Source organism: Callospermophilus lateralis, chromosome 1 (assembly GCF_048772815.1).
Source record: "Callospermophilus lateralis isolate mCalLat2 chromosome 1, mCalLat2.hap1, whole genome shotgun sequence".
Lineage (NCBI taxonomy): Eukaryota > Metazoa > Chordata > Mammalia > Rodentia > Sciuridae > Callospermophilus > Callospermophilus lateralis.
Window position 1 is genome coordinate 34609035 of NC_135305.1, and position 68746 is coordinate 34677780.

At 35.2% G+C, this 68746-nt stretch overlaps 1 protein-coding gene across 1 annotated transcript; it reads left to right on the top strand.

Annotated features, from left to right (window-relative positions):
• The first annotated feature begins 25717 nt into the window (after window positions 1–25717).
• On the top strand, window positions 25718–60191 carry C1galt1 (core 1 synthase, glycoprotein-N-acetylgalactosamine 3-beta-galactosyltransferase 1). The gene is made up of 4 exons (XM_076833913.2): window positions 25718–25877; window positions 47630–47866; window positions 51148–51815; window positions 55476–60191. Exons 1-4 carry the CDS (start codon window positions 25871–25873, stop codon window positions 55677–55679), a joined length of 1116 nt encoding a protein of 371 aa, XP_076690028.1. The 5' UTR covers window positions 25718–25870; the 3' UTR covers window positions 55680–60191.
• The last annotated feature ends 8555 nt before the right edge of the window (window positions 60192–68746 follow it).

Here is a 68746-nt window from a genome sequence, read left to right on the forward strand (position 1 = left end):
CCTACTGATTTTATTGTAGATAATAACTGAATTCACCATTTCTGTACATTGTTGCCAAAATTGTGAATGTCCTAATAACAATGATTTGTTTTTAGGTGGTATTTTGTTTATATTGGAATCTGTTAACATTGTCCTTCCCCTCAAAGGAGAGGTATTGGATCTCTACAGGGACACTATAAGCCTATAGGGTAAAAACGGTAACACCTCAGATCCACAGAGCTAGAAAGGAAGACACACAAGCAACATGAAAAGACAAGGGAAGAAAGAAATCAAGAAACCACATTATTAGAATCCATGGACAGCACAGCAGATGAAATTACAGATAAGGAGTTCAGGATGTACATAACTAAAATGTCCTGTGAATTAAAGGTTGATATAAGAGAGCAAATATAGGCAGCAGAAGATCATTTTCACAAAGAACTACATAAGCAAATACAGGAAGCAAAAGATTACTTCAATAGGAAGATAGAGGTTCTAAAGAAAAACCAAACAGAAATCCTTGAAATGAAAGAAACAATAAACCAAATTAAAAGTTCAATTGAGGGGTTGGGGCTGTGGCTCAGTGGTAGCACACTTGCCTGGCATGTGTGAGGCACTGGGTTCAATTCTCAGCACTGCATATAAATAAGTAAAAGTCTATCAACAACTAAAAAAAAATTTTAAAAAAATAAAAGTTCAATTGAAAGCATCACCAACAGATTAGAAGACTTGGAAAACAAGACCTCAGACAATGAAGACAAAATATATAATCTTAAAAAGAATGTAGACTATACAGTGAAAATGGTAGAAAATCATGAGCAGGACATTCAAGAAATATGGGATAGAATAAAAAGACCAAATTTAAGAGTTATCAGGATAGAGGAAGGCATAGAGTTCCAAACTGAAGGAATGAACAATCTATTCAATGAAATAATATCAAAAAAATTTCCAAACATGAGGAACAAATTGGAAAACCAAATTCAAGAGGCTTACAGGACACCAAATGTACAAAACCAAAACAGATCCACATGAAGGCACATTATAATGAAAATGCCTAACATACAGAATAAGAAGAGAATATTAAAAGCCATGAGAGAAAGGAATCAGATTATGTACAGGGGGAAACTAATTAGGTTATGTGCAAATTTTTCAACCCAGACCCTGAAAGCTAGAAGATCCTGGAACAACATATATCAAGCCCTGAAAGAAAATGGATGCCAACCAACAATGTTACATCCAGCAAAATTAAGCTTTAGATTTGATGATGAAATAAAAATCTTCCATGATAAACAAAAGTTAAAAGAATTTACAACTAGAAAACCTGCACTACAGAACATCCCTGGCAAAATATTCTATGAAGAGGAAATGAAAAACAACAATGAAAATCAGCAGAGAGAGGTACTACACTAAAGGAAAATCTAATCAGAGGTGAAACTAAGTCAAGTTAAATTAAAAAAATAAACAAAAATGGCTGGGAATACAAATCATGTCTCAACAATAACCCTGAATGTTAATGGCCTAAACTCACCAATCAAAAGACACAGGCTCTGAATGGGATCAAAAAAAAAAAATACCCAATAATATGCTGACTCCAAGAGACTCGTCTCATAGGTAAAGACACACACAGACTGAAGATGAAAGGTTGGGAAAAATTATCCCACTCACTTGGACTGCAGAAGCAACACGTGTTTCCATCTTCATATCAAATAAAGTAGACTTTAAGCTAAAGTTAATCAAAAGGGATAGAGAAGGACATTTCATACTGCTCAAGAGAACCATACACCAACAAGACTTAACAATTATAAATATATATGCCCCAAACAATGGAGCATCTATGTTCATCAAACAAACTCTTCTCAAGTTCAAGAGTCAAATTGACCACAACACAATAATTCTGGGTGACTTTAACATACCTCTTTTACCACTGGGTAGATCTTCCAAACAAAAGTTAAACAAAGAAACTGGAGAACTGAATAATATAATCAATAACTTAGACTTAATAGACATATATAGAATATTTCATCCTTCAATGAGCAAATATACTTTCTTCTCAGGAGCACCTATGTCTCTAAAATAGACCATATATTGTGCCACAAAGCAACTCTTAACAAATACAAAAATGTAGACATACTACCCTGCATTCTATCAGATCACAATGGAATGAAATTAGAAATCAATAATAAATTAAAAAATAAAAACTACTTCAATATCTAGAGACTAAATAACATGCTACCGAATGAACAATGGGTTGCAAAAGACATCAAGGAGGAGATTTAAAAATTATTAGAGGTAAATGAGAACACTGATACAACATATCACAATTTCTGGGACACTATGAAAGCAGTACTAAGAGGAAAGTTCATTGCATGGAGTTCATTCTGTAAAAGAAGAAGTCAACAAATAAATGACCTAATATTACATCTCAAAGTCCTAAAAAAAGAAGAACAGATCAGCATGGAAAGAAGTAGAAGACAGGAAATAATTAAAATCAGAGCTGAAATCAATGAAATGAAAAGAAAAGAAACAACTGAAAAAATTGAAAAAACAAAATGTTGGTTCTTCTTGAAGCTGGGATTGTGACTCCATGGCAAAGTGCTTGCCTGGCATGTATGAGGCACAGGGTTTGATCCTTAGCACAGTACCACATAAAAATTATATATATATATATATATATATATATATATATATATATATATTTTAAAGGTATTATGTCTATCTACAACTAATTTTTTTTTAAAAAAAAGTTAATTCTTCAAAAAAAATAAATAAATAAAATTGACCAACCCTTAGCCATGGTAAAAAGAGAAGGAGAGAGAAAACTCAAATCATTAACATACACCATGAAAAAGGAAATTTCAAACAGACACTACAGAAACACCACAACAGACACTACAGAAATATAAAGATAATTAGAAATTATTTTGAAAATTGCACTCCAGTAAAATAGAGAATGTCAAAGGCATCGACAAGTTTTTAGAGTCATATGAGTTGCCCAAATTGTATCAGGATGATGTACACAAATTAATCAGATCAGTTTCAAGCAATGCAATAGAAGACACCATCAGCAGCCTACCAACCAAGAAAAACCCAGGACCAGATGGATGCACAACTGAGTTCTACAAGATCTATAAAAAAGAACTAATAACTATACTCTACAAATTATTTTGTGAAATAGAAAAAAAGGGAGCACATCCAAACTTATTCTATGAGGCCAATATCACTCTGATTCCTAAACCAGGCAAAGACACACCAAAGAAAGAAAACTTCAGACCAATATCTCCAATGACATAGATGCAAAAATTCTCAATAAAATTCTGGCAAATTGAATATAAAAACATATCCAAATGATAGTGCACCACGATCAAGTGGGGTTCATTGCAGAGATGCAAGGCTGGTTCAACATACTGAAATCAATAAATGTAATTCATCACATCAATAGACTTAAAGATAAGAATCATATGATTATATTAATAGATGCAAAAAAGTATTTGACTAAATAGAGCACCAATACATGTTCAAAACACTGGAAAAACTAGGGATAACAGGAACATATCTCAACATCATAAAAGCTATCTATTCTAAGTCTCAGGCCAACTTCACACTAAATCGAGAAAAATTGAAAGCATTCTCTCTAAAAACTGGAGCAAGAAAGGGATCCCCTCTTTCACTTCTATTTAACATAGTTCTTGAATCACTGGCCAGAGAAATTAGATAGAAATTAAAGGGATACACATAAGAAAAGAAGAACTCAAATTAGCACTATTTGCCGACGATATGATTCTATACCTAGAAGACCCAAAAAATTCCACAAGAAAACTTGTAAATGAATTCAGCAAAGTAGCAGAATACAAAATCAACACCCTTGAGTATCAACTTGACAAAAGAGGTAAAAGACCTCTACAATGAAAACTACAGAATGCTAAAGAAAGAGATTAAAGGAGACCTTAGAAAATGGAAAGATCTCCCTTGTTCTTGGATAGGCAGAATTAATATTGTCAAAATGACCACACTAACAAAAGCACTATACAGATTTAATGCAATTCCAATCAAAATCCCAATGACATTCCTCATAGAAATAGAAAAAACAATCATGAAATTCATCTGGAAAAATAAGAGACCCAGAATAGCTAAAGCAATCCTTAGCAGGAAGAGTAAAGCTGGTGGCATCACTATACCTGAACTTAAACTATACTACAGAGCAATAGTAACAAAAACACCATGGTATTGGCACCAAAACAGACTGGTAGACCAATGGTACAGAATAAAAGACACAGAGACAAACCCATATAAATACAGTTATCTCATACTAGACAAAGGTGCCAAAAACATACATTGAAGAAAAGAGAGCCTCTTCAACAAATGATGCTGGGAAAACTGGAAATCCATATGCAACAAAATGAAATTAAGCCACTCTCTCTCACCACACACAAAACTCAACTCAAGGTGGATCAAGGACCTAGGAATTAAACCGGAGACCTTGCGCCTATTAGAAGAAAAAGTAGGCCCTAATCTCCATCATGTAAGATTAGGACTCAACTTCCTTAATAAGACTCCTATAGTAACAGAATTAAAATCAAGAATCAATAAATGGGATGTATTCAAACTAAAAAGCTTCTTCTCAGCAAAAGAAACATTAGTGAGGCGAATAGAGAGCCTACATCTTGGGAGCAAATTTTTACCACATGTACATCAGATAGAGCACTAATCTCTAGAGTATATAAAGAATTCAAAAAGCCAAACACCAAAAAAAAAAAATAGCCCAATCAACAAATGGGCCAACAAATTGAACAGACACCTCTCAGAAGATGATATATAATCAATCAAAAAATATATGAAAAAAAAATGTTCAACATCTCTAGCAATTAGAGAAATGCAAATCAAAACTACTCTAAGATTTTTATCTCACTTCAGTCAGAATGGCAGCTATTAAGAATACAAACAACATTAAATGTTGGTGAGGATGTGGGGAAAAAGGCACATTCATACACTGCTGGTGGGACTGCAAATTGGTACAGCCAATATAGAAAGCAGTATGAAGATTCCTTGGAAAGCTGGGCATGGAACCACCATTTGACCCAGCTATCCCACTTCTTGGTCTATACCCAAAGACTTAAAAACAGCATACTATAGGGTCAGAGTCACATCAATATTTGTAGCAGCACAATTCACAACAGCTAAACTATAGAACCAACCTAGATGCCCCTCAGTAGATAGGTGGATAGAGAAAATGTGGTATAGATATACAATGGAATATTACTCAGCATTAAAAAGAGAATGAAATCATGGCATTTTCAGGTAAATAGATGGAGTTGGAGAATATAATGCCAAGTGAAGTTCTCCAACCCCCCAAAACCAATGCCAAATGTTTTCTCTGATATAAGGAGGCTGATCCATAGTGGGGTAGGGAGAGGGAGCATGGGAGGAATATATGAACTCTAGATAGGGCAGAGGGGTGGGAGGGGAAGGGAGAGGGCATGGGGGGTAGAAAAAGTGGTGGAATGAGATGGACATCATTATCCTAAATACATGTATGAAGACACAAATGGTGTGAATATACTTTATACACAACCAGAGATATGAAAAAATGTGTTCTATATGTGTAATAAAAATTGTAATGCATTCTGCTGTCATATATAACAAATTAGAATAAAAAATGTCACTTGAGCTGTTTTCTCCTTTATCAAGTATGCTCTGCTAAACTTTTGGAAGAGGTAGATTATATTTTTAAAAGTTTTTAAAAGGATAGTATAGGAAGGGGCTGGGGAAGACTAGGGAAAATAGTAAAGCATTATAAATCTTAGAAGTTAGGAAGACTATCCAAATGGCAAAATACAGAAAATGATCAAACTCTTTAAGAAAGGAAAAGAAAGAAAACCCCAGCATGCTAAAAGCTAATGCTCGTTTTCAAATTAAGGGTCAAGAACAATATAAAGAAATCAATATGTAAGCTCCAAGTGATGAAAGGTTTGAAACCTACTGACACGGGTTTTATTAAAAGGAGCTCGTGCCAGATAAGTTGAATGAGTCTTTCATTGATATCTGATGAAAGAAAAGTCGAAGGCATGGTCACTGGGATTGTCTAAATAATTACTTTTTTTTTTCTGGCATATCGACCAAGTCTTTATAAAAATATTAGCAAATAACTCTGTAGAAAGAGAAAATAATGCATCTTAAATTAAATTTCTATAATCTTTCCTTAATCTACTGTGGCTTGCTTGCCCTTCTCTACCTTTCCCTTCTTCCTTTTCTCAGGTGTGGGAGGGGAGCAGGAAGAAGAATCTAAGCAACAGCAGTGGAGCTGGGAAGGAGGCAGATGCAGGCTTCTGAGGACACACTTATACAGAAACCAATAAAGGATGTTTTTCCATGTAAAAACTGGATGCATTGTGTCTTCTGATATAAAAACAAATTAAATAGAAGATTATGGAACTATACACATCTCTCTTAAAAGAATTGGCCATACAAGGTTCTTATAAGACTCCACAGGGTTTACAATGTTCCTTTTTTTACTTTAGCTGTTCATTATGCAGCTCTATGGACTGTACATGATGCAGCACTATAAGCACTTTTTGGAAAAGAGGCAGAAAAGGCAATATTTATTTTAGGTATAAGAAGCATAAGAGCATTTTAAAAGGAAAGATAAAATAATGTACAAGGTTACTTGACTTTCACTAACTAAAACAAAGGGATTCATTTAATCGTCTGTTCAGCAAATATTTGTGAACTATATACTATGTTCCAGGCACTATCCTGAACGCTAGGGAAATAGCAATAAGCAGGGCAAATTCATGTTGTTTTGGGCTCTGCATCCCAGTGGAGGGAAACATACGATAAACAAACAAACAAACAAAAACTTGTAAAAAGTCATTGGGGCTGGGTATGGTGGCACAAGCCTGTAATCCTGGCAACTTGGAAGGGTAAAGCAGGAGGATGACAAGTTCGAGGCCAGCCCCAGCAACTTTGCAAGACCTAGGCAAATTAGCAAGATCCTGTCTCAAAATAAAAAATAAAAAGGGCTGAGGACATAGCTTGGTGGGAAAGTACCCCTGGGTTTTCTAGTTAAAAAAAAAAAAAAAATATATATATATATATATATATATATATATATATATATATATATATACAAAAATCCCAAGTCCAAACCACTTCTTTCTCTTTTGCTCTTTCTCTCACCCTCTATCTGTCCTTTTCCCTTCTGCCTGTGGCATTCATTGGTTGACAGAATGAGAAGACTCTCACCAGATGCCAGCTCTCACTGATCTTGAAGTTTCAAGCTTCCAGAACTATAATAAATACATTTCTGTTCTTCATAAGTTATCCAGTCTCATGTATTCTATTACAGCAGCACAAAATAAACTATGACAATTGTGAACTGTTGTAGGAATTTTTTTAGTCAAGTCTTCTAAAGACACCAATGAATCTGAATCCAGGGCATCATACCATTATCAAAAAAGGGACCCTGAGCCTACTAGAAGAGAGAGTAGGCCCCAGTCCTCACGTGTCAGCTTAGGAATTGACTTCCTTAGCAAGATTCCTAAAGCACAAGAAATAATACCAAGAATGAATAAATGGATGGATTCAAACTGAAAAGCTTCTTCTTAGCAAAGGAAATCAAGAACATGAAGAGACTACAGAATGGGAAAAAAATCTTTACCACATGCACAGATACAGCATTAATCTCCAGGATTTATAAAGAACTCATAAAACTCAGCACCAAAAAAAAAAAACCTAATCAATGAATGAGTCAAGGAAATGATCAGACACTTCACAGAAGAAGGAATCAATCGATCAGTGAATGTATGAAAAAATGTTCAACATCTCTAGCAATTAGGGAAATGCAAATCAAAATTACTCTAAGATTTCATCTCACTCCAGTCAGAATAGCAACTATCAAGAACACAAACAACATTAAATGTTGGCAAGGATGTGGAGAAAAAGGCATACATTGTTGGTAGGACAGCAAATTGGTGCAACCACTGTGGAAAGCAGTATGGAGATTCCTTAGAAAACTTGCAATGGAATTACCATTTGGACCCAGCTATCCCACTCCTTGGTCTATACCCAAAGGACTTAAAAATCATCATACTACAGTGATACAGTCACATCAATGTTTATAGCAGCTCAAACTATGGAACCAACCTAGATGCCCTTCAACAGATTTTTGGATAAAAAATGTGATATATATACACAATAGAGTCTTACTCAGCCTTAAAGAAGAATGAAATCATGGTATTTGCAGGTAAATGGATAGAGCTGGAGAATATCATGCCAAGTGAAATAAGCCAGTCCCAAAAAACCAAAGGCTGAATGTTTTTTCTTATATGCAGATGCTAATTCACAATAAGCGGGTAGCATTTAAGTAAAAATAGAGGTACTTTGGATTAGGCAGAGGGAAGTAAAGGGAGAGGAGGGGATATGGGGGTAGGAAGGATAGTAGAATGAATTGGACATTATTAACCTAGGTACATATATGATTACATGACCAATGTGATTCTACAACATGTACAACCAGAAGAATAAGAAGTTATACTCCATTTATGTATGATATGTCAAAATGCATTCTACTGCCATATATAACTAATTAGAACAAATAATTTTTTAAAAGTCCATTTCTTAAAATTGCCTTTTGACTTCAAAATGTCATGTAGCTTCATAACATAAGCCCAAATAGTCCTAACAAAATAGTAATTATTCTCCCTTTAAGGCAAGCAGGATAGCTCATTGACTTTTCATTGGCCTTGGCTGTAGCTATTTTACAAGTTTACAAATGTTATTCTAAGACCAACTAAAAGGCTAACCACACCTTCAAGTCCATGCTACCATTTACTGTGAGCCTGCTTCTTAATATTATGGTCAAATTTAAAAAGTAGTCATATTTTTTGAAAACCTTACTCAAGTGCATTATGCTGGTTCTTTGCAGTGGGAAGAGTCTGGGTCAGTTTTGTCACAAACCAGCGCTTCCCCTCTTATTTGCTGTTGCAGCTAATGTTCTGAGAACTACTTCTCATGGGTCCCACATCTCAGAAAACTACTATTATGGGCAACAGTACATACCCCCACTCTGGTTCACATTGGGCTCACAGAACTTTCTACATTTCCCACCACTTCTTTCTGGAATCCACACAAGCTGCTAAGTTATAACTGCAAAAAGTTTCTGTTCTCTGCTCTAATCTTACTCACCATTGCTTTTGTTTAGCGCCTGAAACATTTGGATCAGCCTTAATGAAACTGAAATTCCAATGAATTACATGATTATCAATGAGAATTCCTCATAGGAAGTACTTGAATTTTATTAAAGTATTTATATGTAGGCAGTATTGATGTCAAAGGGGTGCCCTTACCTGGTTATGTCCAGTCTGATATGTAAGAGTGCTCTACTATGCCCCAAAGTCTCTCTAGAATATCAGGATCAGGAGAGCAAGAATTTTTTCCATCATGTGGTTTTTAAATACCATCTGTTAGCTTATGACTCCCTAATTTATGCTTATAGTATAGGCTTCTCCCTTGAGCACCAGAATTACAAATTCAACTACCCACTCAATATCTGCATATATAATAAGCATCTCAAATTAATGTACCCTAAAGCAAATATATGATCTTCCCCAAATATGGTCTTTCCTCATTTCCCCATCCCAGTAATAAAAACAAAACAAAACAAAAAAAACTCATCCCTTTGGTTGTTTAGGTTAAAAGCCTTGGAACCATATTTGATAGATTGATGACAACTAATCTATCAGCAAACACTGGTGACTCTGCCTTCAAATATAAACAGAACCAAGTAACTTCTCATCGTCTCCTTTGGAGCCACCATACTCCAAGTCATCTTGCCTTTGCAGTAGCCCCCCATCTAATATCACCACTTTTGTTCTTACCTCTATTAAACAGAGCCAGATCATGTCACTCCTCAGTCCAAAACCCTCCAATGGCTCCTCATCTCACTCAGGGCAAGGCCAGTCCTTTAACAGGTCTGTAAGGTCTGTATGATCCTCAGATACCTCATCCACTCCCAGTCCCCTCTTTCCTCATTTAGCTTCAGTCTCATTTGTCTTGCTGTTCCCAAAAAATGCAGGGTATGCAGGTCTAGGGGACTTTGCACAGGCTATTCCCTCTGCCACTGATGTTTCTTCCTGAGATAATCACGTGATTTTCTCTGTACCAGTCTTTGATTTTGTCCTCAACTGTTCCCTTCTCAGTGAACACCCTATTTAACAGTACAGCTCCCACCCCCAGCACTCTCTATCCACTTTCACTGCTTTGATTTTCTCCATTGTATTCATCACTCTCTGATATTCTGAGTATTTTGTTTGTTGGCTTATGGTGGCCCTCTCCTCAACCACTAAAATTAAGATTTATAAAGAAAAGGAGTTTTGTTCTCCCCTTTAAAAAGTCTAACTCCAGATCAAGAACCTGACATATTGCAAGTTCTCACTAAATCTTGGTCACATGATTACAAGGTAGTCAGTGATTCCTGGTGATAATGAGTCTCTAGGGTGTTTCCCAGTGAGCATGATAGGGTGCCACAGGTCCTAGAGACCAGTGGAATCAAAGGAGAACCTGCAAGGGAAACTTAAAACTTCTCAAGGTTTTCCCTCATGTGATATGTGGGAGCATGCTTGGTAGACATGTTATCTCATTCCCACAAGTGACCCAGGAACACAGAGCTGCAAAGGCCTCCCCACCTGATGACCACATACTATATGTAGCCATATCCATAGGAAGTTTTTGTAGTACTAGGGATTGAATTCAGGGCCTCACAAATGCCAGTCAAGCACTCTACCAATGAACTACACTCCCAGCCCTTTTTAGTTCAAGACAGGGTCTTGATAAGTTGCCAAGGCTGGATTCCAACTTGCAATCCTCCTGTTTCAGCCTCCTGAGTAGCTAGGAATGCAGGCATGTGCTACCATGCTGGCTATTCACAGAAGTTCTTTTAATTGTGCATTGCTCCTGACAATTTCTGGGCTCACACTAAGCTTCTGGACCCCATCTCCCTCTCCTTTAGGCTTTAGATTACAAAATGCCTCCTGTTTCTCTGAAAACAGAATTTCACTACCTTTGAGAAAGGGCCCAGACCACAGAAAAGCCAGTTGATCCAACCTGGAGGATAAAAGGGTTCAGAATTTGGAAACTTTAAAGAATAAAGACTCTCCTTTATCCTCTCTCAATATTGAGTATGTATATGTGTTCCTACCATTTCTCTTCTGGATTCACCCGTCTCTCCCTTCTCCAATAGGCCCCCACCTTGCTATTCCTGCTATTTGACCACTGGGGGAAATTGAAATAGTGCTAGAATTCAAAGTGATATAACTGAACCCATTTTTATTTCATATAAACCATAGTGAGAAATGATTGACTTAACCAAGGGCCTAAGGCACTATCAGGAAGACATTGTTTAATTAATTATAAATCATATAGCTATGGTGTAGGAATGTGCAGACCTACATAGAAGCTTGTGGAACATATCTAGCATGCAGGTTTCTTAAACACAAAATTTAGTTGAATGCTACAAGATAAATGAGCTTCTTATTAATTGGAAAACAATAATTTGTATTATTAAAAACCCATATTATTATTAAAATGCTCATTTCCCTAAAGCATAGTTTTAATTGATATTTCCTCTAAGTGAAGTATGGAAACAAAAGTACACACTACTTACAAAGGGCACAATGAGTTGACTAAATTGTCACAATCAGCAAAGGAAAGACTTGACCCTCCAAGAAACAAGGGCATCTCCATGTTCAGATGCCAATTCAACTTAATTAAAGGTAATCAAACAAATTAATGGTTATGTTAAGTAATAACATCAGGACATAAGCCAAGGTCAAGTACATAGAAACAAATGATTGTAAGGAAAGTGGTTGCCTAAGGAGTAGTAAAAAATGAGAAAACAGATTCTCACCTATATTACAGTGAAACATTATTACCTAGAAAATTATCTCTGTTATTCAAATATAGCAGGAAAACAAATTTGAAATCACTGTTATGTGTATCTCTGTTTCAAACTTTAAAATTGTAAAAGGAAGGAAAAGCACAACTCCAAACACATGTAAATTTAAATACAAAAAAATATATATAAGTAAAAACCAACAACTGGAGAAATTTACTTCAGGCCAAGCATATACATTATTCTATTTCATCTTCTCTAAACTCAAATGAGATGGGCATTATCTTATCTATTTTACTACTGATAAAAGTGCTTCACAATGAGGTCTTGTAATGGATCAAGTCTTAAAACCAGGAAGTTCTGATACTGGAATTTGAACTCAGATTCTCCTGAATCTAAAAGCTTATTTATTCCTCTTCATGACCCAGCCTCTTTTCTGATCTCTACATAAGGGAAGTTCAGGCTATGATTCTGGGTGCCTGGGGATGGGGTGGAACAGTAGTGAACTCTGAGCTCCAGAACAAGTAACAATAATAATACTAATACATCAGACACCAAATTATGATGAAGAGCCAGGAAGGCAGTCAAAAATCTAACAAAAGATGCCCACCAGTATTCTAGAAGGAGCAGGGCTCCCACTGTATAACTCTTCATCATAAAAATACCTGAAGAAGGGTGGGGTCTTTCACATCCAGAGGGTGAAGTGGTAGAGAAGGAAAAGCCACTCTCACCTGTAAGTGGGTGACATTTGATAATGGTGAAAACCCATTACACAAATACCTACAGGGACTGGGGTTGTGGCTCAGTGGTAGAGTGCTTGCCTAGCATGTGTGAGGCACTGGGTTTGAACCTCAGCACCACATATAAATAAATGAATAAAAGTCCATCAACAACTAAAAAAAAAATCTTAAAAAATACCCACAAGAAGTCAGGGTGAGGAACAGATGTGACCTCTATATCTGTCTCAAGAGATCACTGTAGTCATAGTAACGCAGCAGTGAACACTTACTGAGGCCTATCAACAACTATGCTAAGCACTCTGCAAGCATAAAAACAACAGAAACATATTTGGTCACAAAATTCCTCCAAGGAGGGTGTTCTTGATATTCCTATTTTCAAATAAGAAAATGGAGGCTCATGGAGCAATATGGCTCCTGAAAGCTTAATCATTACTCTATAAATTCTGATTTCTTATAGAAATACTGTTTCTTCAGTGAAGAAATTTCAACTTTTAATATAACTTATATCCTATATCCCCATAGTCTTATGCAAAGATTTATCACCTCGAAAATCTTCAGATTTCCTCCCCAACTATTTAAAAGTGTAAGAACAGTTTTTTAACCTATAGGACATACAAAACTAGGTTGTAGACTAGAGTGTGTAACTCCTGTTTTGGAGCAAAGATCACACCTATTATCAAAAGTAGTTCAAACCATATTAATGTATACGTAATTTCCTCTCTAATATTAGGGAGGGATGCCATTCTTTTGGCATGGTTATATTAAAGACTAGTTGGATATTTTGAGTTGGTGCTCACCACTTTTGTGGGCCCCAGAAATGATACTAATAGTAATAATAACTAAAATTTACAAAGAGATTAATATATGCCAAGCTTTGTTCTTAGTGATTTTTTTATGTCTTATTATATCATGTCTTCACAATCCTATGAGGTAGGTATACACATACTTATGATGAGAAAACTGAGGTTTCAAAAAGGTAGAATAATTTTCTTAAATGACTCAGTTGCTAGTGGCAGAGCTGATAAATGAGTCCAATTCTCCAAGATTCACCAGAACATTATTGCTATTGGTAAAATTTTAAATTAATTCCATAAACTAAGAGTAATCGATTTGAGTCATTTCAACAACTGGATATACAATATACACTAATCTCAAAACTAAATAACTCTGATTCCTATCTCTGTATCATAAACACAAGAATGATTTTGTTTCCTCTCCATAGGGTTTATTCTGGATTGGGCATACATAAGCCTGCAGATCTGCTCTGTTAGGCAAAGCCCTTCTAACTAGGACTTTATTTGCTTTAGCATCACATATAGTATTGCCATGTCCAGTAGAGTTAGGGGGCTCCTATCCATACATAATAATAACTAAAAATATGGTGGCACTGTGTAGTAGAGCAGAACCCAAGTATGAGCTGCAGAATCTTCCTGTCCTTTGCATTAGGCAATATAGGCAGAGTAGTTTCATAAAAAATGGTTTGATACGTAAAAAAAAAATTATTACACTCATAATACAAAAATAAAAACTAAAATTAACAAGTACTAAAATAAATGCATATAAAGGACAGTGTCTTAAGTACAGTGGACAATTGCAGCTAAGCCCTCATTTGGTTAGATGGAAATGGTACTTTCTGCGAGAAATGTTTGCCTTTTAGTATATTTGATATGATGTGAGATAGAGCCCATAAGTACAGAGGGTCTGAGTAGTGCTCCCCTAGCCCAGCGCCAAGATGCAGGTCGGGCTGCTCCCCATTGCATCCCCAGTCCTCTCCATCCCAGGCCATGAACAGGAGAGGTTTCTTCTCTAGAGCCACACCCATTATGGCATCTCCATGAGAAGCCTGGCTTGCAGGCATATAGAATGTATACCTGGTATGTGTCATCACCTTTATTTTTTTTTAATTTTTGGGTTTTTTTAGTTATACATGACAGTAGAAGGTATTTTGATATATTATGCATACCTGAAGTATAACTTTCCACTCTTATGTTTGTACACAGTGCAGAGTTACTCCAGTAGTGTTTTCATATATGAACAAAGGAAAGCAATATCTGATTCATTCTTCTGTCTTCCCTATTCCCATCCCCACTCCCTTACCTTCATTCCCCTTTGTCTAATCCAAAGTACTTCTATTCTTTCCTCCCCCTACCCCTTATTGTGTTTAGTATCCACATTTTAGAGAAAACATCTGGCCTTTGGTTTTCAGAAATTGGCTTATTTCACTTAGCATGATCATCTTCAGTCCCACCCATTTACTGGCAAATGCTATAATTCCACTCTTCTTTATGGCTGAGTAATATTCCATTTTGTGTACATTCCAAATTTTCTTTATCCATTCATCTGTTTAAGGGGACCTAGGTTGGTTCCACAGCTTAGCTAGTGTAAGTTGAGCTGCTATAAAAAATGACGTGGCCTTGGCACCACAGCATGCTGAGTTTTAAGTCCTTTGGGTATATACTGAAGGGTGGGATAATTGGGTCAAATGGTGGTTCCATTCGAATTTTCCTGAACAATGTCCATACTGCTTTCCAGAGTGGTTGTATCAATTTGCAGTCCCACCAGCAATGTATGAATGTGTCTTTTTCCCCACGTCCTTGACAATATTTATTATTATTTGTATTCTTGATAATTGCCATTCTGACTTGAGTGACATAAAATCCCAGTGTAGTTTTAATTTGTATTTCTCTAATTGCTAGAGATGTTGAACATTTTTTCATATATATATATATATATATATATATTGACCAATTGCATTTCTTCTTGGGCCATCACCTTTATTATTAAGTTATTTGATTATTTGAGAACAATTCAAGAAGTTAGAGAAAATTGGAGTTCAGAGGTCTTCAGAGAGGAAGAGATTTGTAATATATCCTACTCCTTGAAATCCATCTTACCATCATGTATGGGTGGGAAGGGACACCCTCACAGGTCAATGACTCAGTCCAGTTCTGAATTATACCAATCTTCCGTTGATATTTAGCCATCTCAGTTCTGAGTTTTCTGGTTAGATTATATTCTGCTTTAAATAGTTTCTATTGTTTTCCTAATTTATTTTAGATAATTTTGTTATTATTAAGTTTAGCTCTAAGTTTCTGATTATGTATTTTGTAACATATATAGTTATTGTTTCATAATTTAGTTCATTTTTCTGTAGTGGTAGATTTGGTGTTTAACCATATCCTTTTCTATAGATTACATATAAACAAAATCAGGTGTTCTGTGCTTTTATGAAATGGTTGTCTGGCAGGAGATTGGGATGTTGTTTTAGTCACATTTTTTCGCTTCTGTGACTAAAAGACCTCAATAGAACAAGAATAGGAAAAGTTTATTTGGGGGCTTATGATTTCAGAGGTGACAATCCATAGATAGATGGCTCCATTCCTCTGGGGCTTGAGGTGAGGTGGAAGAGTGTGGTGGAGGGATGTGGCTCACATGATGATAAGAAGCAGAGACAGAGACTCCACTCACCACATACAAAATATATACCCCAATATACATGCCCCCAATACCCACCTCCATTAGACACACCCTGCCCACTGACAGTTACCACTCAGTCCCATCAGGAGATTAATTCACTGACTGGGTTAAGGCTTTCATAATCCAATAACTTCTCCTCTAAACTTTCTTGTATTGTCTTACACATGAGCTTTTGGGGGACACCTCACATCCAAACCCTAACAGATGTGCTGTACTAGCCTTACACTACTTAAAAGCTCTCTCCTCTGGTATTAACACAATAGACAGGTCCATATACTGATCAATGCATGATGATATTTCTGAGTATTTCAGCTATCCCACTGCCTTCTGATATCTCCATGGATCCTTAGTGTATGGTTAAGATCTTTTTCATGTTATTCACCCATAAATTGGAGCATGGAACCTTCTTTGTTTTTTAACTATTATTCTCACAATATTTACTTGCTTAGATTTTCACTCAAGGTGGCCTCTTTATACTGATTTGTTCAAAATTTCTGCAGGAGCAGAACTCTTGATCATTCCTCACCAAAACATCTGCACAGCTGCTAAACCCATGCCCTGTATGGATCCTGCTATTATCTGTGGTTTGGGTGGGGCAAAATGCACTATCTCACTGTTCTGAGGCTTATGAGGATGTTTTTCATTTGGTTTGGGGGAGGATGTGGTGAGTTGAACTTTTGCTATTTTTGTTGTTCATTATGTTTTTAGGAAAGGATTTGGAGAAACTGAAAAGCTATGTATCAGGATCTTGCCCTGACCTAAACTCAAGATGGGCTAATTTTAAATCGTGAACCTATCAATCAAGAAAACTCAGTCACTATCTCTGTCACTCTTGTCTTGTCTGGCTTCTAAGACTTACTTTCAATATAGTTTCTCTTTAATTTAGTAGTTTATTAACCTCCCTAAAGATATTATTTGGAATTATAATCAGTCTCTATCTCAGAGTTGCCCCTATTCCAATATTGTTTCTTCTTGCTTCACCAATCCTCTTCAAATTTCAGTTTCCTTCATTAGCTAGCCTCAGTTAAAATATGGCATGTACATTTTGAACAATTTCCTCAATCAGTGATTCTTTTTCCTTTAAAATCAAAATTGAGAACTGTATTAACACTAAAATTGCTGTATTTTTCTCCTAGTCATGTTTCAAATTGTTCTTTAAATTTCCGGAGCTCCAGTCACAATGCCTCCTTTAATGTTCAGAGGACTTGCTAAACCAAAAACAATTTTCTCAAGTTACTATTGTCTTGACTTTATAGTATATTCCTTTCAAATGAAAAGTAGAATATTCAAACCTGTTACCCTGACATTTCTAGAGTTGACATATTTCTCTGATGAGTAAGTAAAATTAGGATATTCCTCTGTAAGTCTGTAGCGTTCTCCCTCATCCTTACAATGTTAAAATGTTTTCTTCTCTGTACAGAGAAATGGGAGGTAAGTTGGGGTCAGGTGGGGGAGATTGGTCTCTACTTTCCAGTGATCTACTGCAGGGTTCTATGCCTCACTCTTCTCAATTTAGTTCAATCATGAGTACCTCCTATGTGCTAAGTTTTGCATTGAGTAGAAAAGATAAATAAGAAATCATCCTTTGGATACTGGAGTTACATATGGGTTAAAATTCTAATTTACTACTTATTAGAAGGTTATCTGAGTCAGATCTTTAATCTTTCTGTTTCAATTTCAATATCTGAGTGAAATAATTCCTATGTGATATAGTTGTTGTGAAAATTATATATATATAATTATAAAATATATACACACATATATATATATTTGCATACAGTGAGCCATCCATATGTAGATTCCACATCCATGAATTCAATTAACCATGGATCAAAAGTATTCCAAAAAAATTGCACCTGTACTGAATATGTACATACTTTTTTTATTGTCTAGCAAAGCAGTATAACAACTCTTCACATGACATTTACTTTGTATTAGGTATTTTTAGATTTTAGTATCTGGGGGTTTGGGGAACCAATCCCCCATTAATACTAAAGGATATATATGTGTGTGTGTGTGTGTGTGTGTGTGTGTGTGTGTGTAGTAGTAGTAGTAGTAGTAGGCACTCAATAAATGTTCTTTGGGGAAATATTATGACCTACTTATAATTTGATAATATTCCTTCCTCTTTTTTTCTCTCCAACCATACAAAAAGACAATTACATGGCATATTGTTTTTCTTAATAAAATGAAATATATCTATTTTATTTTTAAGAATATTTCAAGTCACTCTTCCTGTCTGTAATTGTGGGACATCTGTGAAATTTATTGAGATGACCAGCAGGGTTTTAGAGGTTTAAACTCCTGAACGGATCAGGGAGTTTTTGAACCTTCCAAAGTTGTATTTAAATAGAGTAAGTTTGTAACTTTTACATTTTTGGAGGGAGGTAATTTGTGGTTATCCCCAGATTTTTAATGGGTCTGAGAAACAGGAAAAAAAAAGTCAAGAATCACAAGGATGTTATAAAACCACAGCTGGAACTCAATAGCTTGTCTATTTTGGAGGTCAGAAACTATCCACATAATTGCCTTTTTACAATGTTTGTCACAGAACCATAAAGAGTCAAGAACTTAATTTTTTATGAGAGTAATAACAACATTTTTTTCCTCTACTAGGAAGGACAGGTATAAAAACTAGAACTGAAAAATACAAAGGAAAAGACTAGAAGTAGGCAACCAAATACTAAGTGCTATACAAAAACTCAAAAAGCAAAGGGAAAAAAGAAGGGAAAAAAGGAGGAAGAAGAATGGGAAGGAGAAAGAGATAGGGAGAGAAACAGAAATGTAAGGGAAGAGAAAGTGGTGGGTAAGGTGTTGGGTGCTGATGGTTGGTTCCGTCACTTCTTGTTTTCCTCTCCAATAATCTTATCAAGGCAAAGGTTTGCCTAAAGTCCAATAGAAAAATAAGCCTTACACACTGAATGAAGGTTTGTGTGAATTCTAATTTTAGCTTAATTTGATTGTAATACCTTCAGCAAATCAGTGTTCTTTCACTTTATTATTATTATTTTAAATCTACAAGCTTCAGATAATGTTAGTAAAGTAGAAAAGGGTCTTGTCTCCATATGGATTGTATTGATCCAATTCCAAGAATGTGTTTCCCTATAGAAGCAGTGTCATCAACAGTTTTCATAAAAATACACTTAAAATATAATAGAAGAAAAGGGAACTAGCCTCTCAGCTAGCAATTCTGAGCTTGGCAAACTGGAACATAGCATTTCTTCTCATTTCCTTTCTCACACCCTAGGGTGGTTTTTACCCACCCATATTTATAAATTTGGGGATATGTTTGCACTTCAGAGATAGAAGGAAGCAACGCCATAAATGGTCATTTGTACATAAGAAGCAAAACTAGTTAAATTCCCTGATCCTTATTCTCTCCCTCAATTCTTTCCTGTTCCACATATGTGTCCTTCTTGCCCCTAGTACCTCTCCACATTTTATTTTATTCTAGTTGTATGCTGAGGGGCCTGCCTTTCCAGCATTGACTGTGGGGATCTTGAGAGCATGGAGAAACCCCTCCAGAGATGGTTTCAGAGAACAGCGTCTGCTTTGTGGCACAGCAAAAATATCTTTTATAGTGGGTATGTGCCAATTTACATATAATAGTCATGATAGGCCAGAGGTGATGCACAACATATCATCTTATAGGAGTCCAGACACTAAGAGTTCAAGAACTGCCACAGAGGTTGACCTTGTACTAACAGGAGAATAACTTCTTTTAAAAGGAGTAAGAAAATTGCGCTTGCCAGTATTCTGACAGCACTTTGTCCCAAAATATAGTGTTCTATGTTAGGACTCTCCTTCTGCACAGTGAGCAAGATAAGCATTCCTCCATGAGGGTCCATGGTTAGGCCCTGCCACAATACTACTTCCTAGCAGAACTGGAATGCTGATTCTTCTGAACTCTAGAAGATTCTTTCTGTTCTGCTTGTGCATACCATCTCACCTTCCACCTAGATCTCTCACTCTTCAAATACAGTGTGTTACCTCCCTGTTCCATTTCCACCTTCCACCTTCAACCCTTAGCCCCTGCCATTTCCAGTCAGGTATATCCTTACCAAAAGTCTGACATATAAAAGAATGGGTAGTATCTTGATTGTCAATGCTCTAATATGTATATTAGGTGGTTGATGTACAGCAGAGAGGGAGAGAAATGCTATCCTGTTTCTCATGAGAAAGGAGGTCAAACTCCTCTTAGGTAAGAAGTAGGAAGATAAATATTGAAACAGATATTTAGAAGAGGAAGAAAATAAAACTGGTTTGTGTCTCTGCTACCTTGGATCTATTCAGTAAAAGAGAAGTCAAGTCCAGCTTAAAGTAGAAGTAAAGTTTTACTCTATTGGTTCCAAAGTATGGACATAATATACATGTAACCCACTGCTAGCCACAAAAGATGAAACAGAGGATGTGTGTCCAAGTAGCTGTTCAAAGGTGTGAAGTAGTAGGAGGAATTTTACCAGAGGAAACCAGTTTCCAGGACTAAGGTTAACAGATAACAAAAGGAAAGCAAAACTGCCTTCTGTTTAGACAGAACTGCCTCCATACACAAAGACAGTACTCATCATCAGAAATAATTAGTATTGCAAGAAAAACAATGAGCTATAAAAATTAATTTAAATACAGTTTAAGCAACTACAAATCTGGAACAAACAAAATAATGGACAGTAACTTCCACTTTTGTAATAATTTGATTATTACTACTCTATCCTGACATATATTTTACACAATGTTGTAATAAAATTAAGAGTCTAAAATATTTGCACTTAGACCACTAGTAAAGAGGACTTAGAATTACAGCTCTGTTGATGTTGACATGTAACCTTTTTTTTTTTCCTTGTAGTAGGGATTGAACAGAGGGGTGCTTTACCAATGAGCTGACATGTGCCCATTCTTACCAAAGACAGACTCAAAGCAAATTTTTAGAAACAGTTACTTCTGTTTTTGAAAAATCATTGTAATCCATAGACTCTTGAGGCTTTAATAGTTGAAAATGAACTTAGAAATCACTTAATCTAACGCATCTATTTAGAGATAACTGCCTCTTGGGTGAAAATCACTTACACACATTTCAGTATAAGCATCTTTATGGTGAGTATCTCTATGTTTCCTAATCAATATTTGCTTCTAGTGGACTAAAAAATGTGACAGTAAATTTAAACATCTGTTGAGAAGATATTGCCACTTGAAATTTTTGGTCAATCTTCTTATTATCATTATAACTATTGATAAAAAAATAACTAAATTTACTAAGTACTTGTAATGTACTGGGGCCTCTGCAAATACACTCCCATGTAACTACTCTAAAAGATGGGGCATCATCATCTCTTTTTCACGGTTGAGGATCAAATGGCTCAGAAAGCAGCTGAGGATTAAAGAGCCAGGATTAAAACACCTTTTGTTCAATAGTTTGTACTCCATCATGTTGTGCCATGGTGGAATTTTCAAAAAGTTATCAGAAATCTAACATGAATACTTTCTCAACTTTGTATAGTATATGTTGTTTCAAGGCACCCTGCCTTTGGGGTGTGTATATACCTTTCATTTTAGGTCTCTATTAATAAATTATTGCTTGTGCCTTGCTTTCAATACATCCTGGAATGCTTTTACATGGTGTAAGGCAAGAACCTGCCTGGGGCAAATGGAGGGTTCCAATGTCCCCTAGAGAGACCTCCTTGGACCCCTGTCTGGTGACACTTTCAGCAAGTAATTCCAGAGAGTGAACAAAAAGAAAGCTGGCATACCTTTTATAAACTCCCTTCAGAAGTCCACTATGTCATTTTCATTTTATTCTATTCATGAAAAGTTACTAAGTACAGCCAAAACTTAAAGTTAGGGGAAGCTCTATCTTTTGAAAGAAGCATGAAAGAATTTGTGGATGTATTTTAAAACCACTAAGTTAATCTATAAAATTCAAGTTATTATAAAATGACTTATTTAATATTTGGGTATTCAATAGAAAACTAAGTTTATTAGAGAATATTTATCACTGTGGTTAGCTTGCATATTCTGTCCCATTTTCATCTTACCCTATCAAAAAAAAATTGTCAACACACTGCTATATAAATGATAATCTACCTCATTATATCAATTAGGAACTATATTTAAGACTTATAATAGAAAGCTCATATAACAAAACCTTATATAGAAAAAATTTATTTTTCCTCACCTAACAACAACCCAGAAATGGCCAGCCTAGCTGGTAAGCTGGCCCTCCAAAGCAATCATGAACCCAGACACGTCTGGCTTCCTACACCATTAATATTGAGTGTGTGGCTTTTGTCATCATGGTTGAAGTTTTGTGGCTCTACCTTCAGCATGGTGTCCTAGTTCTAAGTAAGAAAAAGGATGGGTATAGGTCAAATGGCTAAGAAACATTTCCTCCATAAAGCTTTCCTTAAGCCCTAACTTTCATTTCATTGACAGGTTACATGTCCAGTAATGACTTAAAAGAGTCTGCAGAAGTGAATGTTTTTAATTGGACACATTGTTACCCTGAAAAAAATCATGGTTTTCCTAGTAGGAAAAAAAGATTTCGGTTTAGACAACTAGCAATGTCTACCCTCCTGCTCCAAGGAACTTTGATATACATTATCAAAACATTAGACACTAACCAGACAACACTATCCAAGGTTTATTTATGTTTCAAATGTGGTTCAGAGGGGAAAATCTGTTCAGTTTTAAGTTCACATATAAAGTATATTTTTCAAAGTAACCATAACTTTGTTTTTCCTAGTTGATAATGTTGAATAATCAGCTGACACAAATGTCATTTTTAGGAACATGTTCAAGATGATAACTGTACAGTTTGCATAAAGCAGTTTATTGAAGAGGTATTTATAACAGTAAAAACTTGGGGAAAAAACCCACAAATGTCAATCAATACAATACTGCCAAGATTTATGATCATACACACATTCACTTAATAGATACTATGCAACTTTTAAAAAATGATGTTATCTATGACATACTGTTCGGTGAGAAAAGAACTATGAATGCAAGATATAGTTTATGAAATATTTACTTCTATTTTCTAATGTATTATTTAGTTTTAGAGAGATGTTTAGAAGAATGTAACAGAATTTTTTAAATGATTAGATTATGGGATTTGAACAAATTATAACTATCTTTACATTTTTATTTGAAGGTTTTGAATTTGTTTGAATAAGCATGTACTGTTTTCATAAAGCAATAACTATTTTTCAAAACACCAGAAAAGGGATGGGCGATTTGATCAACATTCCTTTTTGCATATAATTTCCCTAGATTTGACTATGGCTAATCTTATCATTGGAAGGGTTTATCTTTGTTCACTGGGGAAAAAAGGGTTATTCTTTGTTCACTATAACTTTCAATTAAATTAAAATGACACAAAGGAATCCTGAGTTTGGTTTGGTTTGTATTTGGAACACTGTGACCCCTAGAGGAGTATCTTTTCTAGTTTCTTTGTGGAAGTATATGGAACCAAGCTGTGGTGGGGGATGGGCCTGGGCAACAACTATACAGAAGTTGAGGAGGAAAGGAAGTTAAACGTGGGATATAGTAAAGAGAAGTCTGGAGGCATGGGACAAGAAAGGGCACCAACCTGGCTGTTATGATTCTGGCATTTCTCTTCTGGCATGTCTGTTAGTTTATCTTTCTGGCCTCAGTTTCCTCATCTTAAAAAAAGAGACATCTAAATTAGAATCACTAGATGTTCCTTAAGTTTTTTAGGGGGAGAAGGGGTACAGAGGATTGAACTCAGGGGGACTTGACCACCGAGCCATATCCCCAGCCCTATTTTGTAATTTATTTAGAGACTGGGTTTCACTGAGTTGCTTAGCATCTTGCTTTTTGCTGAGGCTGGCTTTGAATTTGCTATCCTCCTGTCTCAGCCTCCTGAGCCACTGGGATTACAGGCGTGTGCCACCATGCCCGACCATTAAGTTTTAAAATTCTTTTGGAAGACTCTTTCGGATCTACTGATGTTAAGTCATGGCAAACTATACACTAAAGCTGAACCCAAGCAAATTACAGGAAAAATAACAATAACTAAAATATGCTACTTATTATTTCTCCCAGGCATGCTAAGTAACTTGCTAACATTACACAGCCAATAAAAAGGGGAAGGGAAGCAAGGTTCCAGCCTGTTATGGTTTGAATATGGCTTGTCCCCATCATAAGATGTTAAGAGGTGGAACCATTAAGAGTTGATTAGGGCTCTGCCCTCATGAATAGCTTAATCCACTCACCTGATTAATGTATTGATGGGTTAATGGCTGTCCAGACAGCAGGTCTGCTATAAAAGGAAGCTTGGCTAGGTCTATTATGAGCTCCCTGTTTCTTGCCAGGTGATATTCTGCTTTGCTTCAAGGCACTGCCAGCAAGAAGGCCATCGTCCAGAACTTTGCCCAGAACCACAGCCAAAATAAAGCTCTTCTTTATTTTGACTATGGCTAATCTTATCATTGGAAAGGTTTACCTTTGTTCACTGGGGAAAAAAAAAAAAGATTATTCTTTGTTCACTATAACTTTCAATTAAATTAAAATGACACAAGGAATCCTGAGTTTGGTTTGTTTTTTATTTGGAACATTGTGACCCCTAGAGGAGTATCTTTTCTAGTTCCCTTGTGGAAGTATATGGAACCAAGCTATGTTATAGTTTAGCAACAGAAAATGAAGTGAAACAGACCAACCAGCCTGTTTTCAGAGTCTACTTTTAACACTTACAGGTTATTAAAGAACTGCCCAAGTCGCGCATTTAAATGAAGCAGGCAGTAGCTTTCGATTCTGGAGCTTGGCCTTGTAGAGGGTTAAAGCCAATGACATATAGACCTTCCACTCACCTCCTCACTACGTGGTGGGGTTGTCTCCACAGGTGGCAACCACCCCCTAAGGGCAGATGATTTTTGCAAGCTCTGAAGAACTTCTTCCAGCTATATTGTAGGACAGAAATGAAGTACTGACAGAATCAAAGTTTATTCACGTGTTCTTGCAGAAGGCTTTCTGATATCACTGTTTTTCAGTTCTTTCTGGTTCACATATCACGTTATGTAGCACCTTTCTGCATAGCTCATCTTGCCATATTTCGTTAAGACCAGAGAGAAAGTGAGAATATGGGGAGAGGACTAGCGAGGAAAAAAAAGGACGGGTTAAGAGCAGGTTAGAGGCCAAGATACTACTACAGAGTTAAAAGAGTCCGTCTCTCAAACAAAGGTCCCTCAGTCACGACCAGTCTCAGTTCTAGTTTCCTTCCTTTCACTACGTTCCTCTCCTCCTCAGTCTCCAAGTATGGAAGCTAGTGCAGAACCCAACGGCAGAGTCGGAAATGTGAAACCGGTAGATACGATGCGCAAGAGGGCTGCAACTAAGCTTACAGCTTCTGAAAGCCCCGACTTCCCAGACCCCTTCGCAGAAGGGCGGAGCTCGCGGTCGGCGCCCTATCCCCGCGTCCGCACGTCGCCGTAGCCCCGCCCCTCCCTGCCCCCTCCGGCTCCGCCCTTCCCTGGGGCTGGTGCGGCGGCGGCGACGTCAGCGCTAGGAGACCCCTGGGTGGCGGCTGCGCCGTAGGCGGGCCGTGGCCTGGACGCGCTGCAGGGAGGGGCGGAGCGAGCGGGCGGGAGCGCGCGCCGGGCCCGCCTCGGCTGCCGCCGCCACCGCCACTGCCGCGGGAGAATGATCTGGGCGGTAGCGGGCGGCCCGGGCTAGCGGCCACGAGCCAGTTCTGCGGCTGCCCAGACGAGCAAAGGTCGCCAGCCCCGAGTCGACCCCCTCTCCGCCCCCCAGGAGGGGCGAGAGGGAGCAGCTGCTGATGTCAGGTACGGCCAGGAGAGGCGCCCTCAGGCTGCGGGTCGGAGGTCTGGGCTCCCCTCGCCCTCCCCCTCTCGGGGTGTGTGAGCCGGAGCGTGGAGGGTGGAACCGAATCCAGGCGCCGCCAAACAGGTGTCTTGGGGTCGGGGCCGGGCTTGGGGCGTTCGGGCTTCTGAGAGGCGCGGGGCACTTCGAACTCCTGGTGCCTCCGCGAGCTGCCACGGGGGCCGGGTGCCCACGGGCCGTTATTTTGACGACATGCAGCCCCTTGTCGTGGCGGGTCCTTCCTTTCGCCCTCCCGCACTCCTCACCTCCTGCGCTCGTGCTGCCGGGCGTCGGGCGTCCGCGTGAGGCGCGGGCTGCGCCCCGGCTGTGGGCCGGATCACCTAGCGGTCCTGTCCTGCCGGGCCCTGCCTGCCCCGCCCCCGGGTCCTCCCCGCCCGGGTCCCCAGCGGCGGTCTAGCCAACTCGACTCTCAGGTGTGGGCACCTTCCGCGAGAGCCGGGCTGCAGCGCCGCCTGAGCGCCCAGCGAGCGGGCGCCGTCCAGAAGTGCCTGGGGCTTGCTTGGATCATCAGGTTTGTCTGTAGCTGATTTATTTTTTAAAGTTTCCCTGCCGCTGACAGTGAGCCAGGTGCGTGTCAGGGCACTTGCTACCAGAAAGGGGGAGGGTTTTTTTTTTTTTTTTTTTTTTTTTTTAGCTCAAATTTTTTTCCCCTTTCCCCCTGCAAAGTGTGATGGATTACTGGATTCTGGCAAGTTGTCCATAGTGCTTTGAGTTTAGATAAATTGCATGCTTCTAATAGACCGCAGTTTAGGGGTAGGGATTTATTCATTTTTAGCCCTTAGCCGCCCCCTCCCCCTTGCCATTTTTTAAAATAACATCATCAACAACAACACAAGACTCACATTCTGGAAAAGCTTTTTAAGTTTCCAGTTTTCTAAATTCATTGTGAGTATATAGCCTTATTTCCTTTTAATGCTTTAATGATTAAAAACTATGCTGACTATGAATTGATTTCATTATGAATTGAAAAGTTACAAAGTGGGTTGGGGCTGTAGCTCAATTGGTAGAGTGCTTGCCTAGCACGTGTGAAGCACTGGGTTCGATCCTCAGCACCGCATAAAAAATAAAATAAAGGCACTGTGTCCATCTACTATAAAAATATTTATTTTTTTAAAGTTATAAAGTTAGAACTTTAAATAATTAGGCAATATGTAAGGGCCAGAAATATGTTAATTTAGTAAAAGTTGGATGTAGAACATAGCTCCGCCTGGGTGCCAAGAAAAAAAGTGTTGTGCTTAATTTCAAGTTGTTTAATTCTGGTAAGTTTGGGATGTGGGAATCCGAGTTTTTGAAGGTATTTAGATGACAGCTTTTCACTCCCTTATCAGAGAAATGTCAGATGAGGCTTATGCACATGATATGGAGTGTTCTAACTATTGTATGTAATAAACTGTATTTGTTTTATTTTCTGCCAGCTTTAGTATATATTGATGTATAGTTTAAATGAATATAAAGCTTCAAGTTACCAAACAGTTAACTCTTTTCACCATATGTTAAGTAAAACAGTGATTTAGTAAGGAAAGTATGACTCATTTAAAATTCTTCATAGTGAAAGAGAATGATTTTTCAGGACTAGTGGAGAACTATTAAATATCTGTCTCAAATTTGCCTGGAATTTGTGTTTTTTCAATATCTTTTTGCTTAGGATTCAGCATGTAAAGATAGTTTGTGGTTATTATCCATTTAGAGTTTAAGTATACTGTCTTTAGATTGTATGAGTCTATATTTCTGAATAAATTAAATATCCAGAAATAAATATGCAGATTTAGGCACAGATGATGAGTTTGTTTACCTAATGATAGAAATATAAAAGTGATATTGTTAATTATATGCGAGGTACTATTTGTATGTTGTTATGTGCTGCAGTAAAAATTCTGTTATACTGATTACCTTTGTAAGCCATGTTAATTTAGAGTCTTCATGTGGTAAAATTACTGATAGTAATTTTTGTGACAGTATATTTATAAATCTTTTAATAGAAAATTATCAGCTTGATGCTACATTAAAAGTTTAGGTTTCCCAATAGAAATTTTTAAGTGAAGAAGGAAAAAAAATCTGTTCCTTAAAATGTGAAGTTAGCATTTTATTTTAAAATCTGGTTATAAAGGAACTCCGGTGTGAAATTAAATTTTTATTTTGCACCTAATTCAAGCATCCCAGGGGAAAATATGTGCCTAAATTTTAATGTGTGAAATTATGAAGTCTTCTTTGGAGGAAAAAAATAAAGAAGATGCTCCTTGTGAGTTAAGGAAACCCCTAAGAAACTGGGAAAAACCAAAAAGAAAATTCAAATAAACTGTCCAGCCCCTGTAGAATGATCTGTCTTGCACATTGAAGGGACACATTTAGGGCAAGAAAAAGCAATGTTGAGGAAATTCTCAAACAGGAAATCTGATTAAAATGAAAGCTATGTATTTAAAACATTACTTAAACTGGTAGAAGTTGGATAATGGGCAGAATTTGGGATTACATACAGCTTGGTGTAGTTGTTTGCATTCTGTTTTTCCCCCCCCTAGGATTGCCATAATAAATAACCACAAACAGCCATTTAAAACAACAGAAATTTATTGTCCTAGTTCTTGTGGCTAGATGTCTGAAATCAGGATGTTGCCAGGACCATGCTGTCAAGGTTCTAGGAGAGAATCTGTTCTAGGCCTCTTCTTGTGTCACTGACAATTCCTTGGCTTGTAGCTGTATCACTTCATGGCATTCTCCCTGTGTGGCTCTGAAACATTAGTACTACAAGTATGGTCCCTGGATTCTTGTATCACCTGGGAACTTGTTAGAAATGCACATTTTCAGAGTCCAGATCTTTGTTTTGAAAATTGTTATAATTAACTTTCCAGATGATTCTGATGCAGACTCAGGTTTGAGAACACTGATCAGGATGGAAAAGAAAGACAGTATACAAGATGAATTTAAAAAATAATGTTAGATATTAATAAGTGCTATGGGTAAGAGTAGGATGGTCAGGGAAGACCACTGAGAAATAAAGACCTGAAGAAATAAGACCATGGGGAGTGAGACATTAGTGTCTGGGCATATGTCTCCAGCAGATAACAGCAAGTATAAAGACCATGGTCATGTTAGACAGATGTCAGTGAATTCAAAGGTAAAACATGGAGAAATAGTATCAGAGTCAATCCTGTGAAATTGTTATTTGTTTGTTTCTTACCTCCCAAACCACTAAGTCCAAGGAAGAAAGATCACAAAGAAAGGGGTGAAATAGGATGGCAGATTATGTGAAGGTCATTTTAAGGTTTGGGCTTTTTAAGTGAGATTAGGAAGTTGTAAGGGTTCAGAGCAGTTGGGTGACAAGATACATGTACAATTTTAAAAAGATCACTCTGACTACTCTAAAAAATAGAATGAAGGAAAGGTTAAAGGGGAAAAAAAAAGTTGATTAGAAGGTTTTTGCAACAGTTAAGAGAAAGGGGTGGCTCAGACCAGGGCTGTAGTTGTGGAGAAGTTAGAACAGGTACAAGACTAAAAACAGATTAAAAGTAAATGTGAAAAGTTAACTTTTTTTCTTCTTATCTAGTTACCTCTGTCATCCATATGCCCTCCTGAAAAGCAGCTATTCTATATATATATATATATATATATATATATATATATATATATATATATATATAATTTTTTTTTAAGTATTTTATGTACATATGAGAGACTTAAGTTTCAACAAGTTAAAGGAATAGTTATTGACTGGGGCCGATTTCCTTCTCCAGGAACATTTGGCCCTGTCTCGAACTTTTGATGAACCAGTGAGAATGCTGCAGGTATCTAGGAAGTAGAGGCCATGGATGTAGCTAAAAATCTTTTAATGGTGAACAGAACCGCTCCAACAACAGTATTATCCAACTCATGGTGTCATGTCAGTAATTCCAAGATTAAGAAACCCTGATTTCATGGGATTTTCAAAGGTGATAGTGGAGAGAAGAGAGGTCATTGTAATTAGATGTATAGTAGGAATAGTGAAGCCAATACATTGGATGCTTTGAGAACTGTTGTTAGTTCAGAATTGATGAAGTGTAAGGCACAGGATAGCAAAAGATGAAACTGGACACCTGGAGAGTCTAGATCAAGGAGAACCTTTTATATCATGTTAATTAAAGATGCTTAGTTTTTGAGTTGTAGGCAGTGGAGTTCCATGAAAAGCTTCATGGTATGACATAGTTAGCTTCATTTCATAGAGGTCATTATGATAACAGGATGAGGTGAGGAGAGAGAGAGCACTTAAGTTAGAGAGGAGATAGGTTAGATATTGCAGTACTTAGATGTGAAGAATGTATGAAATAGGGCAAAGAGTAGAAATGGAGAGATGATGGATTAGAAAACTGTTTAGAAAATAAAATTGACAACACTTGATAATTGGATTTGGGGTGAGGATAAAGGGGATCATTAAGAATGTCTCCCAGCCTAGGGGGTGTAAGTCTGTGAGACAGCACATGCTTCACATGTGCACAGCTCTGGATTTAATCCCCAGAACCCTTCCCTGGCAGGGGAAAAAAAAAAAAAAAAAAAGATCCCCGATTTATCCTGTAGATAATCAAGATAGCTCTAAATGAAAAGGGAATCTATTGGTGAGTTACTTAGATAACCACCAGTAATTAATATAAGAAGTTTTAAGGGAGTAAAGTAATGATTCACTTTTGGACATGAATTTGAGATGCCTATAGTCCAGGTAGAAGTATTTAGCATGTATCTGTGCATGTGACTCTGAAACTTAAAGTTTGAAAAGTATCAAGAGATCCTTTTGTGTAACAAGTATGGAAAAATTAATGCACTTTGATTTTTCACTCTCTAGATAAAGTAGTCTACTTTCATTTAGGTTTTTTTTTTTTTTTTTTTGTCAGAAAGTAATAGGTATATACCTGATTTAAAAAATAAACATTAAAATTAAGCACTAAGTTAAAATTAAAAGTGAAAAAAAATTGTCCTTCTTGCCCATGCCACCTTGCTAAAGTTTTTATTTATACAGTGTACACACACACATTTATATATATTTTTTGTATTTTATATATACATAAATGTGCACTTACACATAAGCATTTAAAATGGGACTGCTATGCAAACTTCAGTAATTTGTCTAAAAAAATAAGTCTTTTACACAGTTCAAATGAATGAGGTTGTGGTATAAAAAGACAAGTGAAAAGGATAAAGTAGTGGCTAATGGATATAACATGATCTGTTTAATGAATATTAAAAGATGAATATACATATATGGTGACATAGGCTTTACTTGTTCTTTTTTTTTGTTAAGTCTTTAAACAATGGATAATAGTTACTTTTTGGTGAGAACTAGTGATAGAGATGGTAAAGTGTATATAATACATTTTTGTATGTTTTTCCTTCTCCAAGTATGCTTGGGTTTCTTCTCATTTTCTGATTTAAAAAGCATATCTTATTCATCATTAATACTAATCTTAGCCAAAAGTACAAACACTTACCAGAACACATAGATGATTGATTTTGACAACTGTATTCTGTTGTATGGTATGATACCTCCATACATACATTTCATCAACAAACATCTTGGTTTATAGCTGTTGTGAACACCACGGAAGGATTCTGGGATTTGTATCCTTGAGATAAATTTTTAGGTGTTTTCTCCTAGTTTTAACTTCAATTTAAAAAAAAATATTTAATTGTTAATTATAAAAAGAGATCCTGCTGTTTACTTGTTATGTTTTCCAAAAGATCAATTATTTCAATTTTTTTTTTGTATTATATATTGAACCCAGGGGCCCTCTACCTTTGAGCTACATCCATCCATCCATCCCCAGCTCTTAATTTTTATCTTGTAACAGATATCACCAAGTTGCTCAGGCTGGCCTCAGACTTGTGATCCTCCTGCCTTAGCCTAACTTGCTCCTATAAGGGAGACATGCAGCAAGTTAAGTACCAGCATTCAATGAAGAATAAACCAGGGTTATAGGATTTCAGACAGTGGTGAAGGCACAACTTGAATGCAGCAGTAGTTGATAGTTTAAAACATAGCAGGACTGTGTGTCAAGGAGTTAACAAATATGAGGCCTGGGCCTAGAAGCAGACTCAAGTACTTGTTTCCTTGGAGACTACAGTTAAGATAAATGTGGAATGTTGTGTCTGGAAATCCTTTATCTGAAGTTCTGAGTTGGAAATTGAAGCTGCTTCTGTTTATAATAATCTGTCATTCACGCAAGAATGGGATAGTCCATTCTCATGGATACAGTTTCAAATAAAATAATTTCTGACACAGTATTGATTATAGAGAAAAGTTTCTCAGCACTATGTATTTAGTGTTAATTAAAAATGCATTTTATATACTAATTGTTGACTTGTCTGTTCATTCTGAATATCAGATTATTTTAATTACTCTGTTTTTCATTGGTAGTATATTTTAATATGTGGTAGAATTTGTCTACTACCTTCCATTCCCCTTTTAAGAATTTCCTAATTACACTTACATATTTATTTTTTTAAGCAATATTTAGAATAATTTACCATGTTATTTAATTTTTTAAAAAATATTTTATTTAAGATAGATCAGATAGCTGGACATGGTGATGCATGCCTATAATCTCAAGGGCGAAGGAGGCTGAGTCAGAAGGGTCACAAGTTCAAAGCCAGTCTCAGCAAGTTAGTGAGACCCTGAGCAACTCAGGGAGACCCTGTCTCAAAATAAAAAGGGCTGAGGATGTGACTCAGTGGTTAAGTGTCCCTGGGTTCAATTCTTAGTACCAAAAAAGCAGGGTAGGGGATCTGATAGGGTTGAAAAAAGTATCTCTGTGATTTTTTTTTTTCATTTTTCCATAACTTCCCATTTATGTTCGCGTTTGTTTTTCCACACTTTTAGAAAAAGTTTTGTGAAGTTATTTAACAAATCTTCCTGTGTTTTAGCTGGGATCATGTTATGTACAAAGGTAAATCTGCAGAAAATTGACACCTTTAACGTTGATTATTTTTTTTTAATTATTTTTACTTTGGTGAAATACACAATATAAAAAAATCACCATTTCAATCATTTTTAAAATTTACAGCTCAGTAGTATTAAGTACATTTATGATGTTTTGCAACTACCACCACCATCCTTCTCCTGAACTCTTCATCCTGTAAAGCTGAAACTGTATCCATTTAAATAATTCCCTGTTCTCCACTTCTCATAACCCCTAACCATCAAAATTCTCATTTTTACTTTTAAATATTTCATCTAAGTGGAATTAAGAGATATTATCAACAGGAAAAAGGCAAACCACAGAATTTGGGCAAAATACTCACAAATCATATGAAAAAGAATAATATTCCAAATATATAGAGAACTCTTAAAATTTAACAACAAAAAACATATTTCAAAACTGGGCAAGGGACCCGAATACACATTTCTCCAAGGACACACGAATGGCAAGTAAGCCACTAAAGAGATTCTTTTTAAAATTTTGCTGAAATCCAGTTTGCTGCTTATTTTACTTGGAGTTATTGACTCTGCCTTTTTTTTTAGAGAGAGTGAGAGAGAGAATTATAATATTTATTTCTTTAGTTCTCTGCGGACACAACATCTTTGTATGTGGTGCTGAGGATCGAACCTGGGCCGCACACATGCCAGGCGAGTGCGCTACCACTTGAGCCACATCCCCAGTCCTTGACTCTGCCCTTGGTATCATATCTGAGAAATCATTGCTAAATCCAATGTCACGAAGCTTTTGCCTGTTTAGGCCTTTGATCTATTTTAAATTAATTTTTGTATATTGTGTTGTGTAAGAGACCAACTTCATGCTTTTGCATGTGGCTATCCAGTTTTCTCACCCCATTTTTTAAAAAGACTTTTTCAAACCTCATTAAACGATATTGGTTCCATTGCAAAACATGATTTGGCCATAAAAGTATGGCTTTATTTCTGGACTCTATTCCATTGGTCTGTATTTCTGTCTTTATGCCTGTACCACACAGTTTTGATTACTGTAGCTTTGTAACAAGTTTGAAATTAGGAGGTCTGAGTCTTCCAGCTTTCCTTTTTTCAAGATTATTTTAGACTACCCAGGGTTTCTTAAGATTCCATTTTAGGATGGATTTTCTGTTTCTGTAGAGAACTTTGTTGGGATTTTATTAGGGATTCCATTGAATTTGTAGATAGCTTTGAGTGTTATTTACCTCTTAGCAGCTTTGAGTGGTATTTACCTCTTAGGAGTATTAAGTGTTGAAGTCCTAGAACATGGAATTTTTTCTTCTTACTCCTGTCTTCTTTAATTTTGGTGATGTTTGGTAGTACTTATTGCTCAAATCTTTCACTTCCTTTGTTAATTCCTTGGTTTCTTTTTAATGTTTTTGTGAGTTAAATTGTTAACTTTCCTCCTAAATTGTTCATTATTGGTTTCTATATTTGCAACTTATTTTGTATACTGACTTTGAATCCTGATAGTTTTACTGAATTCACTTATTGGACATAACAGGTTTGTCTGGGTATTAATTTTTTTTTTCAATCTAATTTAGAATTTTCTGCATATATGATCAGACTATGTATAAGTAGAGAGGTAGAGATAATTTTAAATACTTCTTTCCAATTTAGATATCTTTTTTTCTTGCCTATTTACTGAGGCTGGAACTTCCATTACTAAGTTGAATATAAGCAATGAAGGCAAGGATAATTGCCTTGTTCCTGATCTTATGGGAAACACTTGCAGGCTTTTACCATGTGTATGAGGTATGCTGTGGATTTCTCATTTATGACTTATTATGTGGAGGTAGTGTCCATCTGCTGTTACTTTGTTGAGTGTTTATGAAAGGGTATTAAATTTTGTGAAATACTTTTTATTGCTTCAATTGAAATGACTGGGTTTTTCCCCCACTTCATTCTGTTAGTGTGGTATACTACCTCGAGTGATTTTCATGTGTTGAATTATCTTTGCATTCCCAGAATAAATCCCATTTGCTAATGGTGTAAAACTGCTGAATTCAGTTTGTTAGAGTTTTGTCAATAATTTTTGTTCATATTGCTTATTGCTTAGTAGTTCTCTTGGAGTGTCTTTGGCTTTAATATCAAGGTAATAGTGGCGCCACAGAATGAGTTAAGTGTCCCTTTTCTATTTTTTGGAATAATCTGGTGTTTTAGTCAGCTTTTTCACTGCTGTGACCGTATGACCTGACAAAAGCAATGTAGAGGAGGAAGAGCTTATTTGGAGGCTCACAGTTTCAGACATGTAAGTCTGTAGAAGACTGGCTCCTATTGTTCTGGGCCAAAGGTGAGGCAGAACTCATGGCAGAAAAGTGTGGTGGAGGAAAGCAGGTCAGGACATGGCCACCAAGAAGCAAAGAGAGAGTGTTCCCATCACCATGAACAAAAATATAAATCTCCAGGGCATACACCCATTGACCCAGCTCCTCCAACCACACCCTACGTGCCTGCAGTTACTACCCAAGTTAGTCCTTATCAGGGGAGTAGTGCACTGATTAGTTTAAAACTCTGATAATCTGATCATTTCATCTGTAGATTTTCTTGTATGCATTGTCTCACACGTGAACTTTTATGGAACATTTAATATCTAAACCATACCATTTGATAAGTCTTGACTTTAGTTCATTAAATGTTTGGTAGAACCATCTTTTGAATCCATCAAATCCAGAGCTTTTAGTTTTGGGGAGGTTTTTTTGTTTTTCTTTTTTCTTTGTTTGTTTTTTTTTTAATCACCGATCCAATATTTTTGATTACTGATTCATTCTCCTTCCAGTTAGTAAGGATCTTCAGAGTTTTTTTCTTTTTGACTTAGTATTGTTATACTTTGTTTCCAGCAGTTTTCATCAGTTATACAGTTGTTGGCATCAGTTGTTCATAGAGTTCTCTTATAATTCTTTTTATTTATGTGGAAAGGGTAGCAGTGAACCCATTTTCATTTCTGATTGTAGTAATTTGAGTCTACTTTTTTCTTAGCCAACCTACCTGAAGGTTTGTCATTTTGCTGATGTTTTTGATGACCCAACTTTTATAGTTAAAAGACGTGTATTAAATATTGATAATCTAGCCATCTTTTGAAGAAGACTGAAATACTATTAAACAGAAAAATCATTGAAAGCAGCTATTTGTAAAATTAATCACTCATTTATAGATAATCAACAAATATGATAGAAGATCACACTGCAACAGCAAGCAAAATAACTAATCTTTGTTATTTTCTTCTTTCTGTTGGCCTTGAGTTTACGTTTTTTGTTGTTGTTTGTTTGGTTGGGTTTTTTTTGGTTCTTTAAGTTGTAAAGATAAATTGTTGGTTCAGCTTTAATAATTGCCCATGTTTACCTTTATTGTGATCCTTGTTTCTTTATACTTTATTATCTAGTGTCCTTTTGTTTCAACCTGCAGGACTCTGAATTTCTTGAGAGCAGGTCTAGTGTATTGAATTCCTTTAGCTTTTGTTTACGTGAGGATGTTTTAATTTTTGATCTCTGTACATGTCTGGGAATTGTGGTCAATGATTGTTAACTATAAGATGATTCTACTGAAGTAGTTTATTGTGCAATCTTTTGGGGAATCCATAGTGTGATTCCAGACCAAGTGGTTTTTAATTTTCCCCTCCTAAAAATCATAGCAGATAATGCCACTGCTCTGTTGACAGACCTGTTATCTCCTTCTTGCTCTATGGTAGTCTCCTAGTGTGTATGCATTCCCAATTCTAGCTCCTATGGTTTTTTGTGGGATGGCTGTTCTCATACTGACAAAGCCTGCACTTACCTATATAGATGCTATAGAAGCATCTGGGAAATCTATTTCTTAGGACAGATATTAACCATTTGGGCTTTTATGTTTAATATTAAAGTATTGTTTTAAATCTGTGACTGAAGGTAGGAGTAAACTAAATTGTAACCTCTATTGTTTCCAGAGCTACTCAGCGTGAGCTACAGTTGCCCTCTATGGGAATTTGCTTGGTATGTTCCTTTTGCTTTGTTCCTCTACCTGTTTTATTACCCTATAAAAGTTTCCAGGAAATACTTTTGTTAACCTTTAAGAGAAACCGAGGTACAAGTTGATTAACGAACAAGTTTATTTGGGTTAATCTGAATTGGAAATTAGTAGACACAAATTTCAAGCAGCTGAAATGTGCTCTGAGATTCTTAACAAATAATAAAGGCAAAAACTCCAAATGAGGAGGGGGATTACATCAGTTGTTTGTCAAGAATAATTTAGAGACTGGAAAATTTGAAGTATATACATAAAGCAGTTCTTAGGAGATGGGGAAGAATAAGAACAGATGAATTTTTGGGAAACAAAGGGAGTTAGATGACCCTCATGGCTATAAGATTTTTTGCTCTACTGAAAACTGTAGCTCTCAGAACTTAAATTACAGAATATAGCAAGTTGCACAGGGTCAAAGTTTGTTTGAAGGTAGCTGTGATTAAAGTCTGCTCTCTCATGTCCTTCTCCACACTTATGGGAGGCTTTATTCTGCCTTTATCTTTGTGATTTTAATTTTTTTGTTCTCCAATAAATCACTTTCACACAAGTGCCTTGGACTCAACTTAAGGTAATTACTACTTGTGTTGCTTTTTCTTTAATACTCTGACATGGGAGAATGAGATTGGATTCTGGTTTACTGTGTTATATATTTTTGAGATTCTCTTTCAAATATTGGTCTCAAACTTTTCTGTAAAAGAATTGGTTAAATTCTGAATTTTCTAAAATGATCTATGTAGAATAAAAATTATTTATTGAGGGATTGAAATATTTCATCCAGGAAAAGTCTGGACCTTCTTGATGTCTGATTCTCTTACATTATTTCTTTTATGGTTATTTAGGTTTTATATCTGGAGTGAGCTTTGATAATTAGCTTTCTAAAAAGAAATATGTTTCATTTGGGCTTTTATGTTTAATATTAAAGTATTGTTTTAAATCTGTGATTATGAATATGGTTTGAATTCTCGTTTGAGAAAACCAATGGCAAAAAGACATTTCTGAGCTAATTGAGGTAACTTGATTAAAGACAACAGTAGGAGAAATTTATTACAAGCTGTGAGTTGGATGAAACCAAAGAATTAATGTTATTTTTTTTAGGTATTTGATAATGGCATGGTAGCTTGTAAGAAAATGTTCATATTTTCAGAGAGGACTATCAAAGTATTTAGAGATAAGATGACTTGAGTCTGAGACTGGCACTAAAATACCATAATTAACTGAAGAATGAATACATGTTATTTTAAAGTTATAATCAATCTGTGTACTGGGTATATGGGTTTTTTGGGGGGGCGGGGTTAAACTTTAATGTGCAAAGATTTTTTATAATTAAACTTTAAAAAAAACAACTCTTGAGTTGCCCCATGATGAAATTAGAATACATAATTCTTAGAAGCACATTATCTTTCCTCCTTCTCCCCACTCTCCAGCTCCATTGTAGTTGGAACTGATGTCATTTTTGCCTAGATCTCTTAATTACTAGTATTGTTTTGGCCTACATAGCTTTTCTTTATAGGATAACATTTCTACGTTGTGATATAGTTATCACAGTTTCTTGATAGTTTTATGTTGGAAAGAATCACATGTCTCTTACCAACGATGGTATGATTTCTCCATTTCTGAGAGTTTTTTTTATATTTAGATTTCTATCTTAGCTGAATTATATCTTTAGGTGGTATATTGAAGGTATATGGGTACTGAACCCTTGCATATTTGAAAATGTCTTCCTGTTTTGATTCTTAAATGACAAATTGCTTCATATTTAAGCCTATGAGCACACGTTTTTCCCCCTGAGAAACTTAGGTTTTGCCGTATTTGTCATTAAATAATACTAGGCGCTTTTTTATTTATTTATTTATTTATTTTTTTGAGAGAGAGAGAGAATTTTAATATTTATTCTTTAGTATTTGACAGACACAACATCTTTGTCTGTATGTGGTGCTGAGGATCGAACCCGGGCCGCACGCATGCCAGAGGAGCGCGCTACCGCTTGAGCCACATCCCCAGCCCCTAGGCGCTTTTTTAAAAATCTGCCTAATGTTTTGCTTTTGTCTTGCTTGTTCCTGGATACTTATCAGAGTCTGAGTGAAATTCAAGATATCTTTTAAGTACTGATCTATATGTATCAGACTTTTGGGGTCATGGATGAGACCTTTATTCAGATTTACAGTATTTAGTACTTTTAAAGATATGTTTTAAAGTATATATATTTTTTCTATTTATATATTATACATACACACACACGATTGTTTGGAGAATGTGTTATTCTCTTTTGGCTCTCCATTGCTTGTCTTTCATGTCTGTCATTTTCTAAACTAATACAAAGCAGTCCTATACAGTTGCATTTTCGTTTTTTAATGAAATATTTAGAATTGCTCTCTTTCATCTTTTTACATCCTTTTTCCCCACTGCAAGATTTTTATATAGGTTCTATAATTTCTATTTATTTATTTTAAATAGAATCAATTCTCCTGGTATTGCTTAAAAATTGTGTTAGATGGAAACCTTTTTTACTACCCTCCATATATTTTTATGTACCATTTGGATCTTTCCTTTGTGCTACTGCTGGTTAATGGTTTCTCTCTAGTCATTTGGTCCCTGAGAGGGGTAAATAAGCAAGGTGTGGCACTTTGGGCAGCTGCTTTTCAGTAATTTTTTTTTTTTTTTTTTTAAGGAGAGAGGAGGTCAGAAAACTTCACTAGACTAGAGGTATATCATTCAAACTTTGTATTTTTCTTATTTTGTCTGGGTGAGTAGTTTACTTTGACAATAAGTTATGCTTAATGTGTTAGTACATTTTTCTGTGCATCTTGATCCATAGCAACTGGTCACTATTTTACATTCCCACTTGCAATGTACAGTGATCCATGTTCTCTACATCCTCACTAGTGTTGGGTAGTGTCACTATATTTTTAATTTAGCCATTCACATAGGTATTTAGATTTTAGTTTTAGTCTCATCTTCCTAATGGTAAATCAAGTTGAATATCTTGTTATCTTTACATCTTTGGCAAAATGTATTTTGTACATTTTCTAATTGAATTTTTTAAGTGTTTTGGCTTCTTTAGTTTTTTCCTTTTATGAATTGTGCTCTTTGTTGGGGTGGCAAGGGGGGTTACCAGAGATTGAACTGAGGGGTGCTTAACCACTGAGCCACATCCCCATCCTTTTTGAGACAGGGTCTTGCTAAGTGCTGAGGCCGATCTCAAACTTAGAATCCTCCTGTTCTAGCCTCCCAAGTCACTGGGATTAAAGACACTGTTGTATGTGACTGACTATGTTTGATATGAAGTCTAAGAACTCTTTAGCTCTAGATCCTAAGGATTTTTTTTTAACCCTAAATGTTTTATACTTGCATGTTTTAGCACTTAAACCTGTAATCCATTTTGAATTAATTTTTATCTAAGAGATAAGACTTAGGTTCATGTTTCTTATTTGGATGTTTTTATTTTGTTGTTTTGTTTTTGGCCTAGTATTGAAAAAAATGTTCTGCCTCTCCATTCATTTGTTTATGGACCTTTGTCAAAAATCAGTTGAGCATCTTTACGTGGGTCTGTTTCTGGGTTTTCTCTTCTGCTGCATTGATCCATGCCCTCTGCTGGTACTATATACTTTTAAATTATGGTAGCTGTGTGTCTTGAACTTATGTAGACTGACTCAAAATTATAGCTATTCTGGTTCATTTGCTTTAATTTAAGAATTATAAAATAATATTGTATATGTCTACAAGATAGTTTGTTGGAACATTCATAGGAATTGCATTAACCTTGCATATCATTTTAGGGGAACTTGACATCTTTTTTTTTTTAACTCATGAACATGGTATGTCTGTTTAGGACTTATTTTTTTTCATCAGCATCATTTGACTTTTATTACAGAAGTCTTGAATGTTTTTTGTTAGCTGTACACATTTTTTGAGCAATTTGATGTCCAAATTCCTATTAATATTGATATATATATAAAGGGAGTTTTTTTTAACTACTTGTCTTTGGTGTCTACATGTTCATCATTAGCATACAGAAATGCAGTTGAGATTTTGATATGTTTGTATTGTATCTTGTCACCTTGTTGAATTCACTTATTCTAGGATTTTTTTTTTTTTTTTTTTTTTTTTTTTTTGGCAGGGGTGGGGATGCTGCAGCAGGGTACTGGGGATTGAACCTAGTGGCATTTTACCCCTGAGCTATAGCCCTGGGCCTTTTGGAGACAAGGTCCTGCTAAGTTGCTTGCTTAGGGCCTCACAAATTTGTTGAGGCTGGCCTCAAACTTGCCCTCCTCCTGGTTCAGCCTCCCAAGTTGCTGGGATTACAGCAGGTATGCTCCACCACACCCAACTAGTCATTTTTTTCCCATAGATCTCTAGATTTTTTTTCATAATCATGTATTCTGCAAGTAGGGACAGTTTTAATTTTACATTCAATCTGTATGTCATTCATTCCCCTGCCCCCACCCTGCCTTTTGTGGTTCAGGTCTGATATTCATTTTTCTTATTTGTAATACGGATACTGCTATCAAATTTTTAAAAAAGGATGTTAAGTTTCTAACATGGTACCTCACATGTACTGTATTTTAAACCTTTAAAATGTGCAATACTATATAGGAGTCATCCAAGTTTTACCAGGAAAGTGTTAGAAAAATAAAAATCACAGCTCATTTTAATGTAGTTTGAAGAGAGAAGTATACTTTGAATATGTAGGTGCAACAAATGAAAATCACAATTCAGAACAAAATTACAAGTACTAGGTATTTTGCCTTGGTAAAATATGGAATAAAGCACTAAAAAAAAAAAAAATTAAAAGGAAAAAAAAGAGGATTTTAAGGACTTTATTAGGAATTGCCATGACTTTCTGAGCCTAAAAATTGTCCAAAGACTTGCTTTCTTGGTTAAGGGTGTTAAAGTCTTTAGAGAGTATTGGTGATTTGATCAAGTGACTGAAAACCAAGCATAAAAGAAGATTCAAAAGGCACACCTTAAAGATACCATGAGTGCAGTTCCAGACCAAATGATAGAGGAAATGTCACAGTAAAGCCAGTTAGAAAAAAAAAATTTGGTTCTCCGATGTATGTAAAGTATGTGTCCACAATACTATAAGTAAATAATAGCATTATGTCTAAAAGACCAAAATGTATGCACCTTAATTTTTGCTCAACAACGTCAGCATTTACCTGAACCCTTCATGAATCAATAATTTTGCTGGTGGTCTTGCCTACGTGTCAGTGGGTGCTCATTGATGAGGATGGTGGTTGCTAAAAATTGGGGTGGCTGTGATAATTTCTGAAAACAAAACAATGAAGATTACTACATCCCTGGATTCTTTCTTTCATAAAAGTTTTTTCTGTAGCATACCAGCTGCTGATAACGATTTAAAAAAGAGGGGTCCTCTCATACCCTGCCACTGCTTTATCAGCTAAGTTTATGTGATATTATCATTCATTTGTTGTCATGTCTATATCAAGAGACCTCTTTGCTCATCTGTAAAAAGCAACTGCTCATTCATTATATTTTTATCATGAAATTCCACAATTCAGTCACATTCTTAAACTCAACATCTGTAGTTACTTCCTCCACTGAAATCTTGAACCCCTCAGTCATTCATGAGGATTGGAATCAGCTAGCTTCCAAATTCCTATTAATATTGACATTTTGACTTCCCATGAATCAAAAAGTTTTTAGTGGCATTCTAGAATGGGTGAACCCTTTCTAGAAGATTTTCATTTGCCTTTGTCCAAACCAGAGGAATCAGTATGGCAGACAGCTTTATGAAATGTATTTCTTAATAAGACTTGAAATAACTCATTGTTCCATGGGCTACAGAATGGTGGTTGTGTTAGGCATGAAAACAACATTAATAATGGAAACAATATTATTAAGAGGCCACCATCAGGCTTCTTACAGTGACTGGATGCATTATCAGTGAGCAGTAATATTTTGAAAGAAAATTTTTTTTTTTTTAGCAGTAGATATCAGCAGTGCCCTTAAAATACTCAGTAAGCCTTATTGGAAATAGATGTGTTCTCATCCAGGCTTTGTTGTTCCATTTATAGAGCTAAGGCAGAGTAGTTTTAATGTAATTCTTAAGGGCCTTAGGATTTTTCTAAATGATAAATAAGCATTGACTTCAGCTTAAGGTCACTAGCTGCTCCTAACAAGAGAACCTGTCTTTTAAAGCTTTTAGCTATGACTTTTCTTTAGCTATGAGCTTCCTCTTTGGTATCTTTTTCCAACATAAGGCTCTTTCGTCTACTTGGAGATCTAGTGCAGTCAACTTCATCTAATGATCTGCACTAGATCTTGGGTAACTCACAGTGGTTTCTACATTAGCACTTTGTGCTTCACTTTGCACTTTTCTTTTGCTAAACCTCAGGAATCAACTTCTAGCTTCATATTTTTCTTTTATAGCTTCCTTATTTCTCAACCTTCATAGAAGTGAAGAGAGTTAGACCCTCACTTTGGCTTAGGCTTTGGCCTGTTGGAATATTCCAGTGGATCTATCCTCCAGACCACTGAAACTTTTCATATTAGCAGTAAAACTGTTTCATTCTCTTATCATTTGTGTGTACACTGGAATAGCACTTTTAATTTCCTTCAAGAAGTTTTCTTTGACTTTGATCAAGCTTTTGATTTAAAATAAGAAATGTATAAATCAGTCTTTCACTTGAACATTTATAGGCCATTGTAGGATTATGAACTGACTTGAACTTCAATATTGTTGTGTCCTAAGGGAGTAGGGAGGCATAAGACAGGAAGAGAGATGGGGAATAGATAGTTGGTGGAGCAATTAGAACACAAAACTTAAGTAGTCTTACTTAGGTGCAATTCATGATGCCTCCAAATAATAATACAGGCAAAGGTCACAAAGCAGCATAAAAGATTCAGTAAGTTTGCAATGTTGGGGAAATTACCAAATTTTGGCAGACACATAAAGGGAGCAGGAGCTATTTGGAGAAATAGTTGCTTGATAGAGGATTGTCACAACTCTTCCATCTGTTAAAAAACTATTTCTGAGGCACAGTAAATCAAAGAACAGTAAAACAAGATATGTCTGTATCTACAAGAGTTAAAAAAAAATCAGTCCTCAAACTTCTCTAGTGCCTATGTAAGAAGACTGTTGAATAATAGCTAATATCTATAAAGTTCTAAGGAGAATAATATTTGAACATGGTCAAGTTGTGCTTTACATACGAAGATAATAGCAGACATTCTCAGACATGCAAGAATTTCAGTATAGCACCAGTTAGCACTGATAAAAGAACTGCTTGCTGAAATCCAGCCCTCAAAAAAATGTAACATTAATGAAAAACTCAAAATTTAGAGGAGCTGTAATATAATTACTGTTAGCTGAAATCCAGTTTAATGGGTCCAAGATTAAGCAGTCATGAAAGTACAGTTAATAAATTTTTACCAAACAAAAATAATTCACAAAAATTGTGTGTGCATACTGATTTCCACATTTCATACATCAAGAAACCCAGAGATACTGTCTAAAATGGAAATATGTAATTAAATAAAGGGCCTCCAACTGCTTTGTGTTTTTCATAATTTTCTTTTTCTAATCTTAAAAGGGATCATTCGGAGAAGAGAGGGTCATACTTTAAATGTTCTTTTCATTTCAGTGTCTTCCTATAAATTCAGATAGCTCTAATTTATATGTTAAATCTTAAAATAACATGACTATTCCCAGTTCTATAAATTATAACTTAAATGTGGTTAAGACTTGGAATTCTTGACTCATAGTGTGTCTGTGGGAATGTTTCTAATCTCTGAGTTACATCTGTAAAATGGGAATAATATTACCTGCTTTATCCATGTAAAGCTCTTAGTACAGCACATAAATTTATAGTTACCTCTTTTATGACCCTGTTATTCATAGAAGGAAAGATCTGTAATGATATTCACCAAATGCTAATAGTTTTTTCTGGGTGATAAGATTTGGGGTGATTTCTTCTTTCATGCATTTCTCTATTTATTGAAATTTTTTCTTTACAATAAATAACAGAGCTCTCTTTAAAAACAAATTTTAGTTGTGTTAGCACTTTTTTGCATCTAAAATCTCAAATGCTAAGCCTAGAAATCTGTATTTTTTAAAATGTTCAAGTGGTTCTGCTGATGCATCAGATTTGGAAAGCATTTGGCATAAATAACTTCTCTCCACCCAATTCAGTTGAAATTCGAAGCCCCCATAATTGCAGCATGGTTAAGCAATGTCATCTTCTAGTCTGTTCTGCTGCAGTACTGTTTCAGATTTGTTAAAAATCTGAAGAGGTACACATGATTTTGCTAGAAATCTGAGTGGGCTTTGAGGGTACATTCTACTTATCCGAGATATCCTAGGATCAGGAAAGAAAAGTAGCTTACAGATACTTAGTCATTAAGGCAGGTGTCCTTGAAATTGGAAGAGGGTGAGGTAAAAGTAGCAAGGAGAAGCCAGCGTATGCTGAGAAGGCAGAAGAGTAAGAGTATGGCATCACAAAACATTTTAAAATTAAATCAAATTATATATAACATCAAGCATTGTTTTCCAGGACCTCTTAGAAGACAGACTTTGAGCTTTGATTTTTCTTAGCTTCATTTTCTCTCTACTATTTTCTCTTTCAGAATCAGTACAGACAACCCTCCAAATCTACAGGTTCCACATCCATGGATTCAACCACCTGTGTATTAAAAATTTTCTTAGGAGAAAAATATAGCATATGTATTGAGCATATACAGGCTTTCTTCTTGTCATTTTCCCCTAAATTCCCTAATAACAATTTCTACAATATAACAGTTATTTATATTGTATTAGGTATTACAAATAATCTAGAGTTAAAGTATGTGACAGAATTTATATAGGTTATTTGCAAATACTTTGCCATTTTAAATAAGGAACTTAAGCATCTGTGGATTTTTTTTGTGTGTCTCTAGGGAGTTCTGGAATCAAAGTCTGTAGATACTGAGGGACAGCTATAATTATCTTGAGGAGTAGAACTGTGCCAAATATCTGGTTCACCTCTCTTGACTTCTCCTTTCTTACAGATCTTGGACCAGAAATTCTCACTGCATTGATATCTTAAGTGTCTTCAAACTTCTATATTTTGAGTAGATTTTTCTGATTGTGCTTTGATGTTTGGTCTGAAAGCCACTTCTGGAAATATAATATATATAAAATATATATTTAATAATTATATATAATAATATATATTCTTGAAATATAACCACGTGAAATTGTTTGATATTTGTCGTTATATTGATAATCTTAGTTTGTACATCTTGGTTTCATATTTAAAGGTAATTTTGATTGGGAGGCTTATCTCCCAAACTTTGGTCTTTATTGTATATGTCCCTTTTCCTTCCGTGTGAGTGGTGATTGGATGTAGAGTTTGAGAAATGTAATGGAAAGAGCACTGGCTTTTCTTAAGCAGTCAGATCTGGGTTTAAATTGTGGCTCTTCTTGATTGTGCCAACATATATTAGTTATTTAACTTTTAAAAATTTCTGTTATCTCATCTGTGAAATAGGCATAGTAAGAATGAAAACGAAATTATGTATGGACAGTACCTGGCATATGGTAAATGCTTAGCAAACTTACTGTTTAAATTATCTTGGAGAATTAGAAACTATACATCTAGGACCATTCTAATAGCAATTTAGAGGAATTTATAATTTCATGATGTATGAATGCTTAAAGGGGCCATATATTTTGTGGGAGAGTTCGTTAGGTATTTTTTGAGCAGCAACTGTGTTCCAAGCATCCTAGTTAATCTTGTAATAGATAAATATGATCCAGGATCTTGCAGTCCAGTGGGATAGCAGAGAGAGATGGTAAGAGCATGGTGTAGCTACTCCACTACTATCGTGAAGTTGAGGTATTAATTAGAGCTGGAGCCAGCAAACTTTTTTCATAAAGAGTCAGGTAAGGCTTTGTGGGCCATACTATCTTTTTAGAACTACTCAGCTCTAACTTGGAGTAAGAGTACAAAAGCAGTCAGAACCAGCACACAAATGAATGGGTATGGATATGTTCACATAAAACTTTGTTTACAAAAGCAGATATGAGGCTAGCCCCTTCACAGACTAAATTACTTTGACATTTTGGTTTGTGGGGCAGGGATTAAACTCAGGGGCACTTGACCACTGAGCCACATCCCCAGCCCTATTTTGTATTTTATTTAGAGACAGAGTCTCTTTGAGTTACTTAGGGCCTTGCTGAGTTGCTGAGACTGGCTTTGAATTTAGCGATCCCCCTGCCTCAGCCTCTAGGCATCCACCATGCCTGGCTACTTTTACATTTTTAAAGAGTTGTTTAGAAAGAATGAGATGCTCTAGACAATATGTGACCCTGGAAGCCTGAAGTTTAATTTCTAGTCCTTTACAGAAAAAGTTTGTTAACCCCTGAGTTGGAAAATAGAGTAGCTTGTGATTGCTATAAAAGAAAGGTAGATTTTAAGTACTATTGAGTTATTGACAACTAAAGAAGTAAAAGATCATGGCAAGCAGTCTTGGGTTCATGAAGGATCCTGGTGGGAAGAATGGGAAATTTTGTGTGTAAATACTGACAATCATCCAAGCCAACAATGGTTATTCAACTTATTACCCATGTGTTTTATTTAATTGTCTATAATATGCTGTTATAGCAGCAAATAAGGTGGTAAAGTCAGAGATAAGTTAAATATTGTTAGAGTATTTTTCTGTATGAAAGGAATTAACTTTCCATGATTGCTGTAAACATGAGACTTTTTATTCTTACGTATATCGCTTTATACTTTTATAACACTTTTTTTTTTTTTTTTTCCCCTCCAGAAATACACTTTCGGGAAATGGCCTCTAAATCTTGGTTGAATTTTTTAATTTTCCTCTGTGGATCAGTAATAGGTTTTTTTTTATGCTCTCAGCTATTTAGTATTTTGTTGGGAGAACAGGGTGACACACAGCCCAATATTCTTCATAATGATCCTCATGCTAGACATTCTGATGATAATGGACAGAATCATCTGCAAGGACAAATGAACTTCAATGCAGATTCTAACCAACATAAAGGTATGGTTTATGTTATTAAGGAGTATATTAGTCTAAGCATTGAGTGTTGGGAAATTTATCTATATGAATTTTGTTTTATCACTATGGATTATTCCAGGTATTAAAACAAAATTTTATTTGCCTAATGAGAAGGAATTGCTAAAGCCCATGTTTATTTAGGAAATAAGTTATTTTAAGTTTATTTTTCAGTAAAAATGGTTCAGAAACCATGATTTGGAAAAAGGACCAAGTTTTAGAAAGTTTTTCTTTAGACTCAATTTTGTTATCATGGTTCATCTGTATATGTGGGTTTTGCTGTTCTTTTGTTTTGCTCATGGTTTATGCTGAGTCTTGTTTTTCTAGCAAAACTCAAGGTTATATTTTATTATAAATATTTATATTATAAGTATGAAGTGTTACATATGTTTAATGTAAATATAGAATAATATTTACATATTAACTACTGATACAAATTGAAAATTGAAGTTTATATAAGTGATCTTCTATCCTTTTGAGAAAAAAAAACAGGGAAGTAAAAGTACAAAGGATGTGTTAACAATGACTTCATTTTTCTCCTGGTCTCTTTAATCAGATATTTTCAGTTGAGTCTTCCATGTTCCACTTAACGTTGTTTTTCTACACATTTCTATCTTCGGTATTTCCTTTGTATGTGAAACATCGTCAACTTTCATGATTTTAATTTCCACCTGTTTCTTATAGTATTTACCTTCAGCCCACTTCCAGACACTTTGAGTTGTTTCTTTCTTTCCAGTAGTAAATTAATTCTTCCCTTCCTTTCATGCAGGTATCAATGGTGGAGGTATCATAGCCCAGTTGTTTTATCAACCATGCATACAATGAACAAATTGTCATGTTACATGAATGTTTATATAACAATGATTGAGCTCTGACTACCTCTGTGTTCTTATTATAGAGCAGTTTGGTCACTATGTACTTGTTCTGTAGCATATCTGTCTCAGATCATTAATTTGAGTCAGACTTCCCTGCTACCTGTAGGTTATATTATGCCTCACTGCAGGTGCATTTTTTGATACCTTTTGTTCCACACAATGGCCCACACAGTACATGTTATGCTAAAAATTTAACTCCTTTTCTTTTTCTTCTCTCCTAAAACTTGTTTTTCCTATATTACCATCTGCCTGAACCAGAAACTATGAACTCATGGTACCTACTTTATGTACCAATCAATTCCATTTGTCACTGAATTCTAATGTAATTTTAGATATTTCTTCCTCTCAGTCCATGGTACATATTCCCTAATTCAAGCCTTTAGCTATATTCACATAATTGCACTTAACTGAACTTTCCCGTATCTTTTGTTCTTTCTTTTGATGAGTTCTACTCATTTTAAGTTCTATTTTCTATATTATCCCAAGTCCTTATGTCATTGCTCTATAGGATTTATCATCTACTACTTTCTTTTCCTTCAGCACATGGAACCTTTGTACATATATTCTCTTAGTATGTAGCAGTTATTTCTTCACATGTCAGTCTCCACTGTTAAACTGAACTTTTATGTGGCAGGAAGTATGTTTTACTCACCTTCATCTCCTAGGCTAGTACATGCCTGGTATAAAGTACTTAATGAATAATTAAAAGAATGAGAATATCTGCTAGGTCTAAAAGTGGGGAGAAAGCTGTCTTTTCCTAAATAAGACAGATCAGTGACTCCCACCTATACTATTTTCTGTGTCCATTCAGTGTTTGAGATGTCTGTATAGCTTAGAGATTGGGTTTCTTGGGTATGTGAGCAGTGAATGCTTTCTTACTAAAAATAGTGGATTTTTTTTTTCCTGCTTTTATCTTTTTGGATTGTGAATTCTTAATCTTCAGAGGACCATGAGAATACATGCTCATGTCCCACCCAGCCATTTCTTCTGTTCTCTCAGTTAACTAGCAAATTATACCCTTAATGTAAATTTTTCACAGGACTGAAGTTTTATAACATACTGTTTAACCTTAACTTTAAAAGTATGCTTCTTTAGAATAACCACCCTAAAACATTTCTACTCAAAAGTGTATTTTGTATACTCATGCTGGTCTGCAGCTAAATAAGTGTTGAAGTTGGGAGTACACAAACTTTATGATAATTCTGACAAAGTATTTTGTCTGAATCTAAAAATAAAGAATTAGGGCTTATGTTTTATATTTCTTTAGTTCACATTTTCTAATGATTTTTTAATTTTCTTTTTAAAAGTCTGTAATGATTAGAAATAAAAATTGGTCCTTCACCACAAATCATTTGAGAAGTGCTAGTCAAAAATCATAATTGGGCTCTTCCTCAAGACTAAACCAGTGCTTCTTATAATGTGGTGCTGGTCTAACAACCAAATAAGAAGCTTGCACCCAGATATAAATTCGTTTAAGTACTTAAGCTCTCTACTTAGTTGAATACCTTTTTTTCTTTTTCCTCCTTCCTTTTTGGTAGCAAGCCTTCCTTGATTAAAGAAGCACCTTATTTCTTTGCAATATTTTAAAAAACACTGCTCTAAGGCTGGGGATATAGCTCAGTTGGTAAAGTGCTTGTCTTGAATACACAAGGCCCCGGAAAAAAGAAAAAAACACTGCTCTAGACAATCTTGGAAATCCTGTACCCCTTCTTCTGTTTTGTTTTTGAATGGCGGATTTGCATTTTTGAATGAGGTATGTATAGAACAATCAGAAGTAAACACAGCCATACATTAACTCCTTTGCTAATTTAAACAGGTGTAATCATGAGATGTTTTAGGGCCACCTCAGGGTTCCTGTGGACAGTTGATAACAGTGGACCTTCAAAAATGAACTGTCACTTCAGCAGCATGTTTTTTCTGCCCTTGCGAAACTCATTCAGAGCAGTGTGAAATTCCTGTGAATGTTGTGCTAAAAAAGAGCTGAAGTCTTCTTTATAGTATAAAGTACCAAGCAGAGACTATTTAAGGTAGTATTTAATGTTCATCTGAATCACCAGAACTTTTAAAATTCAGAGTCTGATTCAGTATGTTTGATGTGAAGGCTGAAACTCTGCATTTCTAAGAAACCCCCCAGGTGATGCTGATACTTTTGGTCAGTGAATTACAGTTTGAGTAGTAAGAATTAAGGTCCTAGTGAGTCTAGTGAACTCCTTGGATGAAACTGACATAAAACCAATAAATCAGAATGTAGTTCACAGTAGGTTGTTTTCTTTAATCTAAATTACTAATGGATGGATAGTTTTTTGAAATTGTTTAAGAAATGTTTTACTTCATCATAATTTGGATTTTGCATCAGTCTAAGTGTAACTTTTAAAAATGTTTGTTTAATAGATGAGAACACAGACATCGCTGAAAACCTCTTTCAGAAAGTTAAAATTCTTTGTTGGGTTATGACAGGCCCTCAGAATCTAGAGAAAAAGGCCAAACATGTCAAAGCTACATGGGCTCAACGTTGTAATAAAGTATTGTTTATGAGTTCAGAAGAAAATAAAGACTTTCCTACTGTGGGATTAAAAACCAAAGAAGGCAGAGATCAACTCTACTGGAAAACAATTAAAGCTTTTCAGTATGTTCATGACCATTATTTAGAAGATGCTGATTGGTTTCTGAAAGCAGATGATGATACATATGTCATACTAGACAATTTGAGATGGTTGCTTTCAAATTATGACCCTAAAGAACCTATTTACTTTGGGAGAAGATTTAAGCCCTATGTAAAGCAGGGTTACATGAGTGGGGGAGCAGGATACGTACTAAGCAAAGAAGCCTTGAAGAGATTTGTTGATGCATTTAAAACAGAGAAATGTACACATAGTTCCTCCATTGAAGACTTAGCCCTGGGAAAATGCATGGAAATCATAAACGTAGAAGCTGGAGATTCCAGAGATACTACTGGAAAAGAAACTTTTCATCCCTTTGTACCAGAACACCACTTAATCAAAGGTTATCTACCCAAAACCTTTTGGTACTGGAATTATAACTACTATCCTCCTGTAGAGGTAAGTTTAGAAATTTTGTTATTTATAAATATTTGAGACTGATGGACTTTTCTTAACTTAAAAAAAAACGTAGCTAATATGTGTAGATTTTTTTAGTACCAACAACTAGAACTCTTCCTATGGCAGTTTAACAAAGCAGATGAGAACGGGCATCAGCCACAGTCATTCAACAAATATCTATAAATACATTTTAGATGAAGAGATACATAATGAACAGGGAGACTAGTAAAGGTATGTTTTTAGGTAGTGGAAAGTAATAGGGGTAAAAAAAAGCCAGTTAAGAAAGTGAAGAATGACCTATAGTGGATGATATACTCTTTGTTGGATGATGATTAAGGAAATCCTAAGGGGTAATTTTTTATTAGTACTAAGAATTGAACCTAAACTACATTCCCACCCCTCCCCCCCACCCCGCTTTTTTTTTTTTTTTTTCTTCAAATTTTGAGACAGTCTCAATAAGTTACCCACACTGGCCTCAATCTTCTTGCCTCAGCCTCTCAGGTCACTGGGATTACAGGCATGCACTCTCACTACTGGCCCAATATAACTTTTGAAGAAAAACCTGAGTGATTCTAGAGAGTAGATTGAGATGATCTGGTTAAAGAACATTTTTTTTTTACTACCTTTATTTTGTTTATTTTTTAATGTGGTGCTGAGGATCGAACCCAGTACCTGACACATGCTAGGTGAGTGCTCTACCATTGAGCCACAACCCCAGCCCCTGGTTAAAGATCCTTCTATTCCTCAGAAACAACATATGAAAAGACTGAGGTTCAGAAAGACTGAGGTTCAAATTCTGCTCTCCTATTTAAGAGTTAAATGACATTGAATGGACAGAATTTGGCTAAAATTTGAACCTCAGTTTCTTCATTTGTACCTTAGCTTACATTCCTGAGAATTTTATCTAGATTGTAAAATATTTTAAATTTACAAACGTTTCAGAATAACGATAACTATATTCATCATCTAACTTTAATAAATACTAATCTTTTGCCATATTTGCTTCAGATCTTTTCAAAGAAAAAAAGTGTTACAGTTGAGGCTTATTTAATATCCTCCTTAGTTCCCATTCCACTTTCTACAGAATCAAACACTATCATGAATTTGATATTACTCATTACCATGCATGTTTTTGTTTTTCATACATACTTATGTATCCATAAATATTTTTTTAAGTAAATAGAATTATACCATCTGCATTTTCTACCAATTTCCCAATTCACACATTGAGATACATTAATACATGTATTAGCTTCCTTAATTTAAATTGCTGTGTAGTAATCTATGAACATACAGCAATTTGTCCATTGGATATTCATGTTGGTTATAAAATATGCTGCATTGAACAAGTGAATGTGCTAGGAATCATGAAACCTAGCTTTTATACTCGATTCTGTTGTTAGTTCCCTATGCCTTCTTCTGTCTGGCCCCTACATACTAACAATTCACTTCATGATACTACTCTCTTCTTCGCAAGCCAGTGCTTTCAAATCATTATCTAGAATAATGGCTTTCAACCAGGAGCAATTTTGATACTCAGTGGGTGTTTGATAAGGTCTGGAAACTTTTGTTTGTTAAAACTAGGAGGTTGGGCTGGAGTAGTGGCTTAGCGGCAGAGCACTTGTCTCACACGTGTGAGGCACTGGGTTTGATCCTCAACACCACATAAAAATAAACAAAGGTATTGTGTCTATCTACAACTAAAAAAAGATATATTAAAAAATATATATTAAAACTAGAAGGGAAGTTGCTATTCCAACCTAGTAAGTAGAAATCCATTAGATTTTTAACCGTTCACAATGTACAGAAAAGTCCCATCCCCCAACAAAGAATTATCTGGTACAAAACACATTGCCAAGGTTAAGAAACTCTGGCCTAAAGCATCTGGCCCAAGCTTAACATAACTAGCTTTAAAAGGAAATTTTAAGGTAAATCACTACTGCTGCTGCTATCAACCATCTTTGTTCTCTTAGTATTATACAGACGTGGCATCTAATCCTTAAAATGATGTTGTATTTAATAGGTGACAAAACTGAAGCTCAGGAAAGTTAAGTAACTTGACTAACCGGGTAATAGTTTAGGTAGTGTTGCAAACCACCATTATTTTTTTAAAAAACTCTTTCCCATTGTACTGCTAAGGAGCTCCTCAGTGATTAATAGGATGTGTACCAAAAGAAGTGGATCAGGGTGGGTATGTTAAAATAAATATTCCATTGTTGAGGTAAAATTCTATGTTAATAAATGAATTTTTAAGATTCATTTCTATGTAATGAGACTATTGTAATTTTATGCTAGCATTTTATTGCTTATTCTAGCTACAACAATTTCTTAGATTGTAAAGTAGGTATCCCAATATGCTTTTTGATAATCCATTTTTCTTTGGAAAAACAGATTTCTTAACATATTCTGACCATTTCAAGATTACTTGACCTTCCTTATTTCTGCCCCCTTTCCCATTAAAAAAAATTCTAAAATTTAAAAACTTTACAAAGCATCTAATACACCAAAATGTGTATTAATATTACTAAGTATATCTGATAATTGGTACATACGTTATAATAGCAAAAGGACAACATAATTGTGATTATTTTATAACTATAATATTTCCTGTCTTCCTTTTTAAGAGTTAAAGTGGAAATCATAGTCTAGAGCTTATATAGGTATATTAATATTACTATGTAATTGTATTATATATTATACACTGTGTTTAAGTTTTTATAGGTGTTCTACATCTGGGATAATGAGCAAAATAGATTAAATGTTCAATCGAATAGATCAGCATGAACCTTCTCTAGGAATTTGCTGCCCTGACAGAAACATCAGATCGTGTCTTTTTTTTTTTTTTTTTTATTCTTCAGATACTAATTCTTATCCTAGATTGAGATTGATATTGTGTTAAAATTAAAAAAAAAAAAAAAAGATTGGTGCTGGAATTAAACCTGTTCACCAACCCTATTAGGAATTAATGAGAATTATGTAATTGAATAAAGTTTAATTTTGACCAGCTTACCTGAGGGCCTCAAAAGATTCTATGAAAAGGTTACAAAAGGTTTTATAAAAAGATCTCCTTTTAATAAACACCTTTTGCAGATAAGGAAATTGAAACTTTTGGAGATTTCGTAAGTTACCCAGGATCAAGTACGTATACTCAAATTTGTATTCAAATCAAGGTCCGACTTGAAAGTTCTTCTCACATACTATACTATTTGAGTTGACAAAGTATTAGGTTGCAGACCATAATGGACAAGGCTTTGTAGTTGTTGAATGCTCCAGAGGTATTTGAGTCTCAGCCAAGTGAAAAACTACAGTAAGAAAATTATGAAGTAAAAGCAAAAGTTGAAAACAAATCTAGTCTTAATTCTTTGTATACCTGCGCTTTTCATTTGAGGAAGTTTGAATAATTTTATTTGCTGAAACACTGAAGAGTGTGAAAGAATATTGTATCAGTTAGAAATACTTTGGTAATTTCATGTTTGGTATTAAACCATTAGGAACTCAAAGTACTTTTGTTTTTTTCCTATAGGTCTAAAAATTAGGTGCTTCTGTTTTACCTTGCCAGTTTAATGCTTGGATTCTTTTAAATTAGTGTATACCCTCTAAGAGTGTTATAATGTCATATGTGCTGTTGATTAACAATACCTGTTTCTGCTGCTCTTTTAGGGTCCTGGTTGCTGTTCTGATCTGGCAATTTCTTTTCACTATGTTGATTCTACAACTATGTATGAATTAGAATACCTCGTTTATCATCTTCGTCCATATGGTTATTTATATAGATATCAACCTGCCTTACCTGAGAATATATTAAAGGAAATAAATCAAGAAAACAAAAATGAAGATACAAAAGTAAAATTAGGAAACCCTTGAAAGAAAAATGTGAATGAACCGAGGTAAAATGTCCAGCATTGCAGTGAAGAACTTCTGCATTTCTGACATAGAACCTTGAAATCCCATTGAGAAATTCATTCTATGAGAACATTCCATATAGAAATCTTTCAACTGAAAGACTGTAAACTTAAGCTTTAAATGAGCTGTGAAGTCTGTTAAAATGTGTTTTGATACAGTAATATATAAATACATACATATATATATATATGAAAAATTTGTGTTTTCTTAAGACAGTGGCAAGGTAGAAGAACTAGAAGAGATTTTGTTGCCTGCTCCTGACCGTGTGTAATATTGTCACTGAAAAACTGAAACAGTTAAATTTGCTAAAACTGCACTGTACCATGTAACATACACAATGCTAAACAGATCTGCCTTAAAGAAAATTTAGAAGGAAATATTGTTGCTCAGTGTTGTTTATACTCATTTGCTGTGTGATATAAATGAAACAATCCCACCACACAGTTGTCTAATGAAAATTCTGCTGTGATTATTTATAATCAGCAATATTTATTCAAAAAGAAGGTAGAATAAGAATGGCACTTATCCTAAAGTGCATTAATAAAATTACATTTTCAAAGTTATCATGGGCCTTGACTATATTATATACTTGGTTCTAATTAATCTTTTACCTGGTCCCTATTCCCTCCACACCAAATATGTTTAACCACTCTCAAATACTGTTCTCCACTATTAATGTTTATTTACAAAGCATTAATATCATTCTGTTAACATGCATTTAAAATATTTTTCAGGTTTACCCATTGTTAATTATGGGTATTAAAGCTATTTGGGCATGCTTTTCTTGTATGAGTGCCATTCTCAGGTATTGCTGACATTTTCAATCGATTATTTAAAACTCCAACTACATGAATATTATTCCTTTCATTCTCATCCTATTGAGATGAGAACTTGTTTGTGCCTTTCATAACTTGTTTAAAGCCATTTTAAAATTCATTTTTAGTCTGAGGTGGCTAATACACTGGCAAAATATTTTGAATACAGGTTTTGACCAGTTAATTTAAAACATTAGAAAATACAGAGTGCTTAAACAAACTAAAATATCATATAATTAAAAGATCAAATACTTTTAAGTTTGATGCTGACTTATTACTTTGGGATAATTGTCTTGCCAGTGAATAATTCTAACAAAGCAGAATACCCATTCAAGACTGCCATCAAAAAACAATTAAGATTATTATTAATGTTGCATACGATTTACATTTCTTATTATGCTAAATTTACATGGTTGTCCCTTCATTGACTGTTGCTTGGCTAAATATATTTATTGTGCCAAAACATGTCAAAACCGTGATTTCTCTGGGTGGTATATTTGAGAGGATGTTCATTTCAGTGGCTATTTATGGAGTACCATGTCCACATAGTGAAAACAAACACCTTTTTTAATCCAATACATTTGTTTTTGTTGATTTCATGATGGTTCATTCCATCTGGCAAAATTTCAAGGCCATTCATTCTGTTCTTTGAACAACTATTTACCATGGTGTGGACATGGACTTATCTGCTTTCTTTACTAGAAATGTAAATGGCTTAGCATGAACATTCAAAAATCTTAAAATTCACTTCTAGGAAATGAATGCTGCAGTGAATCCTGGGCTCTGGAGTCAGACTGCCTGGGTTTTAAATCCTTGTTCCATCACTTAATTATTTTTGTAACCTTGAACAATTTACTTATTTCTCTGTGCCTCAGTTTCCTCATCTGTGAATTAAGAATGATAATACTACCTACCTCACAGGATTTTTTTTTGAGGATTAAATAAGTTAATATATGTAAGGCTCTTAGAACACTGTCTGGCTCAGAATAGGGAGCAATAAGTATAAGGTTTTATTGTTCTGTAATCTTAAAGAGTATAAATATTAAATGAGGGAAGGGATCAAATCAGATACTGAGGGAAATATTTTGTATATATCTTATAATAAGTAATAGCTAGTATTTATCTAGTGCCTACTGTGTGCCAGGTACCGTGCTTTACTCTGTGTACATGAGTGTTAATCCTCACATATTGGGTGTTATTCCTGTATTACAGATGAAGAAACTGAGGTTCAGAAAATTAGCTTTTTCACTGTCACAAAGCTAGTAAGTAACAGAGGTTGGATTTTTACTCATTCTATGTGCTCTCTCGCTTGTATTAGCCTTGGAGTTAGTCATTTAGTATTATTCCCATTTTCACATACATGGTATGACCTCTGATATATTGGCCAGTAATAGTCATATTGACCAGCCAAATTCTCATAGTGATTCTTATCTCACACTCTTGCCTGGGAGCTTGTCTAAATGGTCTCAAGACCCTAAGCCTAGAAACTCTGATTTTTAGCACGGGCTGTTGGAGTTACATTCTTACCAGATAATCTAGAGTGTTGGTTGTCAAAGTGTAGTTCCAAGAAGCAGAGTCAGCATCACCTGGGAACTTGTTGGAAATGCCCCAGCCCAGACCTCCTAAATCAGAAAGAAATTCCAGGACAGGGGCTAGTAGTTCTGTTTAAACAAACCATGTAGGCGAGTCTTACTGATCTTAGGAGAACCACTGCCTAGCTACCTACATGATTCTGGTGCAAATAGTCTCAAACACTCAGGATTACTACTCCATGGATAAGTAATTTTTTCAAAGATTTAGACAAAGAATATTTTGAATGAGTGTAGTCCAAGATCACACTATATTAAAGGTAAAATACTTTAAAGATAATTTAAAGAGTCTGTGGATCATTGATTTTGACGATACACTTTAGCTTCTCCATATTGACTAATATTGAGACCTACAGTAAAATCTACAATTCTCCCAAGTTTAGTAATTTCTCATTGGACATGAAGGATTAGTGCTAATTAGTACACAGTAATTCATTTAAAACATACATAATTAGTGTCATAACAAATATCCACAACTAGCCAGGCATGGCAGAGAATGCCTGTAATCCCAGCAACTGGGGAGGTTGAGACAGGAGGATTGCAAGTTTGAGGCCAGCCACAATTGTTATTAAAACTTTTTAAATAGAAGTAGCAAAGTGCTATGTAATAAAATGCAAAGCGTTTTTCTGCTAATTCATACCATCAATTTAAATTTCATCACTTTCAAGATTTTGACTATCCTATATGATCTAAGAAGCAAAATAATTCTGAGTTCTTGATAAAGCACATAAAACAGGATTTCATGGTGATTCACCATTTTAGCTTAAGATCTTTGTCATTTGGATAAATGATTTTAGTGTGGTCTCAAAGCATAAGGCTTTTGCTGTCTTATGTTTTTTAAATACAGTATACTTATAAAGGTGAGAAGTTCATAGGTTTGAGGCAGGGTTTTTGTTCCAGAATTTGCTTTCAAATACCTTAATTTTCAGGAGTTTTTGTCATTGTAATAAGATTAGAAAATGCTGACCAGTTTTTAATGTTTTTGAATATGGTAATTAGACTTGAGCATTAAACTTGCTGATTATTTTCATAATTGTTTGTTTTTCACTTCCTTGAGCCTACTATCAAGCTGTATTAGCAGACTGAGGCACTGTTGTACTTGAAAGACTCCCTCATTTAATTGATCAGATCATATCTAGCCTTTTATTCTTCATTTAAATTTTCAGTTCATTAGATTATTATTCGGTTAATTTCTATTCCTTTGTATTTATTGAAGTTCTTTATTTCCTTTATAAGTACCACTTTTAGTTACTCTTAATGCTGCCTTCATAAGGTTAATTTGGCTGTTACAGGTGATTAGAATTTGTATGACTTGCTGATAATTTTATACCTACTAACTTTAGGTTTCCCTAGGATTAAATGTCTAAAAACAAATAATGCCTGCTGGCTCTCAGGATACTTGCCCTACTTAAAAAGTTACAATTTTAAACTAACCCTCCATCTTTATTAAAGGAGGTGGTTACTTGAGTCTTACCTACTCACCCTCTTCTTAAAAATAAAACTCATTTGCGCTATTTCTCTACTTCTTTATAGTAGGTTTGACAGAAACATACTTAAATCTGGGAGATAAACTGTGGTATATTTTATGCTAAGTGTAACATCTATTGATTTTAAAATGACACATATATCAGTTGAAATAAAAAATTTAACAGATTAAAATAAGAACGTTTACCAATTCTCTTAGAGGAACTAACTCTAGAAAGTAGTTGTAGAATTGAATTGTGCTACTTCAACCCCCTTCCTCTCTAGTTTTCAGTTTATATTAGTTTTGAATGACTTTGCAGGGCCCTACAAATTAATAATCTACGTGAAGTATATTAGAGGGAAACTAATCTTACTGCTAAGCAGTGTGTTGTACTATATAGTGAATGTTTGTGTTTTGGAATTTAAAAATTATTTAAAAGTAATTGTGTTATGAATGGTTTAAAAATGTTTGGTGACTTGCTTATTTTAAGTGATCACCATTAAGTCAGAAAAAATGTATTTTTAAATGTTTTTTAAAGTGCCTTTTGAAAATTTTTAAACAATGGATTTAAACAACTGCATAAAATAAATTACCATGTTCAAAATTGTTTCATCTGATTATTTGTAACTGAGATAAAAGTTGTGGGATTAATACTCTTTTATGGGTAGTTTTGGGGTTTTTTTCTGTCCAAGGTTTTCAGTTTGAAAAACCTTTCATGTTTTTTTCTGCAATATAGATTATTTAAGGTAACAAAATATTCCACTGTAACTTAGGATAATTTTCCTTAAAAAAATTAGAATACCTTCTGTATAGTTAAGGTGAGAAAGAGATGGAGAGAGAGGGCTAGTGGGGGGGGGGATAGGAGTGGGGGAAGAGAGAGAGAGAGAGAGAGAGTGTGTGTGTGTGTGTGTGTTTGTGTAGATGGAAGACAGATTACTTTTCTATTTGGTATATATTCATTTATCATGTACTCTAAGAAATTCATTGAACAGTTGATTGTACCTAAAAGCAACCGCTAGAAGTATAGTGGTAAGCAAGACATACAAGATCCCTGTTCTTACAGAGCCTTAGAGTTGGAAAACAAACAAGTCAATAGAAGAGTGAACAAGATACATCAGAAAATATTAGGAAAATAAAATTATATAATAGAGCAGTTTTCTGGATGGGACCTCAAGGAAGACCTCTGAGAAAGTAATATTTGAGCTGAAACCTGAATGATGGACATTTTGTATATTTCAAAAGTTCCATATCTGTCAAATTCTTTGCTGCTAGAATGCTTGCTTATTCATGCTTTGGGCATATCACGAAGGCTCACTGAAATAAGATCTGTAGGAGAAAAAAAAAAACCCTTCGTATTTTTAGGCATATTTCATCCAGAGCTCAAGTCTATTGATACTAAATTTGTCTGATTTCAGGGTATGAAAAAAATTTACTGAGTATTATTCCTAGGCAAACTGTTAACAGTATTCATAATGCTCTCGAGTCTTGCCTATCTTCCTCAATTTTCAGTAACCTGCTACCCAGTATGTTCATATTTAACACACACAAGATATACATTGTTATTTGGATTAGGCAGCTTTAGAAGAGCTAAGGAGATAAATACTACTTCATGTGACTTTAGTAGCAGAATTATATGAAATAACATATTATCTTTTCCAATCATCTGTATTTAGTTGTGCAAGTAGATTTATTTACCTGAATACATACAGATTTCACTACCTATTTTATTTTTCCCAAAAGTATAATCTCAGGACTGGGGAAAAAAGAGGATTATTGCTGAATTTATCTTCTTGCTAAAGGAAAGGGACTACCTCAAATTTTTCATCAGATCTAATGATAATGATAATAAGATTGTCCAAGAGAAATTCCTTGAATAGTTCATTGAGTGAACATTTAATAACTAAAATTAAGTTCAGCATCATTGGTATTCTTCAGATCTGGAAATATTAGTAAAATATGACTGAAACTTGTTTTGCCATGAGTTTGGTTTATTAATGGATTTAGTATTGCTGCCTAGAATTTTACTGTTCTTAAAACTGTCTATATTGCATTATTTCTTTGGCCAAAAGAACAACCAGTTTGTGCTAATACTTCTTGTATTGTTATTTTTCTAGCAATGAAAATTTGTTCAAGGACATTAATACACTTTCTCATACATGTTGTCCCTATTATATAGTGCAGTTGAATCCCGAAGCTTACTTTGCAGTAACAAAATACTCATTGTCTTTATGAAATTCAGTTCTAAAATGTCAACTGTTGAATATCACTTTCCACTAATTTCATTGTCATTTTTAGATTGTGGAGAGGTGATGATGAAATCCTGAAAGTTGTTTGTAAGGGAATGATTCAACTTTTACTTGAGTTCTACATAAGGCTGTCTTTTTTTGTTTTTATACTGTTTAGTAGGATGGAAAACAAGGAACAGAAAAACATGGTTATAGTTGTATTTTAATACTTAGACTTTAAAATATTAAAACTTTCTCATGCTAGTTAGGCTTATATAATAAGCAACTTTATTCAAGGTAACTCTGTTTAGAATAATTAGCCTCAGATATTATTTCTGGCTTATAAAGTAATTTTTATAAATCTACTTGCCCAATTGAATTTCTCCTCCCTTTGCATTTGAATCTTTGGCTCTTTGAACCTTCCCCCTTACTCCTTGTATTTTCTCCCCCTGCCTTTTTTTCTCATTGGCAATAGATCTTTAGTTTCCTACAATTTTTATTATTCCCATTTTCCACTGGTAGATGTGTTTTTGAAAACTTTTGAAACTGCATAGATTTTTTTGAACTTAAGTTTCCTCTTACTAATTTAAGCAACTTTTCTAGAAGCCACTGAAAAGAGAAGAAAAAGATGGGACTCAGAGAATACATGCTAACACATGCTATCTAGAACCTACCCAATGAAAATATAGGTGCTTGCTTGAAAACCAGTGAGAATCAGGTCCAACTTTTATTACCCCCAATTGATGTGATCTCTGGCAAAAGTGGTGCCTGAGATTTTTCAATGAGACTTATAGAGTTTAGGAAGAGAATTACAAGTTTTTTTTCCCACCTATTTGAAACAATGAGGCTGACTATTCTCATTTGCTTGAGATGAGGTTAAGTTACATAGGTGGGAGTTATGTAACGCAGGGATAGTTGTCATAGAAAGGTAGCATCTCTTTTAATTGCCAGCCAGAACTTCTGGTTCTGCTAGTGTGGGAAACAGTTGTTGCCCAGATGAAAGAAAGCACAGCTTCTTCAGATTGAAATGAGATTGAAATGGTCGGGGGATATGTGAGAGGCACTAAGCTTTTCTTCCTAGTTGTACAACATGCAGTGTTAACAATGGGATGAGGTACAAAGAGTTCATTAGGGAGGGTAACCAGCATTGAGGCCTTCAAGCATTTAAAAATAGATTCAAAAATCCTAATTTTAGCCTACAAATTGATGACCTCAAGGAGATATACATTCATTTATTGGTTTGGATCCATTTCTTTTTATTTAGATAGCAAATTCTTACCTTGTTAAATATGAAATCAATAGTGGCCTAGGAACTGAAATGACTGGTCTTCTAACCTCATAGTTAATTAGGTTTCTAATCTTGATGATTTTCAGAACTGACAAACGATAACCAGAAAAAGAATGGCAAGTGTATTTCATAGAATGAAACATCTCTTAGGAAAAAATATAAAAAATATTTATTCAAGCCAGGCACCATGGCGCATGCCTGTAATCCCAGTGGCTCAAGAGGCTGAGACAGAGGATTTCGAGTACAAAGCCAGCCTCAGCAACCGCAAGGCGCTAAGCAACTCAGTGAGACCCTGTCTCTAAATAAAATAGAAAATAGGGCTGGGGATGTGGCTCAGTGGTTGAGTGCCCCTGAGTTCAATTCCTGGTACCCCCTCCACCCCTGCAAAAAATTTTATTTATTTATTTATACATTCTCTCCATGTCTTAGTTTGGAGAGAGAAACATCTTTGTAGATAAGAGATTTGTTTCAGTATTAAAATGGTTCTCTCAGAAATGTCCATTTCTACCTTTTGAATGAAGTATGTATTCTTCAGGTGGCATGACCTTCCACCTTCTAACCCCCTAGGATGTAATTCCCCTTTAGTTTATTGCTACTTACTACCCAAAAGCTCAACTACAGGCAAATTTAACTTCTAATCAATATTTAACCAATATTTGAGTGGCGAATGATTTTTGTTGCTTTCAAGGAATTCACCTTCTATATACTCAGGCAATGTGCTAATTAGTTTGTATTGCGTTATCTTTAATCTTTAACTATAGTCCTGGTGAGCAGGCACTACTATCCCATTTTGTAGATGATGAAATGAATTTACTAAGACTATTTGGGTGCAGAATCAGCATGTCAGTACATAAATGAATTAGGAATTTAAGATAGTTGTAATTAAGTAATTAAGAACAGTCCTATGTGTACTATAAGGATTAACAATGGAAAGAGAACTTTCCCTAAACATGTCTTCCCTTTTTACTAGTGTTTTTGTTTTTGTTTACAAATCCTTTTTTTTTTTCCTATGCCAATGGAGATTTAACACAGGGTCACATTAATCCTGAGTTACATGCTCAGATCTTTTTGTTGTTCTGGTTAGTTATACATAATAGCAGAATGCCTTTTTCACTTTTTTATTAATTTTTAAATTTGTTTTGATTAGTTATGACACATTGTACACAAATGGAGCACAACTTATTTCTCTGGCTGTACATGATGCAGAGTCACAATGGTCATGCAATCATACATGTACATAGTAGAATGAGATGGACATTATTACCTTATCTTTCCCACCACCACAGCACCCCCTCCTCTTACCTCACTCCCCTCTGCCCAATCCAAAGTTCCTCCATTTTTCCCTAGCCCCCCATTATGGATCAGCATCCTCATATCAGAGAAAACATTTGGCCTCTGGTTTTTTTGGAATTGGCTTATTTCTCCTAGCATGATAATCTCTAGCTCCATCCATTTACCTGCAAATATCATACCATAATTTCATTCTTTAAAGCTAAGTAATATTTCATTGTGTATTATGCACCACATTTTCTTTATCCATTCATCTGTTGAAGGGCATCTAGGTTCATTCCATAGTTTAGCTATTGTGAATTGAGCTGCTATAAACATTGATGTGACTGCATCATTGTAGTATGCTGATTTTAAGTCCTTAGGATATAAACTGAGGAGTCGGATAGCTGGGTCAAATGGTAGTTCCGTTCCAAGTTTTTAAAGGAATATCCATAATGGTTTCCATAGTAGTTTCGTCAATTTGAGGTTCCCGTCAGCAAGGTATGAGTGTACCTTTTCCCCCACATCCTCACCATCATTTATTGCTACTTATAGTCTTGATAATTGCCATTCTGACTGGAGTGAGATTGCCAGTATTTTTTGTTTTGTTTTTAATATTTTTTAGTTGTAGTTGGACACAATACCTTTATTTTATTTATTTTTATGTGGTGCTGAGGATCAAACCCAGGGCCTCGCACACACTAGGCAAGCACTGTACCACTGAGCCACAACCCCAGCCTGATGCCAGTGTCTATTTTTTTTAATTTTTTAATTTATTTTTTAATTTGTTTTAATTAGTTATACATGAAAGTACAATGATCTTGACATATCATACTTTTGAATCAGATGGGATATAATTTCTCATTTGCCAGTGTTTTTTAAACCCCAATTAATTTCTTCTACCCAATGACTTTATGTCCTGCTACCCTGTCAGGATCTTACTTAGTAAAAATGACCTCTTCAATGAAGCAGTCCTAGCTCTCCATAGTCAGAAGTGTTTTCTTCCTTCTCTATTATGCTCTGTAGCACTGTTCAAATATGCCAGTGGTGTATGAACAGATTACTAGCTTTTTATCCTCTTTGATTTCATGGGCATATGTATACATTTGTGCTTATGTCCATCATGTTTTTGATATATATAAGAGATGGATAAATTAGTGCTTACATATTGAAGGTACATATTTTAAAAAGTTTTTTTTTACTAACAATGTATGCAAAAATTTTCAAACAAAGTTCTGTGGAGTTTTAGTTTGTATCTTAATCACTCATTGCAAATTGTCTTAGAGTGTACTGTGTATTACACAGATTTTAGCCTCTCCTGGAGTGGTTTCTTTTACCCATATATTTGCATATCCTGAAGTGCCTTTTAATAGATGAATTCTAAAATAATGTTCTTTCTAGAGAACCCCAGAATGCAAAAGAAAAAATCCTTTTGTAGGAATATAATTACAAATAATTGAACAGAAATAACCCACAAATTGAATGAGAAATAAAGTTTTCATTGGTACATTAGGTATTGAACCTTCTGAATTCCTAATTTGATAATAGTTGAACATCTTGAATATGTACTGCAAGACAGGTTTCTTTTAGGTGACAGTAGCTTTCTCTTCTGAATGCCTAAGTTAGAGGTGATAATGAAGAATCTCAAATGTTACTAAAATCAGAACTGATTATTTTGTTAACCTGAAGCATATAAAAAAGGGGAGGTAAAAGAAATAGATGTTATATAGAAAGAGAGTAGGAGTCAACAGAATCTTATTGAAAGGGGCCACCAAGTTGTCAGAATCAAGAGGTGAAGGTTAAGAAACCATATCCTCTTTTTAAATATTTAAAATGTATTCCCCCTTTGTGATAATTTTCTTCAAAACATACAGAAAAGCAAAAGTCAGAAAATTCATCCAAAATTAAGCTTCTTATGTCTATTTATTCCTGATTTTTTGATAGACCAATGATAACTCAATTGAGAAGATCCATTACAAGTTTAGACATTCTTTTATTAAAGTACAAAGATTAAAATTAAAAATATTCCAAGCCCCAATCCCCAAAACTAATCCCGAACATCTAACTATACATAAATACAAATATAATAGTAAGCTAAATATGTAGTAAATGCTAATTTTAATATTATAAATGTTCTTTTAAATATAGTTGTTCTTGAGCTTGGCCAGAATCTGCAGATTGACCCAGATTGGGAAAAAATGTCATCTAAACAACAATAAAGTCACCAGTTCTCTGCGAATGGAAGACAGAGGGAGGAAGAAAGACTGGAATTAAGCTTCTCTATAGCAAAATCTACCAAATTCTCAGAGGGATACAAAAACAAAAGCCAACTGGATTTTAAAAATAAAGGCAAGTGAGGAAAGTCAGGTAACTTGACGTTGGTGGATACTTCTTGAAAAATCTAGAGACAATTAGGAAGAGGACTGGTAGTGATTATTTGATTATAATAAATAAATAAGATAAAAATAAAAGTATTATGTCAATCTACAACTAAATGTAAGCATACATACATATAAAACACCATATATACAATTACCCAGAGTGATTACCTCTGGTGTGTAGTACTAGAATGGGGAAGAGATTTGCTCTTCTTTGTATTGTATTTTGAACTTTTAAAAATCATGTTTATGTGTTTTCATAAGTAAGGAGTTAAAGCAGTGGGTTGGGAGAAGTTTCTGACCCTAGGTCATTAGGATCTTCAGTACCAGGGGTAAAGAATGACCACAGATACACTTAAGCAGCATTTCAGTTAAGCAGGTGTATACACATGAACGGGAAGGATCTCAAAACCGACATGGGAATTACTTTCTTCAATAGAGTGTATAAAGACTACTGAATTGGTTGGTAATAATAGATGAGAGGAGTGTTCTCCATGAAGAGCACATTTCACCATGAGAAATGGTTGACCCATACAAAACCGCCAGCAGCCCCATCTTGACCCATTTTAGCACCCTTCCTTCCACTACTTCAAGGATAAAGTCTACTCAGTAGTTATTCTCCAAGCCTTAGCATCTACATCATTTTCATATCTTCCTTGAATCACACCTCTTCAGGCTTAAGTCGTCTTTTATCTTCGTGGAGATAGAGGATAATGAGTGAGCTCTTTGCCACATAATCTACCAGTTTCTAGAGCTTAAAGATGTTTAAACCCCTTGTTTTAAAGATAACAGAAGCAAGTCCAGAAATGAACTTGCCAAGATAACACAATTAATGCCAGATCTCACAACATAACTCAATTCTCCTGACTCCCAGGTCAGTGGCCTTGGCACCAAATCACGATTTTTATTTTTTCAAAAAAACCTGAGCTATATACTTTTTGCTGATAAATAAAACTCAAAATGTATCTATTCTCTGCATTTTCCTATCATTTGCAAATAGGTTTTAGGTGTGGTAATGGTGTCTCAGCACTATATCAGGTTATCTACTTAGATTTTCTCTACTCATTTTGAAAGTACTACAATATAAATATTAGTTGAATCAATTTGTTAATAGAAAATGGAAGTTCAAGGAGGTTGTAGCAGTTTGAACTCCAAATGTAGCATAGACCCAGAACTCAAACATGAACTTATCTGAAAATAGGAACTTTTTCACCAACATAATTGGGTAAGGATCTCATGATGAAATCATCTTGAATTTAGGTGTGAATCCAATGTTAGTTGTCTTTATAAGGGAAAGGAGAAAGAGATTTAACACACAGAAGGACTCAGAAAAGACCATAGGAAGACGAAGATTGGGGTTAAGCTAGCACAAGTCAAGGAGTGCCAAGAGCCACCAAAATCTGGAAGAATTCTTCCTTCTAACCTTTGGACAGTATGGCCCTACCAACACCTGATTTCACTTTATGAATTTCAGAACTACAAGAGAATAAGTTTCTCTCTCTCTCTCTCTCTCTCTCTCTCTCTCTCTCTCTATATATATATATATATATATATATATATATATATATATATAATGCCTTTATTTTATTTATTTATTTTTATGTGGTGCTGAGGATAGAACCCAGGGCCTTGCACATGCTAGGTGAGTGCTCTACCACTGAGCCACAACCCAGCCCAAGTTTCTCTTATGTTAAGCCACAAAGTTTGTGGGTTTTTTTAAATTTTTACTTTTTATAGCAGCCCAAAGAAATAGTATAATGCTTATTATGACAGAGTTGGAAAAGGACCATGAGGAAATTCAACTTTTGAGGGTTCTGACACCAGAGCTCTTGGGAACTATAAAGAACATGGAGTGGATTCTGTTCAGCCTTTCAATTGTAGATTAAATGCCATTTCCTTTCCAGAAGCATCTTCTGAGTTAGGTTCTCCTGCTCTAGACTTTTCTTTACAGCACTTAGCACTTTTTTTTTTTTTTTAACGCAGTTGCTTTATAAATTGT

Coding starts and splice junctions, on each gene's coding strand:
- C1galt1 (XM_076833913.2), top strand. Junction 47,867..51,147: donor AGATTCTAACCAACATAAAG/GTATGGTTTATG, acceptor TTTGTTTAATAG/ATGAGAACACAGACATCGCT. Junction 51,816..55,475: donor ACTACTATCCTCCTGTAGAG/GTAAGTTTAGAA, acceptor CTGCTCTTTTAG/GGTCCTGGTTGCTGTTCTGA.